The sequence below is a fragment of the Papaver somniferum genome, chromosome 6 (assembly GCF_003573695.1).
Source record: "Papaver somniferum cultivar HN1 chromosome 6, ASM357369v1, whole genome shotgun sequence".
NCBI classification, from domain to species: domain Eukaryota; kingdom Viridiplantae; phylum Streptophyta; class Magnoliopsida; order Ranunculales; family Papaveraceae; genus Papaver; species Papaver somniferum.
The window spans coordinates 109113362-109185450 of NC_039363.1; the positions used below are offsets into that span (position 1 = coordinate 109113362).

Here is a 72089-nt window from a genome sequence, read left to right on the forward strand (position 1 = left end):
CTTTTTGTATTCTCTCGTTCTCTTCAAGATTATATTATAAACTCCTAGATTAGAATGAGTTGAATTTGGATCTTGGTTCCTTCTTCATTGATAGACTCCGCTTCCTTGTTTGTTTAAGCACTTTATAGCTCCTTTTTGGGTGATTCACCTGATATGACACATAAACTAGAAAATAATCATAATAACAAGTAATATGAAAGAATTATAGCTAAAACAAGTATGGAATTGACACTCTAAACATGTAAATTAAGCACTTATCAAAGATATAGTTTTGTGCATCTAACATTGACACCAAGCTTTAAAAAAACAAAACGTTCGAGTTCGACCGAGCAATGCTCTAACAATCTCCCCCTTTGTTATTTTTGGTTTCTAGTCCTCGAGGAAACTACCTAAAATACAACAACTGCATGTCATCAAGGATACAGATGCACTTGGCAGATGCAACATGCCTTTAAACCCCTAGGTGTCCCTAGTGGATGAGTTATAGTCTCGTGAGGACTTACAAGAGGTATACCCACAAAACCTTCTCCAACTTCAAAGTGTTCCAGCGTCCCAATCATCCAAAGAGCTACGAGGACATAGAGTTTCTTCATGCTAGTAATAAGAAGTTAGAAATACCAAAGAACATATTCTCATTCTTAAATGTTGAGTGAGAAATAACCACACCATAATGAGAGAACGCGTGTTTGAGAGCGATCAATAAGAATTTCTCCTCGACTTCTGCCTCACTTAAAAGTATTTTATGATAATTGCACTCAATAAGACGGCTTTTTATGGGTCTCACATGTGTGTAGGTAGGAATGAAGAGAGAAATCCTATACACTTTGAATGGTTTGAAGGAAACTTTCTGAATTATTTATGGAGACTCCACAAAATCGTGGAAAATAAAGATATTTTTTCTGATGATCTCTAAGAAAGGAAATCAACTATTATTGCGAGGATGAGAGTACTTACCACCTTCACATCCGATTGCAATGATGAAAGCACCACTCTCACAACATCCAATAGAAACGTAGTCTTCAGCTCGTCTTCTTCATCTTCTTGGTCTTCGTCTTCGGTCTTCAACTGTTGATGATAAACTCTTGAACTTCGTAAAACTTTGACAATTTGTAACTCCTTTCCTCTTCAATTCCTTTGTGCTTGAAACTTCTTTATAGATTTTTCTTCCACATGGCCTTATTAAATAAATAAAAACAATATAACAAATTTTTCTTGTTTCATTTATTTATTTATTTTTGTTGAAATTCCTTTGTTGCTAAAGCTTTTAAGATCATTCAAGAGGAAGGGATGGCGCTGGGGATTCACATGAACATCGATAAAACCGAGCTTTATTGGCCTTCTCCTGAAAATATGAGCTTTGAGTTGTTTCCTTCTCACATTAGTAGACCATCTACCGGTGTTAAACTATTGGGGAGGTCCAGTGAGCGCTAATTCAGACTATTGCATGGACTTGGTTCACAGTAGGGTTCAGAAAACTGTCAGCTTGATAGAGGCGGTAAGCAAATTAGAGGATCCTCAATGCGAATTTTTGTTGCTTAGGAACTGCACAGGAGTCTCCAGATTGTACTTCACTTTGAGAACAACTTTGTCGGGATATATGAATTCGGCTTTGGAGACTTTTGATGCTCATCTCTTTCAGTTTTTACGCCGCTTAATCATTGGTGATGGCCCTGTAGATGGGTTGCGTCAACATAGGATTGTTACTCTTCCTCTCAAATACGGTTGTTTGGGTACCTACACTATGTCTGATACACACACATACTGCTACCTTGCATCATGCCTTCAGACTTTTGCCTTGCGGAGATCCATTTTGAGACATTCAGGTATTGACCCTGTTAGTTCTTGTTTTACTACTGCCTTACATGAATTTAACACAGCTTGTAGTGTCACCTTACCTCTACCCGGTTTAGAAGAAGTTTCACCCGTCTACTTTATGAGTTCCCTCGCAAATATTTACTTTGATACTGTGGTTGAATCAGTGCCTACCATCTTCCCAATGACAAAGCGCGATAATGTTTTGTGGCAGTGTAATCGGGTTCAACATGATCAAGACTATTTGCTGGCAGTCCCCATTGAAGGCTTGGGTCAGAAAATTGGTCCATGACACTTCAGTGCAATTCTCAAGTATAGGTTGGGGATTCCTTTTTTTGAAGAGGATGGGATTTGTCCTAGTTGCTCGGCCGAGATGGACAAATTTGGAGATCACGTTGTGCATTGCAAAAATGACCTTGGTCTGAAGTTCAGACACGACCTTATCCGTGATACTTTTGCTAATATATGTTATCGAGTGGGTATTCCGGCAAGGAAAGAAGTGGATTTTGGTTTTCTCTCAGACAATGGCTCTAGTCTAAAGCCGGCGGACACTTCGGTTTTAAACTGGGATAAAGGTCGCGATGTTTGCTTAGATTCCGCGGTTGTTTCACCTTTCACAGGGAATGGAGTTCGTTTCTTTGTCCCCGGTCAAGCCATTGACAAAGCTGTCTCGCGCAAACGTAAGAAGTATCTGGAAAAGTGTAATGCTCAGGGGTTCGGTTTTGGCACCTTAGCTTGCACCACTCTTGGTGGGCTTGGTGACGAGACCATCGACTTTCTTAAGAGATTACGTAATTTCTCGGCTAGTCATGATGCCAATGTTAGAGTTGGAAATTTTCTTTTCCATAGAATAGAGGTGGCCCTTCAGAGAGGGATTGGCACACAACTTGTTTCCCATGTGCCAACTAATTTCTTGAAAGAGCCAGACTCAGATTTTTTTTTTTATTTATTTATTATTATTTTAGTGAGACAAGAAAAATAATACAAAAATAACAATGGAAATAGCCATGGGTGAAATACTTTGCCGCTTGATTCTTCATAACTTGTATTGTCTCGTATCATAAACTTCAATAACTCTCATCTTTTGATTTTCTTCGCTCTTGTACTTAGTCTTCCACTTCGATATAGAATTCCGCTCCTTATTTTTAAGTCTTCAACATATATGTAAAAAATCTGCTCATTATTTGTTGCTTTACTCGGATATGAAATTTTTCTCTTACTCGTATTGTTGCTTGTAAACCTCAAACGTCTTCAACTTTCCTTGTAGATTTTGATGTTGCTCCCTTGTTGATGATGATGGTGTTTTTATGGACCTGTTGTAGCGAGAGAGAGAATGGTGCTAACTACAAATCAAACTACAAGAAGGTGGTTTTCATCTATAGACGTCACCCTCATGATTGATAAAATTAGCACTCAAGAGATCAAAGAGTAGTGCTTCTATTGGTGGGAGGTTGGGTAGCTCACCATTCTACCCGAAATTAACGTACGGTGACACACACTCAAAAGAAAGCTTAGTCAACTACAAAAATCTGGTCTGGTGCCTCAGTTGATTTGAAAATAGGTAGTCTCCACTAATGATTGATCATCAACTCTAATAATGCATTTCTCCCTTCTCCTCATTTGCATCACTGACGCGATTAAATCCATTTTTTAACACTCTAACAAGCAAGAAATCAGAACGTAGTTCCCTAACACTTCCAAGTTCAGTTATGTCGGTCAGAATTCTCTATGTAAACATACCTAGAAGTATGCTAGTGACTCTAAAATCTCTACAAGTTAGAGGTTTTTTATGCAAATTTTTTGAAAAGCTCTATATGCAAAATATCCAAACACTCCCCCACACTTAAACTTTACATTGTCCTCAATGTAATTGACTCGTCTTAAGTAAAGTCAAGGTGGGAAATCCTAATATGATATGCAAAAGAAGAAAACTAAAAACAAAAAGGATAGAAAATACAAAACCTATGGGTTGCCTCCCATGCAGCGCTTAGTTTAACGTCCTCAGCCTGACTCGTTGGTTATCATCCATACACCAACAATCTGAAAATCTGGTAGTCTGCCCAGAAAACAATCTGCAATTCTACTAACAGCTTCATGAAAACATTAGTGCAAGATATAAATATTAAAGCTATCATTTTATTGAAGTTTCCCCCACACTTAATCCTTTTTACACTCGGAAGTGGATAGAAAACATAGAATTCGGGAACTTCAAAAGGTTCTTCAGCTTGGTGAACCTGCACAATGCTAGAATCAAATACATCAAGTGGTGGATACTTAAAAGCAAAATAATCCGTTAAAACTTTGGAAGCACATAACTCCAATCCTAAGTGAGGTATTTTCCTAAAAGCTGGGTTAATAACTCTTTGAGAATCTACTTCAATTGGATGGAAACGATCAATAGATATAGAATTATGTAAAGGATTAGACAAACCTTGTTCGAGATCCTCATCTTTTAACTCTAGTGAATTATTTACCTCAAGTATATTGTGGTCCTCTATCGAACTCTTAATTTCTGTTTCAAACGAAATCGCAACATCATTATATTCTTTGACAAGCTCAATTGGGTCTTCCACAATTTCAATAAATTTGGTTTCATTCTCAATCTCTATCTCTTCAACAATCTCATCATGGGAACCAGAATCTTCGTCAACCTCATAATATTCACTATCCCAACGATACTAGAATTCCATTTTTATGGCCCTTTCAATTTCTTGAAGAGTCTCCTCTGATGCTCCATCTTCTTCCAGTTGATTGTATCTGTTATAAAGTTTTCTGATGTTTACACATTTTCTATCATTACTCACAATAGAATACCTAGAACGCAAATATTCCCTTTGAATATGTGAAATATGAGCAATATGAGTGGGTTTAGTTACAGTATCATAAGTTTTGAGTTTAAAACTCTCTGTCATCTGCACATTACTAGAAAACAATTGATCAGAAACATAAATATCCTTGCATCCTTGTGATTTTTCACTTACATGCCCGTCATAAGGTTGTTGACATGTATGAGAATATCCATAAGGTTCCGTGGGATATTGATCATAGACAAAAGATTGGTTTTGATTATACCCATAGGATGGTTGGTAGTTGTTATAATAATGAGATTGAAATCCATATTGACTACCACTGTCATATGTATGATCTTGTGCTCCGTACATGTTATTCCGTAAGGAAACATGACGACTCACAAGATAGAGAAAACCAAAACAAAAATCTAAAAACAAAAATAATAACAAGCTAAACAAATAACAAATCAATTAACAACCGCTCCCCGGCAGCGGCGCCAAAATTTGGTGCGTGCCGTAACGACAACAAATTAATTAAGATATTTCCCACTAATTAACTGGTAATATAGCGGTAGTAAGAGGTCGTTCCCACAGAGAGCTGTGTAATTGATATAGAGTAAAAATAAAGTAAAAGACAATGGGGATTGGTTTTAAAGTAAATAAAAAGAAACAAATAAAAGAAAGAGATGATCAAGGAATCCTTTGTCGTTACCAAGCGATAACTAGATTAATATACTTATCTCTCTTCGTTAGAATCATTCATCACCAACCGTAGGAAAGCAGCTAGAGCAGTGCTATCCCCAAAGCTCCTTATGTAACCGGATACTGAAGCGCTCGCTATCAAGTTATATCCAACTGAACCACCAAGTAGCAGCGCACTCAAGGTGTAACCCAGCCGGAAGCTTTAAGTTATGTGAACTTAGATTGATCCTAGCAGTTAGACTCTTAGCACAAGGTCCACTTACTAGTGTTGTCTTCACACACGATTGCTCCACATAATTCCTCTGCAAGGTCTCGCGTTCTCTACTTGTGTAAGGATTATTCAACAATTACACGAATATCCTAAACCTTTACTAGCAATAGAGTGATCAGTAGATTAATCTAGCGTGCACTCCAAACAATCTAATTAATCAATCATAAACCCTAGAAATAGTGAAAACAAATGATGATGTGATTAAAACTCCGAACATATTTATATAATTAATAAATATTCACTGTAGCACATTGAATTCATCCTCAATCAACAAAGGTTTAGCTACTCATAATTTACAAGAAGAATGGGTTCCCCCTAATGGGGTAAACCCTAGGTTTGATATGAAAGATGACAAAAGATATAAAAGATATTAAAAGATATCTTCTTAAGGCTCTGGATGTCTTATTATATAGAACTCTCAAATTTAGGCTTTAGAATGCTTCCGGGACAGTGTTTTCTTGAGATAGAAGTCAATTTCGCGTCCAAATATGTCCCAGGAAGTTGTCAGGTTCGGCTCATAACTTGCCGACCTTTCCCGGACAAACCTGGCAAGTCAAATTCACTCCAGGCGAGTGTTAGGTTCGGCTCACTTGATTAAATTTCTTTTGAGCCGAAACTCTCCTGTATACTCTTCGAAAATATTGATTTTTAAGCTCCAGGTTCGGCTGACTCGAGCTGATGAAGTTATCAGCTGAACCTCTCTCTGTAACTTCAGGTTTCAATCTTGCTTTGCCTATAACTTCTTAGTCCGAATTCGGAATGACCTCATTCTTTTTGCGTTCTTTTCGTATTCTCGTTCTCTTCAAGATGATATTATAAACTACTAGATTAGAATGAGTTGAATTTGGCTCTTGGTTCCTTCTTCATTGATAGACTCCGCTTCCTTGTTCGTTTAAGCACTTTATAGCTCATTTTTTTATGATTCACCTGATATGACATATAAACTAGAAAATAATCATAATAACAAGTAATATGAAAGAATTATATCTAAAACAAGTATGGAATTGACACTCTAAACATGTAAATTAAGCAGTTATCAAAGATATAGTTTTGTGCATCTAACATTGACACCAAGCTTGAAATAACAAAACTTTCGAGTTCGACCGAGCAATGCTCCAAAAATCTCCCCCTTTGTTATTTTTGGAGATGAAACTACCAATACATATGGATTCAAAATAAATTGATCTTTCAACTCAAAATCCATCATGCTTGATTTCCTTGGTTCTTCAACATCGTCTTGAATACTTTATTCTTTAACTTCTTCTATGGTTCTGCATGTGTTCGATTCAACAACTTTGTTGTTGATGATGCACAGCGATAAAAACTTATGAGCATACTCAAATAGAGATTTTAAAAATGAAAAATCTCTCTATTCAATAATAGTTATATAGAAAGCATATCATTGTTATCTTCCTCAAAGTTCAATTGAACCACAACTTTGAAGCAATACTACGGTGATATGTTCTCCCCTTAATCAATACTTACTTATTTTGCATAATAGATAAAACCTATAAATTATAATACATGCCCCCTTACCCTCCATATAATAACAAAACTTACTGGTCCTAATAAATAAAAATAAACTATGTATTGGGATAAGTTATTTTTAAGTCACGCCTTTATTATTTTACCTAAGATCAATTGATGATTGTATGAATTGGGGACACACTGAAACTAGCTTTTACATACATAACAGAAGAAGTGAAATCTTTTGAGTAGCTTGAACATTTCTAGATAAATATTTTTTTTTCATAATTGCTACATGTGTGTTTTTACACAAATATGTTAAAATTAATAGTTTATCTTTTCTAAGTGAAATTCTACATAAGAATACTTTTGTGTGGTCCCAATGATATTTTAATATAGAGCTTTTATTTTACCTCATGAGTAAAACTCTTTGAAATATTGATGAGGGGAATGTTTTCATCAGAATACAACTGTTGGGGGGTGAGTGATTTTGCATCTCGAGTATATGCCACAGTGACGTCATCTGCACTACACTGAATTTTCCTTCCTCTTTCTCAAATCACCAACATTCATATCTTCCATTTTTATCTAGCGAAATGCCTCCACCTATCTTGCATAAGAATAAGATTGTGGAAATCACTACCAATAAAATGCATAAGAATATGGTTGTTTCATGTAATTAGTTAGAATATGATGTTGCGTCATGCTCAAAGGATGAAGGTATTTTGTCTGATTTACACACGTTACTTGTGTTTGATAATATTTGTTTAGATTTGACAATGTTTTTCTAAGTTTTTTCCATGAGCTTTAGTTTTATATTTGTAGATGGAGGTGTTTGAGAAGGCTTCAAGAGTACTGATTTTTTGTAATAAACCAATTTCTTTTTAACCTTGTATGACTTCTGATTTTATAATTCATTGGCTTTTTATCTTTTCTTCCCTTCCCTTCCCTTGTAGTTTTGCTTTCTTTCATACTAGAAATGTAAGCGGATGTTAATGGGAATCATTTCACTCTACGATATATGTTTGGAGAATTATGGAGAAAGCCCACTTCATTCTGGTTTTTCATAAACTCTTTGATATGACATATGAGGAAAATATTTAAGTTATGGAATATTTATAATGAATGGTAAGAATGTGTGTGTGTGTATATATATATATATTATTTATATTAATTGAATTTATATATATAATATTAATTATTGATATTATAAATTTATGTTTATGTTATTAATTACTAGTAAAGACGCAAGCGCGATGCGAGTGCCATTCCATTTACATTGTTACAAAATAAGAGTCCCAACTTATTCCCGTCTCAACACTATTTATTGTTCTTTAAACTAAAAATATTTAGCTAGGATCGACATTGGCAAATGGCAAATCGGCCAAATCCACAAATTCTAATTGTACACCTAGGTATGCGACTCGATGTACTTTCATATCAAGTTGTGACACCGTCATGTTGGATTGGCTAAAAGTTGCAAAATCAAATGATTTCAGTACCCTTGCTGCCAAACAAAAAGAAACACAATAATGAAACCCACATGAAACAAATCCACTAAGCAAAAATAAATAATAATAATAATAATAATAATAATAATAATAATAAAGGTTTGCAAGCTCTTAGAAGATCTCTGGTTTACTGGTTGATGACCATGAGAAATCGTTTTTCATCGAAAAAGAATCAACGCTGCATTGTGCATTATAAGAACCATCAAAATAGAATTAAAGTATTCAGTACACTACAGTCGTGGCTTACACTAATAAGGTGCATCTGCGATAATCTTCATAGCTCATCATAAGATACTGAATGAATACTACAACATTGTCTTATACTAAAAATTTCAAGTTCATCATAAGATACTGAATACATTTCTGCCTCTTTTGGCATGACCTTATATAAACAAAAATGTGCACTTCTGTAACTAAATTTTTTCTAAATACAAATTCAGCTGTTCCTGAAAAACGCTTCATTTGTTAACATTTCTGGTCTTGCACAGTTTCAAGAAATTAAGGCATACATTACAAAGAGGCAAAAAGAAAAAAAGAAAAAAAAAACTACGAAAAACATCATCTTGCCCCACCGCCTCACAGACCTCACATAGGTGAATCTGTTTTTTCAATCACCACTGCTCCTCACCTAGATGTTCTACGACTAAGTTTCTAAGGAGAAAAAGTAAATGGATTTAGTTAATTTTCACCATATAACAATTTCAGAGTCACGGTTCTTTCCTCTTTCAATCAGGGTACATATTTTTTCTTATTTACTAATATCCAACACTAGAGTAGTCGTACAGACTAATGTCAGGATTAGAAAATTTTCTCCCTGGTACTTGACAGTAACATTGACCCAATTTCACCTTATATTCAACGGTTTTGCATTTAAAAGTACCGATTAAATGTACATCAAATGTTTTTATGAAATTCCAGTCATCTTCGAAGATACTGAAAGAGGTGACTTTTATATATGTATAGGCAAACTCGATCATTGCCATACACCGAACAATGACACATGAAATGTACACAGAAGTTTAATTTCTTAATCAGTAAAGATGTTAGAAAGATGCTAAAATGTAAAGAAAGTGATATTAGCGAAAGAGGTATGTACTCAAACCACTTACTTGTTGTACTGAAGTCCACTTATTGTTTTTTTAGTCTCATGGTGTTAGGTCACTTTTTTCTGTTGCTGAAAAAGCGGGGTTCTAACGACCACACCCAATATTTATCTCAGCAATCTGTATGGACAAACTCCAACCTCCAATATACTTTCAAGAGAATAAACTAGACAGTCATACTCAATCTTAAGAAAAATATATCCAAGAGTTATATCTCTGTTTCTTAATGTAATCAGCAAATCAAACAGATAGAAATCCGTGTGCCTGATTATTATAAGAAACAACTTGGATGGTATCAAAAACCAATATCCAAGTATCAATCAATTTAATCAACAACCAAAGGCTGGATTCACAATTGATTGAACTTACGCACAACCTGTGATATTTCAATTATATAGAATATATAATACGGAAAAGAAATAACACAGACACCGGAAGTTTTGTTAACGAGGAAACCACAAATGCAGAAAAACCCCGGGACCTAGTCCAGATTTGAACACCACACTATATTAAGCCGCTACAAACACTAGCCTACTCCAAGTTAACTTCGGACTGGAATGTACTTGAGCCATAACCAATCTCACACTGATCAAGGTACAGTCGTGTTCCTTACGCCTCTAGAACCACGCCGGATTCTGCGCACTTGATTCCCTTAGATGATCTCACCCACAACTAAGATTTGCTACGACCCAAAGTCGAAGACTTGACAAACCAATCTGTCTCACACAGAAAAGTCTACTGAATAGATAAATCTGTCTCCCACATATATACCTATGAGTTTTCTTCCGTCTTTTGATAAATCAAGGTGAACAGGAACCAATTGATATAACGGACTTATATTCCCGAAGAACAGCCACCTCACAATAATCTTAATCGTATGATAGCGAAATAAGATATTGTGGAATCACAAACGATGAGACGAAAATGTTTGTGACTAATTTTTATCTTTCCTATCGGAGATTAAATTTCGAGCCAATCTTAGAGAAGATAGTACTCAATCACCATAGAAAACAACAAGATCATAACACGCAACTACAGAGAAATAGTGGTCTGGCTTCAAAATCCCAATGAAGTCTTTAAGTCGTTAACCTACTGGGTTTTGGAAAAACCTAAGGTTAAAGGAGAATCGACTCTAGTCGCGACTAGTATCACACATGAGGTGTGGGATTAGGTTTCCCAGTTGCTAGAGTTCTCCCTTATATAGTCTTCAAATCAGGGTTTGCAATCAATGTTACCTTGGTAACAAAGCATTCAATATTCAGCGTTAGATGAAAACCTGATTAGACTCAAGATAATATCTTTTAACCATTATATCTAAAAGTGAAAAGTGACTTCATTTAGATATGAGTAACCGTACCTAAACGTGTACACCTTGTTAGCTCAACAATAGTTAACCAAAGTTAGCCATATGAACACTTTCATATCAACCATATTCATCTTAACCATAACTAGTGCAAACAACTCAAATGAAACCAGTTCTAGAGTTTTTCAATTGTTTATATTCTCATTGAAGTATACAAGTCACAATTGAAGCAAAATCAATTTTGATTCACTCGAATAAATTCATGAACATTATAGCCACGGTTTGCAAAAGACTGCATTCCTTATTATATAAATGTATTAGTTCATGAAAAAACCAATTTTAGAAGATAAACTACTCAAGTATGTGAACGGGTACCCATACCTAAGTAGCCGGGCCAACTTTGGGTTCGCCAGTATGCAAACGGGTACGCATACCTTCCAAACTCAGTTGAATTTCTGGAACTTGAAGTTCACGCCAGTACGCATACCGGTATGCATACTAAGTTCTCGGACTTTCATTGACCAACCAATACGCATACGGTTATGCATACTATGGTTCCCGGACTTGGAATATCTTGCAACAATTAGCATACAAGTACGCATACTGTTTTATATCCAATCATGGTCTAAACTCCCATTTCAATCATTGAAACATTCTTAGAATACAACAATAGCTGTCTCACACAAACTATTAGCTTCAAAGCAATTTTCAAGTGATCGAATGATCAATACGAAACATTCCGAGTCCACATCAAATAACTGTCTCACACAAATCAAGTAAGATGTTACAAGGCGATTTTCACATGATCATCTTTTGACTTTCTTCAAGAGTATAAGATGAACTTGGTTATAGCGAAAGCTTACCAACACATATTTCGATAAATATGTAAGCGAGTTAAACTCAGCTCAAAATATCAAATGTGTATAATCGAAGTCTATATAGCTATACGACTTTTGTCTCAAATAGGATATAGAGTATATAGACTTTTGAGCGATAGATGAGTTCAAGTCTCCACGTAAATTTTGTTGATGAAGTTCCACAAGCTCCCCTTATTAGTTCTTCGTCATCAATCGATGAAGTTGTGAAGTCTAATGCTCAACTAAACTTACTATCCTAATCCGAGACTTAGCTATAAGTAGACAAGAAATCAAGACTTATAGTTTTGGAAACTAAGCTTGACAAACAACCTTGAGATAGCAACGCTTGCAAGTTCGACCGAGCAGTGCTCTAACAATCTCCCCCTTTGTCAATTTTAGTGACAAAACTATCAATGCATATGGATTACAAAATAAATAAACTTTGTAGCTTCTCATCCAAACGCTTGATTTCCTTGGTTCTTCAACATTACTTTAAATATTTGTCACTTCCAAGTACTCCAATGATTCTGAACGTGTTCAACTCAGCATCATAGTTGTTAAAGATCCGTAGCTATAACAATGAGAAAACAGTAGCTCTCAATCATTGTTATACAGTGTCATAGTATTATTCACAGCATCAAAGTCCAATTGTATCACAACTTTGACAACAATACTATGGTGATATGTATCACTCCCCCTTAGTCAATGCTTCATCTCACATGAAAACCACTTCCCCTTACATAATGATCCGTAAACCATATGTATTTGTTGTGTGAAGTACACATTAATTCTCCCTTTTTTGTCAATATAAATTGGCAAAGGTACGAAAACTAGTGGGATCATAATGAAATTCTCATAGAGGTACTTCATGACTAAAAGAGAACATATCAACTTTATTTAGACGCAATCATATAGTTTAAACTAAATGCATTCATCAATGAGTTCATAAAGATACAAGAAAACTCCTACAATATTCCACAGCCGCACTCCCCACAAAGATTTGGAAATTAAGCACAAGTTCAATTAAGAACTCTCCCTCGTAAAATGTCATTCCCGAAAGAACAACAAGAGCGACCTTACTTTTGTAAGAAAAGAAGAATTTCTTTGGAAATTAACAAATTACATGAAACATGAATTTGTATCCAAAAACCTCAATTAAATGGATCATAATGAAATTCTCATAGAGATACTTCATGACTAAAAGAGAACATATCAACTTTATTTAGATGCAATCATACAGTTGAAACTAAATGCATTCATCAAGGAGTTCATAAAGATACAAGAAAACTCCTACAATATTCCACAGCCGCACTCCCCACAAAGATTTGGCAATTAAGCACAAGTTCAATTAAGAACTCTCCCCCATAAAATGTCATTCCCGAGAGAACAACAAGAGCGACCTTACTTTTGCAAGAAAAGAAGGATTTCATTGGACATTAACAAATTACATGAAACATGAATTTGTATCCAGAAAACTCAATTAAATTAACCACAAGAGAACCCATGATTAATTTAATCGGAAATGCTCAACATAAAACTTATGGAGCCGCACAGTACTTTCACATAGAAGTGGATCAGGAAAAGATCAATAATGCGGAATATACAAAGATTCATTCTATTTTCATCAATATTTGCATAATGCTACCATAGACTTAATATTTGTTATCAGTAGTTCATTCTATTTTCCATCAATATTTGCATAAGGACATATAATATACTTAACTTTTGACATATATGGGACAATCATAGTTCACGGACGTAAACACACATATCTCATAAGATTATTTTTTTAATATATAAAACCAATAAAGATTAATACTGCAAAATCATCTTCCAAATAAACTTTAGAATTTAAATAAATAAATCTAAAAACATTGCAAGATGAAAATCGTTCGCAATAGATATGTGTACTCTCAATAATTGTCATTCTAAACCCTAGTTATCCTTCTTAAAACACAATAATAAATCCTCATAAGAAGTTTCCTAGACATCAAGACAAACCCGTAATGCACATATAAGATGATTTGTCTTTAGAGGGTAGAATCAATCTTTTTTCGCACGGATTTACACCAATAATAGCTACCAAAGGCGTACAAAAATATTTCCTTAACAAAGAAGAACATACAAAGTCATTAATGACCATGCACCATAGTTCACATAAGATGATTGTGAACATTCAAGAATCCCATAACAGTGCATACTAATGCCTATTCTTGAACTTCCTTATTTGTGATTCACCAGCAACATTCTTGTAAAATCTACAAATGAGCTTAGAAGAGTAGTACTCCAAGAATCCAAGTGCCCAAGTCCAAGAGAAGTGGAAAAATTGCAACGAAACGGAACAAAACATTCAAAAACAAGAGACGAGACAAAGAACAATCTTAACTCATCCAAATTCAAGAATTCTCATCTCTATTTTGAAGAGAATGCAAAAAGAATGAGGTCATTCCGAGTTCGGACGAAGAAGTTACGGCCAAAACAAGTTTACTGAATATCGACGTCTATAGGCCAGTATGCATACCAGTTTGCAAACGAATATTCGTGACCTGGAGCAGTATGCAAACGGGTTTGCGAACTAAAATCCCTGGATTTTGATTTTAAAATATGGTATGCATACCTGGTATGTGTACCATGAAGTCCAAACATCCCGAACTACTATTTTCTAACCTAAACGCTTAAGAACCTTAAACACAAATCAAGTTAGGTAGAAATGAACAATAAGGAAGGTACATGGATCATTATAAGTACTCTAAGCATATTATAAAAACACAAATCTTATTCAAGTTTATAGACATACCTTTTAGAAGAATCCAATTTAATTCTACGGCCTTACCAAAGATTCAAAATCATACCTAACGCAACATGTGCTCCCCAATTATCGTGCTTCCCTCACTGTATACATAGCATGGAATTTATTAGTGAGGATGCACTTCCAAAACAATCAAGTTGTGTTGAGATGAACCATGTGTTTCTCACCATGGCACCAAGAAAGAGTTTCTTTCCAACTACTTTTGCATTCAACAAAATTGAGAAACATCCAAGAATCTGTTTTTACAAGTTTTACAAAAGACTTTAGAGAGATATACAAAAATTTGAGTCCCTGATGTCTCATTTTAAAACCTAATAAAAACAGTGTTTGCAGATAATGTTTAGTACTGCGCAGGGAAACTCTTTTGGTGTAAGGAGACATCCTGACATTTTTACAATAGTAAACAAAACAATTATCATGACACAATGTATCAGGGTTTTGTTAGAGCACTGCTCGGTCGAACTCTCAAGCGTTTCTATCTCAAGCTTGTTTGTCAAGTTTAGTTTCCAAAATTATAAGTCTTGATTTCTAGTCTACTTATAGCTAAGTCTCGGACTAGGATAGAAAGTGTAGTTGAGCTCTAGACTCCACGGAGTTCATCATACAAAGACGAAGAACTACTCAAGGAATTGGTGGAACTTCATCGACTAAAAGGTATGTAGAGACTTGAACTTATCTATCACTCAAAAATATATCTACTCTATCTCCTATCTTGAGACAAAAATCTCCTTGCTATATAGACTTCGATTATACACATTTGCTATTTCGAGCCGAGTTTATCTCGCCTATCTATTTCTCGAGATATGTGTTGGTAAGCTTTCTCTTTGGCCAAGTTCATCTTTACAAGTGACGAAAGTCGTGTTGATTGTTTAAATCTTTTGAAAATCGCTTTGATGAAAAATAATGTGTGAATAACCGCTATATAATATCCTCTAAGAATGTTTCAATGATTGAAATAGAGATTTTAGAATATGTAACCATCTTTGGATATAAGCATATGGTGTGCTCGCACATTAGTATATAAGTCCAAAACCGGGAACCAAATGTATGCATACTTGCGTGTCTACTAAACGGTTGATGGAAACTGGGTAAGTATGCGTAACCGTACGCATACTGGCGGAAGTTCACGACATTGAATTTCTGATGAGTTTGGAAATCAAAACTAACTCAATCCGGTTACCTAAGTATGCGTAACCGTACGCACACTAGCGGAAAGTTCGTGTCCGTGAATTTCTGCTGAGTTTGAAAACCAAAACGAACTCAAATCCTGTTATTTAAGTAAGCATACCCGTACACATACTTATGTGTGTTACTTTCTAAAATTGGTTTGTTCATGAGGTAAAACATTTATATAATAAGGAATGCAATTTTCAAACCGTGAGTATAATGTTCATGAATCGATTCAAGTGAACCAAAACTGATTTTGCTTCGATTGTGTCTTGTATACTTCTATAAAATCTAAGCAATTGAACAACTCTCGAACTAGTTCATTTGAGTCATTTGGACTAGTTATGGTGAAGATGAATATGGTTGATATGAAAGTGCTCATATGGCTAACCAGTTGGTTAACTACTGTTGAACCAACTAGGTGTACACGTTTAGGTACGGTTATACAAACCTAAATGAACGTGCATTTCATTTTTGTATAACAAGATAAGATTCGATCTAACGGTTGAAAAATATTATCTTGAATCTAATCAGGTTTTCATCTAACGGAGAATATTGAATGCTTTGTTACCAAGGTAGCATTGATTGCAAACCCTGATTTGAAGACTATATAAAGGAGAACTCTAGCAACTGGGAAACCTAATCCCCACACCTCATGTGTGATACTAGTTTTATAAGCTAGAGTCGATTCTCCTTTAACCTTAGGTTTCTATCGAGACCCTGTAGGTTAACGACTTGAAGACTCTATTGGGATTGTGAAGCCAGACCCAACTATGTTCTCTGTAGTTGCGTGATCTGATCTTGTTGTTCTATCGTATTGAGTACAATTGTAAAATTGGATCGAGATTAATTTCTCCGACAGGCAAGATAGAAAAGTAGTCACAAACATCTTCATATCATCGTTTGTAATTCCGCAATATCTTGTTTCTCTAGTCGATTAAGATTATTGTGAGGTGATTGATAATTCTAGGTTGTTCTTCGGGAATATAAGCCCGGGTCATCAATTGGTTCATGTTCACCTTGATTTATCAAAAGAAGGAACAAAACTTGTAGGTATTTCTGTGGGAGACAGATTTATCTATTCATGTAGACTTTTCTGTGTGATACAAATTTTTTTATAAAACTCTTCGACTTTGGGTCGTAGCAACTCTTAGTTGTGGGTGAGATCAGCTAAGGGAATCAAGTGCGTAGTATCCTACTGGGATCAGAGACGTAAGGAGCGCAACTGCACCTTGGATCAGTGTGAGATTGATTGGGGTTCAACTACAGTCCAGATCGAAGTTATTTTGTAGTAGGCTAGTGTCTGTAGCGGCCTAATACAATGTGTGTTCAATCTGGACTAGGTCTCGGGGTTTTTCTGCATTTGCGAATTTCCTAGTTAACAAAACTTCTGGTGTCTGTGTTATTTCTTTTCCGCATTATATTTTTTTATATAATTGAAATATCACAGGTTGTGCGTTGAATCGATCAATTGGTAAATCCAACCTTTGGTTGTTGATTGAAATTGATTGATACTTGAATATTGGTCTTTGGTACCGTTCAAGTTAATTTCTCTTGTATTCAATTAGACTCGCATATTTCTATTTTCTTGAGTAAGTATTGAATCGAGAAATTGAGATATAACTCCTTGATATACTTTTTATTAAGATTGAGTCTAACTATCTAGTTGATTCTCTTAAAAGTATATTGGAGTTAGTCCATACAGATTGCTAAGCGAATTATTGGGTGAGGTTGTTAGACCCCTACTTTTTCAATTGGTATCAGAGAAGGCAAACACGTTTAAAGACCTTATAAGTCTATGTTTGTAGCGATCTGACTCTATGGACAGAAATTCTATCTCCATAAATGTACCACCAGTTTTCGATGGCTTAAACAACTTATGGTGGAAAATCGCTATGCGTGCTTTTCTTCAAGCTCTTGATTTTCAAACATGGGTACGTGTTGTTAATGGCTATGATCCTCCGGTAAATACAGAAGGCGATGTATCTATACCTAAGGATATTGGTAGATATATTCCAGAAGAAATCCTTGCTGCAAAGAAAAATTCTGACGGATTAAATGCTATCATACATGCCATTACCCCAGATCTTCAGCATCATGTGACTACGTGCTCAAAGTCTAAAGAAGCCTGGGATATCTTAGAAACCGTATTTGAAGGGAATACCTGTGAAAAAGAAGCTAGGCTTCAAGTCCTAAATTCTGATTGGGAAAACCTTTGTATGGCAGATGAAGATTCATTTGATTAGTTTAATCACAAAGTGTCTGAAATTGTTAATGCATCTTTTGCATTGGGTAAGACTATTCCTGAAAAGGATATTATGATGAAGATTCTCATATCCCTGCCATCTAGATACGATTCTAATAAGCATGCCATTGTTGAAGGAAATAACGTTGATGAACTTTCCAAAAATACTCTAATTGGAAAGTTAAAAATTCTTGATCTTAATCAAAACACAGTCAGGACATCTGCATTCAATGTTGTGACCAATGCAAGTGAATCTTCTAACTTGTCTAGGGATGATGAATGTTGTTCCAATCACGTTGATTTTGATAAATCAGTGATAACAGAAAAGATCAAGTATTTTGTAAAAAGAAGTAAAGGATGTGATAAACATCTTTCTCCAGTTAATGCTTCAGATGATTCAATACTAGAAAAATCTTCCCTAGGTGTCAATATCTTGGATGCGTCTGATGTGTGCAATGAACTCTCAACTCTTGCAGCAAAAACCTCCATCTAATCAATTTCTGATTCAGAACTTGAGTCTGACACAGAGATTTGTGAATTCTTGAATAAAAGTAGAGAGATTCACCAAGAAAATCTTCAACTAAGGGCTTTGTTGAAGAAACTTGAATCATCGTTCCAGGTGAAAAATATTGAGATAGATTGTCTTAATGATGAATTCACCAGAACCGTGTCTCTGAAGGAAAAAGAGATTAATACTCTCAAGATTGACCTGCAAAGGTTATCTGGAAGTTCTAACAAAATCTCAGCAGTGTTGTTTGGTCAGAAATTGATGTCTATTTTTTGGATCAGATCTTTGAACAGTCTTCTTCAAAGGTCATCTTCAATATCCTCAAATTTATCGGGATCTTCATAAACTGCATCACGACTGATTTCCTGTATTCTACACACAGCACATTGATTATGTTCACAGGCTAAAGCATTAACCTTCCGATTAATATTTCGAGCATACTCCATATTACCGGTTCCAAGTTTAATCAGCTTTCTTTGGTTACGGATAACAGTTCTTAGTAATGCTGCATGTCTGTGATGAGTTTCAACAGTACCGAGGAGGACTTGAGGAAGATTGAGAATATCAATCTTAGCATCCTAACTATTTTGTACTAGAAGATTATTAACTCCTACTTGAGATGTCACATCTTCATTCTCTTTTCGTTTATCCTCACAACCAGATTTCTTGAAGGAATCGACAAGATTAATGGTTTCATCGGAAGCCATTCCACTCAAAGCTTTCATAATCTTAGCTTGAGATCTGGTTTGAGGATACATGTTTTAGTATAAGTTCTCAAACAAAATGAGTACATATACCAGAGGATTTCAACACATACCAAATATAGGTATCAACCTTAAGTAAATAATTCTGACCAGATTCGAAAATATTTTCGCATCTTATGTGTTTCCAAATCATAAATATTTTTCCGAAAAGAATCAATCTTCAAAATCATGTATCTAAAAATACTTTAGACAAGAAAACTTATCTTGTTTACACAAAGTGTTGTAAGACAACTTTTCTACACACAAAAACTTATTAAATGTTTTTCAGGTAGATTGTGTATTCTCTTTATGTTGAGTAAGAGATATTAACAGGATTCTAGATGCACAGATACTTGTGCTTCCTTACATCAAAAGATTGGGCATTATAAGGATGCACTTTCCAACATTGTTAAGTGTTGGGGTGATAGGAATTTTCTTCACCAAGTACCGTTGGAGCAACATCTTCCTTCTTATATTTAGGGACATGATCTTGTGTCCTCATATGGGTTTCAAATGTTCTTGATACATCCTTTTCATCAGGAATATTGCGTGATGCTATATTCTTTATTACTTTTTGAGCCCAGGATGGTATATCCTTTTTATTCGAACCCAAGTAGTCTTGATCTGACATCAAACAGATTGCAGATATATTTCTTTCAAGACTTCGATATGGCCTTTTAAGGTATTTATACCTTGTAGAAGATGTCTTTCTAAGTATTTGCTAAATCATACCTCTTGACAAGATTCTGTAAGAAGATCTTCTATAAGGATTTTAATCCTTATTTGTGAATTTTCCAGCGATTGTGTAAGATATTCACACTATGAAGTTTGTTGATTCACTTCATTACACAAGGCCAATTATTGTTCCAAATAATCTGCCAAATTATTTTGAAGGATGAGTGTTTCATGCTTTCATTCACAAATTCTTGCATTTAGTTGAAAAATAAGTTCTAAGACATCTTCCAGGCTATCAATGGATTTTCCTGCTTCTGAAAAAGTTTTGACTTTGTTGAAAAATCTTTATAATCCAGTCATTAATTCAGGATTAGAACGGGATACTGAATCAAAGTTCTTCTTTCTTTATGGAATATAAATAAAATATTTTTCACCAGTAATTGGAGTCGAATCCAAAACATGCTTTGAGCCAGGTACTTGTTCCTTTTGTTTTGGATGCATTCTTTTCTTATCATGAACATGATTCTTAATCAAGTTATCAGTCATAGACTTTGTTCTTGATTTCAGAAAAGAATTACGATACCAATTTCCATTAACCTTTTTTGAGAGATTATTCTCCACATCTTGATGTAAGTTGAATCCTTTATAAGTTTAGCTTTATTTTTCTTATTTGGACTCATATGTTATAGGTTGGATCGCGCCAAACACGGATTGTTATATCTTTTCGTGTTTGCCTGCTCTGATACCAATTGAAAAGACGAGGGTACCCAAATACACCACAATATTTTTGTTTCAACCTATAAGTCCTCTTACAAGGTGTGATCGTCTATGGACAAAGTCGAGACAATACAACAACTTCGGTATTCACTTTGTGTGATTGTCTATGGATACGAGATCGATATAATACGACTACCAATAGGTTCAGATTTAACCAAATTCTATAGGATTACTATCAAGTATATCGGAGTTAACGTAAAGTGCAAATTACTTTAAATTATGTAAAAAAATATAATTGCGGAAAACAAAAGTAAATCATACAGCAAGATTTTGTTAACGAGGAAACTGCAAATATAGAAAAACCCCGGAACCTAGTCTAGAATTGAATACTCTCAGAATAATCCGCTACACAAAATCTACACCAACTTTGTATGGTTGAGACCAAGAAACTACCCCTAGTTCACTTAGTTTCCTCAGGACCGGTTACCAATTACAAGGATCGATTACACAACACTTGTGATCGGTCACACCAATTACTAGGATCTGTCACACCAATTACAAAGATCGATCATACCATCACATGGTGATTACTTAGGATTGGTTACACCAATTAATAAAAACCAGTCATACCAAATAATAAGTCAGGAATTGTGATTAGTTATACCAAGATACATGACCAAGGTTAAGATCGGTTATACCATCTCACGCATATTGGTCATCCAAAGATTTGCAATGAATAGCCGAACCAATAAGCCTAATGATTTCTATTTCGATTCACAAAACAACTCATGGATGTACTTCCTTTAAACAAATGTAAAACATTGTTTCCTAGGATGAAATCTTCACCATAACCCATTCACATAATCACAACAGTATATACAAGATTATGTCGATGTCATATCTACAAAGTTCAAAAGATAAGTGTTATACTTCGTAGTCTAATTCCCTAATACTATGATCATACAAATATGACCATGTCACATCACTAGAGTATTATACAATATGTATAGTATATACAGCTTCGCGGTTGTGTTTTCAGTATAGAACGACTTGAAAGATATGTTAGGGATGAAACAGTTCAAGTCAATATTACTAACCTCAAGTGGAAGGATGATGTTGTTTTAGTTCGTTACTTCTTCACATTCTTCAGGTCTTCAGAGTAATACTTGTATGTCTCAACAATCCAGACTTTCTAGTCTAACCTAAACGAAGTTGACTCTAGTATATAATCAAGCGACTTTAGATGAGTTTTGACACACTAAAATATGACAACCAAACTTGACATACCAACGCTCGGTGAGTTCAACCGAGCTATTCTCTAAAAAAATATTAAGGATTTCTTATAAGCTCGCAGTTCGTCAAGATCGTGGACGTCAAAGAGCTAAAAGAATTGTAGAGTAAATCTTCACACCTCCCTGTTTCTAGCGTCAAAATGTAGTTGCATAAAATCTACATACCGCACCCATATAAATTTAACGATTAACAAAGTGCAATATATGAAAGCATAATCAAACAAAGAGATGTAAAGAACATAAAAGTAAACATGAACACAACTATGTAACGTGATTTGTCTATGAAGACCTACATCCACAGTGAAAAAGTATCATGTTTATTAGTATTTCTCAAGGACTTACCATTTTCTCAAGATTACAAGTCTCTCTCTTCTTACTTCACTCTTCTCTTACTTATACTATACTTCACAAAAATAAGAACTATCTAAAAACATGTCTATTTTCTTCTATATGGATTGGTATTTATAGGAAAATGAACTCCTTCATACATGTTAAGGTGCTTCTCGATTCATGTTGGTATGGTATGCCCTCATCGGTCGGACAGTCCTTTCTTTATATCTCTTCCAGATATATCATGCTGACTCCTTTTCCTGGTAGTACTTTGAATCGTTCTTCGTCCGATGCTCTGATATGTCGAATCTTCGCTTGTAGTTGTATGGCATCTCTTCTGCTACCACATTAAATGCACTGCCTCTATTTTGAACATGACCGTCGGATATTTTGATTGGCTTTCCATGTGTCCTTCATGAGGCAAAGCGATAGATATCTTAAATCTAGCATAATCACCTTTTGAGCTCTCCTTCGGTGTAACTCAACTCCCTTTTTATCTTGCAACTGCCTCCCGTGGCAATTTGATATTACTACTCACACTTAGTGTTGTTGTTGAATAACTATCAAAATAAGTTTTGTAGGTTCGAATATTCTAACTTAGCAGACAGAATCTAAGGAAAAACATAACAAACAACTGCCTAATAATCTGCACGCCTAATAAAGAGGCTAGATAATACACGACATCAAGTACATATTACATAAATCATATAGTTAATTAGAAGATTACCTTAAAAGTATGACCAATTAGAAAAACAAAATACAAAAAAACAAACTCTTTTGGCACCTAACAAACCATATGGGAACCTCTCATAGTAGGGACCCCATACTATGAGATTAAGGGTGTTTAGTGGTTATAAAATTTGAGTCCAATATGACGTTCTAGATAGTACCACACTTTTTATTATTCCACATTTGAAAATTTTCCCACTTTCTTTCTTCGGTCTTACATGAATATCGTCATAAGATGAGTCATCGACTGTTGATTGTTGCATCACCATCGAGCTTCACAAGAGATGAATCATGAACGTAAAAGTTCAAATGAAGCAACTCCTATGAGCCTAAATAAAGAAGAAAATATTGAGTCATAAGTACAGAAGTTCATGGGCCTAATTAATCTCGGAAACCGGCTTACAATGTTAGGATTGTCGGAGTATTATGAACTACAGGATCTTAAATAACCAATTATGGGACTAATAATCTTAACATGCCCCCTCAAATGTATCGTCGTTGGGTCTCACACGTGGACATTAAATTGGATGACGCGGAGTAAAGGTGCGGTCAAACGACTCGTCAAAAATTAAAATTACATGCTCTAATACCATAATGAAGTGCAAGGTTAGAATTTCCCAAGAATTATAAACTGTTTGATCTTAAATTACTCATACAATATGGAACTAATAATCTTAACAATAAATAATGATCTTACGCATGAACTATAAGGGAGACCCAGAGACTCCCGACTGAAGCAAGGCTAACTATCCTCGGTTACAAGAAAACCAGAAACACGTGCTTAAGCAATCTATTGAGGGTGGAAACATCACAACATTTCGACATGTCTATCTTTAGAGATGTAAAAGCTCATTGAGATCAAGAGGACAATATGCTGGAAAAATAAACACTCAAGTATGACAATACACTCTAAACTACAGATTCATACCGGTTCCAACTTGCAGCTCCTTTTTTGTTCGTTTTGATAAGAAGTGACGAGTCAGCTGGAATATATCTAAAGAATTGGCCTTCAGGATAAGCATTTATTTAGGTGTGTCTTTGTCGTTGCAGAGAAATAATGAGTCTTTTAGTTGTGTTCTAGAAAATTTTGAACCCAGACTGACAACTTGGCAAACTAAAATCCTTAATCAGGCTAGTATAAGACCAATCCACTCTTGGAACCCTGACATCTCACCAAATGTCAGTTTTCCAAATGCCTAAATGTCTTACTGTCAAGATGGAATCTATCCAGGGGAAATTTTGGTGAGACAAAAAAAGAGTATAAAGGCCTTTGCTATAGATCTTCGGATAAGGTGGTTGCTCCTAAACATGTAGGTGGTCTAAATATAAAGAGAACTGGGATTCTAAACCAGACCCTTTTAGAAAAACTTGCATGGAGAATGGTAAAAAATCCTAAAACTCTATGTAGCCAAATTTTGAAGCATATAGATACCTTAGAAATTGTGACCCCTTAAGTAGTAATGGTCCTTGGATTTGGAGAGGAATAATTAAGGGGTTACAAATTATCAAACAAAATTATTGCTTTGAAATTGCAATAGGTAAGAATGTTAATATTTGGAAATCCGTTTGGGTTCCTACCTATGACATGGCTGTCAAGTGGCCAAGTGAAGATGCACAACAATTGTGCATCATCAGTGATTTGGTCAAGGTCAGATACGTGGCGTGCATGTCTGAGTTGCAGCTAGATAATGGCATGTGCCAAATAAGGTTTGGACATGGTCAAAGATGCGAGATTAGCATCAAGAGATGCCAAATGAGTTTAGCAAGTAAAGTGTATGCATGAGGCGTGCAGGCATATAAGCAAAACTTGCATTAGCACACTTGCATCATTGGGAGAATGATGCTCAACAATGATTGCGCGACTTTGGCTGGCATACGCAATCATTGCGTAACAAGGCTGGATGGCCGGGCACATGGCCTTGACGGTTTCAATTTGGTTACACGGAAGTTGCTTTACTTTATGCTTTCTTAACAGATAGGAAGGTCATGCTGGCTTTAGGAGAGTAATTGAGCAAGTTAGTGTTGGAAAACCAACAGTTTTATGTGAATAAAAATTAATAATAAAACGGTTTTTCCAAAAATAAAAACACCTACCAAATTTATCTCTTCGTTTTTTACGGGATAAGTTTACTTTATATATTTTGGATTTGGGTTAGGGTTTTATGTGGAGTGAACTTTTCTTTTCTTGTCGTGCGTGTAGAGAACTTCTTCTTCCTTCTATGTTTGATACGAGGTTTTAAGTGCTAACGATTTGTGAGTTTTCCGCTGCCAAGTTCTAGAAGGACAAGTTTGAATGTGCTATTCAAGTTTGTTAAGATTGTTGTATCTTGGAGATAGATGTACCCGTAGGGCTATAGCATCATCTTTTTCAGAGTGTAGCCGGGCATTCTTGTCTTAAGGACAGTATGTTGAACATGCGCCTCAATCTACCATTACAGTTTTTCTTGTTTCCATGGTGTTTAGCAGGATGTTCAAGACATTAACAGTTGACTAAGGAGAACACACTAAAAATCAGATAAGTGCCTCTTATATTATTTAGTTGTTTGATTAATTTTTTAATTGTTATTTACCAACAATCTTAAGACAAGAATGCCTCGCAGTAACAATTAAAAACAAACAAACAAACAAGGAATGTTAACTTTGTTTTTCTGGTAGTAATCTAAAGAAAAACCACAAAAAATTGTTTTGCATTGGTTGTTTGGTTTGTCTCTAGTCAAATATCTAATGTGGTATGTTTCAAATCAGGTGTACTGTAGGCTAACTTTGTTGAGACAGCTCATGATAAACAAGGGTTTGAACGTACAACTGTGCTTGCTAGGCTTGAAGCACGTCTTGTCCAGATGCAAAAGACATACTGGACCACACTCTGCCATAAAGTTGGATACTCCTGTCGACGTAACAAGAAGCTTGTAGCAGCTGGAGATAGTTCGCCTGATTTTCTTCTTCGGTAATCATCCAAAAGTACGATGGGATCTACATCATGTTGGGAACCTGTTAATGGAAATGGGAACATGTACGGTAAAGGTGATAACGGAAAGCCAACCAGCAGATTTCGACCTAGATCAAGTTCTTCAGAAGAGGATGACAGTGACTCTGAAAGGCCGCCTGACATTCGAAAGGAAACAAAACACCAATGGCAAAGGTCGAAGGATAGGTCAGACATAAACAGTAGTGAATCTGATATGATTATACAACAGTTGGAAGCGGAGAATAGTGAATTTAAGAACATGTGTTTGAATTTTGGTCGGCAGAAAGCTAGCACCACATGCCTACTACCTTAACAAGTACATCAACATTTCAACTTGATACTTTGGCGAAAGAGATGACAGCAGCAAGATATCAACGTTCCGACCTGATATATACGCATCTTAAAGAGATGACTGGTTGGATAATCTCCTTGTGGGTCTTGATATCGAATGGAGACGATTGGCAAGAAATAAGGAGAGTAGACGAAGAAAAGTTGTTGTGCTGCTATTATGGGGAGTGCAATTTCTCTCTCCATGGATGCAGTACGAATGGGGAGTTCAACATCGAACGTGTTAGTAGCGTTCGAAAGGGTGTTGGAAAAGTCCCTTACTGCCGCAAGACGACTGAAATCATAAGGAACACGACAAAAGAATACCGGAGTTGGAGTAATCGTAGAGAAAACAAAAAGATGTCAGGAGGAAGAATAGATCCAGATTGGCCTGCTAATAATAAATTCAGAAAGACTTTTCTTAAATTCTTCAAAGAAAAAGATCAGAAGATTCAATCATCTCTCCTCTTTGCTAATGCTCGGTTCAAGCTAATTTTCCTAGGATCTCTTCAACCTAACTCTACGCTGAGTAAGCTGATGAAGCGTGTCTGTAATACTCTAAAACGTATTCGTGCAGCAGAAGCATGTGTTGCAGCTAAATTAATTGAAACACATGGGATGACAAGCTCAGAAACACGGAGTAAAGCTATGTCGATACGAAAAGAATTTGAAGAACAGTGGGCTACACAAATTGAGAAACTAAGAGTAGTTGCTGATGCTATGACTGCTGAGATGCACGCTGGTCTTTCTTCTGAAGGTGGTAGCAAGCTTAAGATGCTTAACAGTTATGTTGCTAATCTCCCTACTGGAGATGAACATGGATTATTCTATGCCTTGGATCTCGGCGGCACAAACTTCCATGTGTTGCGTGTACATTTGGGTGGAAGAGATGGACGTGTTGCTAAACAAGAATTTACCGAAATCTCAATTCCTCCTGAATTGGTGACTGCCACTTCAAGCGAACTATTTTGATTTCATTGCTAAAGAACTCGCAAGATTTATAGCTACGGAAGGATAAGGTTTTTTCCTCCCTCCTGGTAGTCAGAGGGAATTGGGTTTCACCTTTTCATTCCCTGTGAAGCAGTTATCGATCGCATCTGGTACTCTTATCAGGTGGACAAAGGTTTTCTCCATCGACGATGCGGTTGATAAAGATGTGGCCTTAGACAGACAGGGTATATATATGCGTGTTGCAGCTCTGGTGAATGACACAATTGGTACATTAGCGGGAGAGAATATTTTTTTATCAAGTCAAGATATATGAAGGGCCGAACATTATCGCTATCAATTTTTCTGCTTGATTTAAGTTTAATTGATAAGTCATTTCCAAGTTAAATCCTTGAAGAGCTGTGCAGACGACGGATGTGCTAAATTGTATACTGCTGAGTACACTAGTCTCCGTAAACTATCGAAATTGTACCATATTCTTGATTAACTAATTTTTATCACTAACCTTGGTTTTAAGTATAAGTTAATCAGGTGAATGTCTAGGTACAAAGATATGGCGATATATGTGGAACTGGAACACTAGATTGTGCCAATGAAAGTGAGTCCTCCATCATGCGAAAACATACCTGGCAGTACGAGTAAGTTAATTTACAATGCATCTACTAATGCAAAGGTGCTAGGGAAATCACGTTAGGCTTAACAATTATGTGACTGTCTTTAAGAAGTTACTTAAGTTTTGTACACCTTTAAAGTGATGTTTTTATGCTGAGAATTTCAACGAAAAGAGATGAGGATCATTTTGTGATGATTAGTTGTTGTACCCATTGCTGCTATGCACTAGCTCAAAGCAAGAGGTAAGCCTTAACTAATTTTAAATCATCTAAATGTGGGGGGCTGTTAGGCATAGGAATGCTTAACGTGTTCAAGGCCTTTTGGCCAGTTTGGTTGCAAACGTACATATAGAATTTGCTGGATATTGTTGCATTTTTTGAACTTTGAATTTTGTTAAAAATTAGGATTATTGCTTGTGTGCGATTCAAAGGATGCTGAGTTTTGTTGAAAAACATATTGCTGGATTTTTCTTTTGTCAAAGAAATCAAGAAATCCCCTTGACTTGTTTAATTCGATGCACCGCAGTGCTGATAGCATACATAATGTTAATTAATTTTATTCTGACCAAGCTTGTCAAGAATTCACTATAGGTGGAGGTGCTGATATATTCCTCAACTGTGAGAGTTTGCAGAGATATGAGATTATGGACCATTTCAGGCAGCGGTGATCTAGAGAAAAGAGGTAATCAAAGATTACTTTGTCTTGTTTTTTACAATACAGTAAGTTTCTTTACTGTATGCGTTAATTGGGTGTAACTGTGTAACGATACATAAGTAGTCGTAGTGGTGGTATCCTTGAAGGGTTGATCAAGATGTGAGACAAACTACTAGGTAAGAAAACATGAAGTGTACCTTATACAACTGGATTGTATATATATGTTAGTGAATAATGCATATATTTCGGTATTCCATTGTTATATATTTTACAACCACTAACAAATCTCAGATGTTGAAGATTTGGCAGGAAACTAATGTGTTTTGACGTGGTCTAAAGGATCAGTAAATAATCAAAAGAAATTTTGAGGAAATAGTTTCTGTCTAACGTGTTTATGTGTTGTAAAACAGATGTGCATATCCGCGTTTACCCTGGGAAATCACCAGGATGCTATGACTAGAGGTCGAGAGATTGGAATGCATGAGGTACATGTTTTATTACAAATATGTGATATATATTGCACTAACCTTAATTTTGAGGTAGCTATAAAGAATGTACTAGTGAATAGTAATGTGATATTTACGATTTGACTGAAAGACCGAGTTGATTGATATGATCTAAAGGATCTAAGTGAACCAGAAGATATTCTGAAGGAAATGGTCTTTGTCAAACTCGATGCGGTTAATGTGTGTTGTAAATGTGCAGTATAGCAGGCGTATACAAATACACTAGTATCTCAAAAGAATTACCGGGATGATCTGATCAGAGACTTGCAATACGACTTGCAATACTTGAGGTACATCTTAAATTGTGTATGTAATACATAATGTACTGACCTTAAGAGATGGTGTTGTTTCAGGCTATGTAAAAATCTTAGCCTATGTGGGTATCCTCTTAAGGAGTGTCTGTCTAAGGAAGTCCTTAAAACAGACAAAATGAACTTGTATATTGAAGAAATCAAAGTTCGTGTGCTTTAATTCAAGCATAAGAGGAAGACGAATGATTACTAAGATGCTTCTTAGAAGATATTCCTCTGTGACCGAAGCTTGTGGCCATCATTGCAGAAACTCAATTGACTATGTGAGTCTAAAGTAAATGAGCAATGACAAAGTCTAGACATACTCGGAGAAGGCTAATTCGGTAAGGCAACTATACTCTTTAATGAAGTAATTTTAGTTGATTCGTGAAGTCAAAAAGAGGTCTCAGTAGACATGTAAAGTCAAAAGAGAACCTCACAAACTTAGGGAAGTCAACAGAAAAATTAGTGGTCCTTTGACGAAAGGATTTTCTAAAGAGATAGTTCGTAATTATACATCGAGGGGGAATGGGACTTAAGCTCATATAAAATAAACTTGCCATGAAGGATACTCAACCTTTCTGACTGGAGATCCCAAGATCAAGGTTTCGAATGAGACAACTAATTTATGGCGGGTAAAGGTAAACACTATCAGAGAATTATATTCTATGTCCCTTCCCTATGGTGTAGATGTGATAGTGTGACTGCATGTGAAGGATGACTTTTAATAAGTCTTAATGAGTTCCATAGTTTCAATTTAAGATTGAAGTGGGGTGAAGCAGTGAACACTCTTAATGGAACTCACCTATCTGAATGAGGAAGTGGGTCGCTTACTATGAGAATATGAGCTGATTCTCTAGAGCATTCTGAGAAACAAGACGTCCAGGGCCAAAATGGACACAACGGCGGAGCTTGGCAGCAACCTTGGAGATATCATGCGTGGTTGTTATCGCGAATTACACCAAATGTTAGACAGTTCAAGACCTTATGGACACTGGCTAATAAGTAGTTCAGGTAACCTCTCACTAAGCAAAGGTTCAAGACCTCATGGACACCTATGCATATTCTTGATATTTCCTGTTTTCCGTGTTTTATCGTATTTTCATTCATGTGGGGGATTGTTGGAAAACCAACAGTTTTATGTGAATAAAAATTAATAATAAAACGGTTTTTCCAAAAATAAAAACACCTACCAAATTTACCTCTTCGTTTTTTACGGGATAAGTTTACTTTATATATTTTGGATTTGGGTTAGGGTTTTATGTGGAGTGAACTTTTCTTTTCTTGTCGTGCGTGTAGAGAACTTCTTCTTCCTTCTATGTTTGATACGAGGTTTTAAGTGCTAACGATTTGTGAGTTTTCCGCTGCCAAGTTCTAGAAGGACAAGTTTGAATGTGCTATTCAAGTTTGTTAAGATTGTTGTATCTTGGAGGCAGATGTACCCGTAGGGCTATAGCATCATCTTTTTCAGAGTGTAGCCGGGCATTCTTGTCTTAAGGACAGTATGTTGAACATGCGCCTCAATCTACCATTACAGTTTTTCTTGTTTCCATGGTGTTTAGCAGGATGTTCAAGACATTAACAGTTGACTAAGGAGAACACACTAAAAATCAGATAAGTGCCTCTTATATTATTTAGTTGTTTGATTAATTTTTTAATTGTTATTTACCAACAGTTAGAACAATTGGTTAACTTCCAAAGTAAATCTGTAACTGCCTGACAGTTACTTGTAGATAGCTTTTGTAAGGCTATATAAGTCTGATCTTATGAAGGGATTAGGTAATCCGGAACAAGAAGAGCGTGTTATCCTAAGTGTGCAATAAATAAAAGGCTACCGCCTAGTTTAAAAGCTAAGTTTTGTTGGTGCATTGTCCCTTTGTTTTGGCTTACTGTTTATGCATCAAGCGGAGTGTGTGTATTTGATTGAAAGCTTGGAGGATTTGTGAGCAGAACCTCTATTTGGTATGGGCTGAATAGAGATTTAGTCAAGAAGTTGAAGTATTGGCTAAGTGCGAGTTGCCTGAAATTGTGTTGTGGAGTATAGTTGTCATTGTCAAGATTGGTTGTTGCATTTGGATGTTTCGGACCTGTGACACTACCCATGATGGTTTACTTAGCACTGTTCAACTCATTGATCAAGATACAAAAAGATGGAAGGTAAGTATGCTTTCGTGATTTCTTTGATAATTCCCTTGTTGAAAAGATTCGCATGATTAGGATCCCTATGCAAGGATATGATAAAATTAGATGAACTAAGACTAGAACTAGAAATGGAGAGTTTACCGTAAAATCTGCATACAGTGTTACATTCCAGAATATAATGTTATATTTCAAAATCCGAATAATCATCCCAGAAAAAACTTCGGAAGTTGAATTTGCCTCCTATGGTTTAACATTTTACGTAGAAATGTTTACAGAATTATCTTCCTCATAGAGAAAGACTAAACAAGTTTGTTCCTTCAATTCCCTCTGAGAGTGTTTTATGTAGAAATTATGGTGAAAACCCTCGGCACTTATTTATTCTATGTGATCTCTCTAAGAAATTGTAGTTTGGTATAGATTATTATATTCTTAGAATTGCAGGTAATTTAGCCATTCTAGAGTGGAGCTTCTAACTTTTATGGTGAGAATCACCAAAAGAATCTGAGATTATGTGCTTTACTATGTGGAATATATGGAAACGGAGATGTTCTGTAATTTTGAAATGTGCAGGTGGAACCTAACCAGAGAACACAAACTGAAATAAATGATTGGGAACAAACCAATACTATCATCCATTGAAAGTCAACAGACCAATTTCTCTGATCACAAAATTGGTCTCCTCCAAAAGAAGAATTTACTATGATAAATTTTGATGCTTCACTTTAAAGGTTAATAGAAGTACTGGGATTGGACTAATACTTAAGAATTTTGCAGGTCAATGTGGAGGGGCAAAATCCATACATACCACACCTCTAGATAAGGAGTAGGCACAAGGCAGAGGTAATGGCAATGTTTGAAGCAGTAGATAGGTGCTTGAGAAAGGTATCTCATAGTTGCATCTGCAAGAAGACTGCATCAATATTGTTAAAGCTATTAATGGATCTGTTGAGAGTGCGTCCTGGGGAAGTTCTATTACCACAAACGCAGTATAATTGCTATAAATTTGGAAATGTGCAAACAAATTGAAGATAGTGAAACAAAATTCTTCACTGTAATAAAGTGGAACATTATCATAGAAGAAATTAATCAGATCAATCAAGATCAAACAATTCATACCAACTAAACAAAAACAACAACACATTACCAACTCAACTCAAGAGAAAACTAAAATAACACAGAAGAAAACATTACCAATTAACTAAAGAACTGAATGAATAACAAGTTGACAGTTATAGTAATTAATACTGACAGAAAGCAGCTTACTGAGGTTGTTGTTGAGCATCCATATAACCAGCATCAACCAGAACTTTCTCTCTTTAAGCCAAATCAACATCTTCATCAACCATCATTTTAACTAATTGTTCGAAACCGACTTTAGGTTTCCATCCAAGAACCTTTCTAGCTTTACTAGAATCTCCTTTCAAATTATCAACTTCAGCTGGTCTAAAATACCTCTTGTCAATAACCACATGATCTTCCCATTTCAATCCAACATATCCAAATGAAACTTTCAAGAATTCCTCAACAGAATGTGATTCCTCAGTCGCAACAACATAATCATCAGGTTTCACTTGTTGCAACATCAACCACATTGCTTCAACATAATCACCAGCAAAACCCCAATCTCTGGAGGCTTGTAAATTACCCAAAAACAATTTACTCTGTAACCCAACTTTAATCCTCCCCACAGCCCTAGTAATCTTCCTGGTGACAAAATTCTCCCCACGACAAGGTGATTCATGGTTAAACAAAATCCCATTACAAGCATAAATCCCATAAGCTTCTCTATAATTAACAGTATACCAATGAGCAGCAACTTTAGAAACAGCATAAGGAGATCTAGGATGAAACGATGTGTTTTCAACTTTAGAAACAGCATAAGAAGATGGGACTTTGGGTTACGACTTACTGCTTGGCTGAAACTTGGGCAGTTGTTGGGAGTTTAGAGTGTGTTGTGCAATGAGGTTTGTATAGAATCTTGATTCGGCCAGACTCTAGTAGTGTAGTAACAACAGCAGTGTCCCTTGGTTTGTTCATCAAAGATGATCTCCTGCCTGTGCTACTTATGACTGCATTAGGTACAAGCATGTCTATGAGGGGATGCTTTGGCTAAACAAGGTTGTCTTCTACCTGCCGGTGAGGGGATGACTAATATAGGTAGACCATATTTCATCCATGCTGTAGAGTTTCCTGATTTTTCATACTAAAGGTTTGAACTTCTCATGAAATGAATCATTAACGTGAAAATTCAGAGAAGCAGCTCCAATGAGCCTAGATAAAGAAAATGCAGAGGCATAACTTGTGATCTTGTGCATGAACTATAAGAGTAGACCTGAGACTCCTGACTGAAGCAAGGATAACCATCCTCGGTTACAAGAAAACCAGAAGCATAGCCTTGAACACACTATAAAGAGTGAATGCGGCAACAGTGAATCATTAAAACCAGAAGCATGGCCTTGAACACACTATCAAGAGTGAATGTGGCAACAGTGAATCATTGGAGGTGAATCTGTCTACTGCACTGAGGACAAGAGGTCGAGAAAACCACTCAAGTACGACAGGAAAACCCAAAGTCCAAACTACAGAGTTGTACCAGATTCAACTTGCAGCTCTGTTTTTGTCTGTTTTTGGCAAGATGTAACATGTCAGGCTGGATTCAATCCATTTTAACCACCAGTAGCAAATATCCACTGCTCACTGGTAAAAGATTAAAGATGGATTGAATCCATTTTAATGCTGGATTCAACTCACTTTTTGTTAGAAAATGCTGGGAAGGTGCTGTTGATTCCCAACATTTTCTAACAAACTGTGAGTTGAGTTTTGCACCAAATTGAATCGGCAAACCCCTCAAAACCAGAAAGCACCAATGAGTCAGTTAATCACATACATAACAAATGAAATGCACTATATTAACTTTGATGCCCGTTAAGAATCCATGATCAAGTGAAATAGAGAATCAGACATCCCAACATTTTCAATTTGGTCATCAAAGATCTTCAAGATCCAGAGACGAAGTACCACAACCATTTTAGTGTTGGTTTCATTAGGCTGAACACAGGAAAATGAGGTTTGCCCCGAGTACAATAGGAACTTGCATGTATATATGTTCAAGTTCTATTAACACAAATGCAGTATAATTTCTGTAAAATTTGAAATGTGCAAACAAATTGATGACAATGAACATTAAAAAACAAAATTCTTTACTGTAAGTGATCTTAAAGTCGAACATTTTCATAGAATAAATGATTCATACCAACTAAACAAAAACAACAACACATTACCAACTCAACTCGAGAGAAAACAAAAAAAGCACAGAAGAAAACATTACCGATTAGCTAAAGAACCGAATGAATAACAAGTTGACAATTATAGTAATACCGAAAGAAAGAAAGAAAGAAAGAAAGAAAGAAAGAAAGAAAGAAAGAAAGAAAGAAAGAAAGAAAGAAAGAAAGACATTAATTATTACTGTAGTAAAGGAAGCAGCTTACTAAGGCTGTTGTTGAGCATCCATATAACCAGCATCAACAAGAACTTTCTCTCTTTTAGCCAATTCAACATCCTCATCAACCATCATTTTAACTAATTGTTCGAAACCAACTTTAGGTTTCCATCCAAGAACCTTTCTAGCTTTACTAGAATCTCCTTTCAAATTATCAACTTCAGCTGGTCTAAAATACCTCTTGTCAATAACCACATGATCTTCCCATTTCAATCCAACATATCCAAATGAAACTTTCAAGAATTCCTCAACAGAATGTGATTCCTCAGTCGCAACAACATAATCATCAGGTTTCTCTTGTTGCAACATCAACCACATTGCTTCAACATAATCACCAGCAAAACCCCAATCTCTGGAAGCTTGTAAATTACCCAAAAACAATTTACTCTGTAACCCAACTTTAATCCTCCCCACAGCCCTAGTAATCTTCCTGGTGACAAAATTCTCCCCACGACGAGGTGATTCATGGTTAAACAAAATCCCATTACAAGCATAAATCCCATAAGCTTCTCTATAATTAACAGTATACCAATGAGCAGCAACCTTAGAAACAGCATAAGGAGATCTAGGATGAAATGGTGTGTTTTCAGCTTGTGGTGGTGGTGTAGCACCAAACATTTCAGAAGATCCAGCTTGATAATACTTAATATGAGATCTACCAGTAGTAGCAATATGAGATCTAACAGCTTCTAATAAACGCAAAGCACCAGTAGCAACAACATCAGCAGTAAAATCAGGGATTTCAAAAGAAACAGCAACATGTGATTGTGCAGCAAGGTTATAAACTTCATCTGGATGGATTTCATCAATCCAGCGACGAAGAGATGATGCATCAGTTAGATCAGCATAATGGAGTTTCATCAATGCTTTTGAATGATTATGCGGGTCTATGTAAATGTGATTGATTCTCTGTGTGTTGAAATTTGATGATCTCCTAATTAAACCATGGACTTCATAACCTTTTTGTAAAAGAAATTCTGTCAAGTATGATCCATCTTGACCTGTAATACCTGTGATTAGAGCTATCTTTCTTGGTGCCGTTCCGTTTGTTGATTCAGATCCGGAATTGACGACATGATTCTCTTCTGTTGTTGCAGCTGCTGCCATTGTTAATTTCTTGAATTGAATCTCGGTTTCTGAATTTTGGTGCTCTTTCTGAGAGCGGGGGAGGGGAGAGATTTGTAGAATGGGGGAGGGGTGGAAGTAAATGATGGGGTAACTGTGGGACCGGAGATATGTTAGAAGTGTAAAATCTTGACGGTTGATTAATTTATTTTGAATAGATCTTGTTGGGACCCACACCATTGTCCATCCCGTGATCAAAGTCCACTGGATTGGTTCTACATTTTTTTTATTTTCATGTGCCCGAATTTGCTAATCAGATGTACGTAAATTGGAAGATTAAGAAGATCCAATCTATACACAATTTGGAGGAAGGAAGGACTAAGAAGAAGGTTATTGATTGAGCAAGTCTGTTGTCGGTGAAGCAGCGGGTACTGTACTGGTGGATGTGAATCTATGGATTAATGAGTTGATGACTCGATTGTTTATTTTGTCGGTGCGACATGGAAACCGCGTTGCACAGCTGCAATGCTGGGAGAGTGGAAGTAGTCTTGGTTACTACTCTGTTGAATCTACAGAAGCATGAGCAAACATTGATTTCATCAAGTGCTACCAGCCCACCACTCAGTTGTAGACCATCAGACAGGATTGAGAACTACAGGTGCATTGTTAAAATATGGTAATTCAAGCAAGAAAACATCTTAGTAGTCATTTAAGATGTATTGAATTAAGTTCATCCTCTTTTTAAAACTCACTAACCATTCTTGTCCCCCTTCTTAATACAGAAAAACAAAAACTAAAGGGAGAATCTGCAAATAACCAATCTTGTAAAATTTTAATTCTACAGCATTATTGTGTGAAATCTTGTCTACATCAACCATCCTCAAATACAACTAAATTCAGGCCAGAAGTGCAGGAATACAAAAACTTCCTTTTTACAGTAGGCCATAAAAGATCCTGCTTACAATTTCCTAGCTTAGCCCAAAAACTGATGTCCAAGTTAAGACATTAAACACACCAAGTACGTTTCCAACATTGATTGATCATGTACGTTCTTTGTCTTGTTGGAGTTCACATCTATCACTGCTATAAATACGTTTACCAGCATCTCAACCTTCATACGCAATCCTGATAGGCGTGCACATTGATCTGATAGGTTTCTCTTGCCAAGATGATGATGAGGAGAAAGGATCGACAGAATGGCAGAAGAACACCATCAGTACCAGTCTTTGCGCTGACCGTGTTATTGATATCCATTATTATCTCTTCAACAACAGCCCAGGAAGATCATTCACAGAACGTGGATGAGTATTTGCCTGTGGCTGTGGCCGCACCAACAACACCTGCTGATTACCTCCAAACTCAAAATATGGAACTTCAAGATTTTGATCTCTTGGGATGCATGTCAGTATCCCCACAGATAGTACAATGTGCTGCAAATGTTTACCTGACTTATCTCTACCCTCATATACCACTCAATGTTATATCCTCTTGTTGCGTGGTCATATTTAAGGTTGGCGAAAAATGTTTGCCAAAATTCGACTTCCCAAAAATTGAATCCCGCCACTTCGGGTTCCTGAACAATTTGCCTAATCAGCTCAAGCAACTCTGTGAGCTTATTCAGCCTCACTCATCTGCATTGTCAACTGGTGGTTTAACTGTATCTCCTAAACAAGATGATGAAGTACTTGGAGAATGCTTATTCTCAAAACTTCGAAGTGTGGAGCAGTGCGAAAAAGAGGTGGTCACTTTTTTCACAACTTTGCAAGTTCAATCTGTTGGAAAATCCTGCTGCAAGGCAATTATTGATATTACTGAAGGATGTTGGTCATCAGTATTTCCTTTCAATCCTTTCTTTCCTTCTTTGCTGAAGAACTACTGTATGCCATTGTTGGCCTCCCCTCCTGCGTAAACTCTAAGTTCTACGTTTTTGTCACTTATAAATTTGTTAAAATAATCTTTGTTATAAAGAGATTTTTAGATGAAAAAAACTGGGCTATTATAGCTGTACCTATATATATACACAGCTGCAATGCTTGGTTTTGGCTACAACCTTTTTTGGATCTGTTCATAGTAATAGGAACGGAACTTTTAAAAGGCAGCTTTGCTTGCACTTTGAGTAACGCAGCAACCGAAAGAGTAAAGACTAAAGAGGCTCAACAAGTGTCAGCTGATCTCGCCCACTCTCCAAAAGAAAGCTCACCTTGTGTTGTTGACAACTAACAATATTCTAATAAGTGTTCCGAACTTATCTTACTCTACAACACTTCAAAGAAAATTAGCCAAATAAACACAAATTTCAAGCCTTGATTCCGTGTTGCAGGACAACCAATGGTTTTTCACCCTCTTAACATTGTTTTTCATCAAGTCCCACCACCCAGCAGTGGAGTGAAGGCCATCAGACAGGATTGAGCAAAAGGATTAACATGATTTTTCACCCTGTTAACATTGTTTGTCATCAAGTCCACCACTCAGCAGTGGAGTGAAGGCCATCAGACAGGATTGAGCAAAAGCATTAACATGAACATTGTAAAATAAAAGGGTGTTGCATTCGCAAATGAACTACTAGGCCACAATTTTAAACAATTGTAAGGGTCTGCAGGTTCAGTATACGATAATTAAAGAAATAAAGCATCTAAGTAGTCAAGGTGTATTGAATTAAGTTCAATATGACAATTACACGCCCAAAGAAAGAAAGAAAAGAAGATAATAGTGATCAAAACAGATGGCTGTAGATAAACTTTAAGTGATTAATCCCTAACATGGTTTAAGCAAAGAAGAAGAAACACTCCTCTAATAGTGAAAGCAGCTTAGATGCTAATCCTCTTTAAAACTCACTAACCATTCTTGTCCCCCTTCAAGATACAGAAAAACTTATAGAAACAAACATAAAAGAGAGATTCTGCAAATAACCATTTACTAGATGCTTCATGGGTCAGCAATGGTAACCTCAACCTCAACACCGGGTTCAATAGTAATTGAAGTGATCTGTTTCACAACCTCGGATGAACTGACAAGATCGATAACTCTCTTGTGCACACGGAGTTCAAAACGATCCCAAGTGTTAGTACCTGAAAAATAACGACAAGGAAATTAACCACGATGTACAGTGATTTGGTAAAACAACTATCTCAAAGAACAATGCAAGTATTCACAGCTGAGATAATATATAAAAAACTAACTTAAGCAACCTGTCAAATATGAGCCATAACGCTCGTGTGCTTATAATTCTACAGCATTATTGTGTGAAAACTTGTCAACATCATATAAAGAAAATGAAAGTGTAGACCACAATGTACAGTGATTTGGTAAAACAACTATCTCAAAGAACAATGCAAGTATTCACAGCTGAGATAATATATATAAAACTAACTTAAGCAACCTGTCAATTATGAGCCATCACGCTCGTGTGCTTATAATTCTACAGCATTATTGTGTGAAAACTTGTCAACATCATATAAGGAAAATGAAAGTGTAGACCCCCCCAAAAAAAGTGTTGGGTCCTTGACCAAGCTTGCACTAACAGACACCCTCACAAATGCAATTCAAGAAAGCAAGCAACCATCCATCCAGGGAAAGGCAATGGCAGTTACAGACATTGGACAAAATAATACAATGAGCCTGTGAACAGAGACATATTTTGGGTCTCTAAAGTGATCAGAGACAAAGCAACTTTTGAGTTATACAAAAACCTAGTACCTCAAAGTTCTCAGCCTTTGGAAGGACCTAGAACTAATGTACAACTTTGCATACTTAGTTGATAAAACCATTATATCACAAGATCGAAAAGATACTATGAATTCAGGATGCCCAAACACTGTCTGTTTAAAGGTCAAAAACAAGCAGAAGTCTAACATTAAGGAACCCGAATGCATCATAAATACACAGCGAGTTGCATAAGACACTTCCCAGATGAAAAGTTATTACACTCCCAAGTGTCATCAAATAATTAGCAACTTAGTAAAATAAAAAGAGAATCGACAGTGACAGATGATCCTGAAATTTAAGCTAGTCATGCTTCTCCAAATAATAATCAACCTGACATAATCTAACTTGTAACATTTCAAATCAAATGCTATCAATACAAGTCCAACAAAAATAATAAAGAAGTTGGCATTAAAATTTACCTTCTCCACAGGGGGTCTTCCTGGTAGTGATGTGCAGAGTTTTTGTTGGCATCCTCACAGGTCCCTTAACTTTCAACCTCTTGTTCTTAGCTCCGGTCACAAGATCGGTACAGACTGTTAACATGACAAGTTCAACAAATTAGCCATATCCTTCAACTGGATAACAAAAAGTAAGTCAACTACACAAAACACTAAATTGACAAACCTTTCTCAAGATTTTTTACATTCTTGGATGAAAGAGTGATCCTGATACGGTGCATTTGTTCTTGTGGCTCTTCAAAACCAACCTTCCCAGCTCCGGGTTTCATCATAGCAACGGTCGCCATATTTCAATTCTCAAGTTCACTACAATTGAAACAATACACAAGAGATTACAAAAAAAAAAAAAAAACCCTAATATAAAAGCAAAAATAAACAAAAACTAAAACTCTTATAAGGTAGATGACCTGAGGCTCAAATATCACTGACGAAAATGCAAAAAATACAAAAATATAAGATCTATATGATACAATAAGTATTTTCTGAATCATGAGCTTATGTACCGGAACAAAAATAGTTCGTAACTCATACTGTCTGTTGTAGCAGACAGTATGAACAATATTAAACCCTAAAACACAATATTATTGTTCAAACTAAGCACGATTTGAAACGAAAAAGATAGCTGATGATGAAAATATGCAGAAATCTAAATTGAAATCTCATAATCTACAGATTAGAAGACACTGAACAATGAAGATTGAAGGTCAACAATAGATCTGAGTAGAGGATTTTACCTGATGGAGTTCCTTGAGCTCTTCTGAAAGTTGGATCGATTTAAAATGCAGAGAAAACCTAGACAGCAAAGACGGCTTAATGAAAATATAAACCCTAGTCGAACTTAAATCTTTTCTAGGGTGTATAAGGTACTGTGTTTTACTCTTTTACCCTCCGAACTTTTGTGCTAAGCCCCATTGCGCTCTCAAAAGAGGCCCATGGGATTTTGGTGCTTTATTTGGATTATTTGAACGTTTCCGTACTAGTCTTACGTAGGGGTGAGCAATAGATGGGTGGATGCGGATTTGGTACCACCCACAACCAATCCACTAAATTAATTGACGGATTTTAAAAATGCACCCGCATCCGATCCATTACTCGACGGGTTTAATACTCGCTGATAAGCGGGTGAACCGGTGAATGTGGGTGGATTAACGGATTTCAACACAGATACAACCCATGGATAACCCATAATATGAGGCCCTTAATTAAAAAAAGTTTAAATCTAGGCCCCGAGTTTTTAAAAGACCTTGATACCCTTATGCATATTGTCAAGCCCATAATTAAATAAAATTTAAATCTAGGCCCAAAATTATTAAATCTAAGCCCGAAATTATTAAAATACAGTGTGAAGGTGTAAACAGAAGTTACACATGCATATGGCATGTGTAACCAGAAGTTACACATCCTTATGATATGTGTAATGCAAAGTTACACTTGTATATATATGCAAATAAATAGACATCAAAAAAAAAAACACAAAAAAAAAGTTATTACTTTAATATTCATTTACAATAATTTCTTAGCATGTGTAACTAGAAGTTACACACGCATCTGTTTAGTGTAATTGAGAGTTACATATGTGTCTATCTAGTGTAACTGAGAGTTACACATGCATTTGACTTGTGTATTCAGCGTCAACTCCAGTTCCAGCGAGACCATTACCACGTTTAAGCAATTAGCTTTTATGAAGTTATCTAAAACCTGAAATATAACAACAAGCAATCAGTATTTATACGATTAAAATGAACAGTACATAAAACAATGTATATTTCAGTTTCACAAGCATCTGACTAGTGTAGCTAGCGGTTACACATGCATCTGAATTGTGTAACTGAGAGTTACACATGCATATAACATGTGTAACTAGGAGATACACATTCATCTGGCTAGTGTAGCTAGCAGTTACACATGCATATGACTAGTGTAACTAGGAGTTACACATACATATTGATATGTGTACCCAAAATCAGTATGTGTAAGTAAAAGTTACACATCTAATTAACATGTGTAACTTGCAGATACACATGCATCTGAATTATGTAACTAGGAGTTACACATGCATCTGACTTAGATATGTCAACATAAAATCAGTTAATCCATCTCTAAATGAATAACACTAGCAAAAACGAGAGGTGACTATCAAGCAATTACCAGTCATAAAATAATACAGTTAACCTTGCAAGTGAATGAGAAGCTCTTAATTAAGATATCACTGCTTCAGCAGAAAGACGTTGTTAGCACTGTATTAACAGAAAGACGTTTTACAGCGCTAGTCTAGATGTACCTAAGCCATTTTCATATTATCGATGACGAAGGACATTTTAAGCAACAGAAAGTAAAGCTTCAGACAGTAATTATACTGGCAGAATAATACAAACACCTGGGAACCTTGTGCTAGCACATTAATATCGCAAAAAATGATCACACAACTGATTCAGCAGGGTATAGATATGAACCCAGGAAAACAAAATGCATGTGTAATCAGTAGTTACACATGTAAACAATAGTTACACATGCATATTAGCATAAGTTACACATACAATCATCATGTGTAACTAGAAATTACACATCTAATTATTATGTGTAACTATAAGTATAACCTGCATCTAATTAGTCTAATCTGCATCCACTACTACTCCCTACTACTAGGACTTGATGTTCTTTTCTCAATTTCATAAATATAACCACTATAACATATCCCATCAAATTAGCATGTGTAACTATAAGATACATATGCATATCCCATCAAATTAGCATGTGTAACTATAAGTTACACATCTAATTTGCATGTGTAACTAGTAGATACACATTTATTTGGCTTGTGTACCTAGAAGTTACATATTTAATTAGCATGTGTAACTACTAGTTACACATCCATAGTCTGCCAATGCTAGTTAAACGTGCAAATTGTCATGCATATGGCTTGTGTGATGTGCAGTTAAACAGATGTATGAGTTAAGTGAAACCATTCCAGACCTATATCCATATACTACCTTTCAAGAAAAAGAAGTAGCTAGTCGTAAGTAATCAAGAAGCTAGAACACTTCTCAGGTACGTATAAATACAACTTCCGTATAAATACAACAATGTATATTCAGCTTCACAAACATCTGACTAGTGTAGCTAGCAGTTACACATGCATATAACATGTGTAATTAGGAGTTACACATTCATATTAGTATCTGTACCCAAAATCAGTATGTGTAAGTAAAAGTTACACATCTAATTAGCATGTGTAGCTCGAAATCCCACATCTAATTAGCATGTGTAACTAGAAATTACACATCTATTTAGCTTGGGTAACTAGAAGTTACACATCCACTTAGTTTGTGTACCTAGAAGGTAAGCAACAATTATCCTATCTATGTAGCTTGTGTAACTAGAAGTTACACATCCACTTAGTTTCTTATGATATCCCTTTTCATAAGAACCTTCAATATATAGAACATAAACTTTATATCCCAGGATGTGTAACTGCTAGTTACACATCCTGCTAGTTACTGTTAGATCATCTCCAAACTGAATGATGGCCCTTTACTGAGAACAAGCTGGCCATAAAGAAACTTCCAACCAATGTTATCTAGTAATTCCAATATGATTGATATACCTTTTCATAAGAACCTGCAAATATAGAACATAAACTTTATATCCTAGGATGTGTAACTAGAAATTACACATCTATTTAGCTTGTGTAACTAGAATTTATGCATCCACTTAGTTTGTGTACCTAGAAGGTAAGCAACAATTATCTTATCTATATAGCTTGTGTAATTAGAAGTTACGCATCCACTTAGTTTCTTATGATATCCCTTTTCATAAGAACCTTCAATATATAGAACATAAACTTTATATCCCAGGATGTGTAACTGCTAGTTACACATCCTGCTAGTTACTGTTAGATCATCTCCAAACTGAATGATGGCCCTTTACTGAGAACAAGCTGGCCATAAAGAAACTTCCAACCAATGTTATCTAGTAATTCCAATATGATTGATATACCTTTTCATAAGAACCTGCAAATATAGAACATAAACTTTATATCCTAGGATGTGTAACTAGAAATTACACATCTATTTAGCTTGTGTAACTAGAATTTATGCATCCACTTAGTTTGTGTACCTAGAAGGTAAGCAACAATTATCTTATCTATATAGCTTGTGTAATTAGAAGTTACGCATCCACTTAGTTTCTTATGATATCCCTTTTCATAAGAACCTTCAATATATAGAACATAAACTTTATATCCCAGGATGTGTAACAGCTAGTTACACATCCTGCTAGTTACTGTTAGATCATCTCCAAACTGAATGATGGCCCTTTACTGAGAACAAGCTGGCCATAAAGAAACTTCCAACCAATGTTATCTAGTAATTCCAATATGATTGATATACCTTTTCATAAGAACCTGCAAATATAGAACATAAACTTTATATCCTAGGATGTGTAACTAGAAATTACACATCTATTTAGCTTGTGTAACTAGAATTTATGCATCCACTTAGTTTGTGTACCTAGAAGGTAAGCAACAATTATCTTATCTATATAGCTTGTGTAATTAGAAGTTACGCATCCACTTAGTTTCTTATGATATCCCTTTTCATAAGAACCTTCAATATATAGAACATAAACTTTATATCCCAGGATGTGTAACTGCTAGTTACACATCCTGCTAGTTACTGCTAGATCATCATCCAAACTGAATGATGGCCCTTTACTAAGAACAAGATGGCCATAAAACAACTTACAACCAATGTTATCTAGTCATTCCAATATTCATGATATACCTTTTCATAAGAACCTGCAAATATAGAACATAAACTTTATATCCTAGGATGTGTAACTAGCAGTTACACATCCTGCTAGTTACAGGTTTCAGATAACTAGCAATTAGACATCCATATGCCAACATATATGGATACCTAGAAATGTGAAAATCACAATCAAATTTTATGAGTCATGTTTACCTGAAGCTCACTCGACAACACCATCCTCATCTGCTTAACCACTTTTGTGGTATCAATATCAACTCCACCACTCCCTGCAATCCATACATACACGTAAAAAATGTATAGAGTCATTAAGAACCTTATTTTTCTGAAACTTCATTTGGTCAAACAAAAAATTCACAACAATTCACAAAAAACAAAAAACAACAGAAAAATACAAATTCCATGCTAAAAATACAACATGATACATATGTTCCACATACTGTATAACAAAAAACAGCATGTCTACATCATCAATTTGAAGTTGTTCTTCTGCAACAACATTGTTTCTTCATCCTCTTCTCAGTATCAAACAAAAACTCACAAGAAATTCACAAAAAACAAAAACAACAAAAAGATATATATACAAATTCCATGCTAAATATACAACATGATATACATGTGTAACCTTATGTTACACATACTGTATAAAAAAACAGCATGTCTACATCATCAATTTGAAGTTGTTCTTCTGAAACAACATTGTTTCTTCATCCTCTTCTCAGTATCAAATAAAAAACTCACAACAAATTCACAAAAAACAACAGAAAAATACAAATTTCATGCTAAAAATACAACAAGATACATATGTGTAACCTCAAGTTACACATACTGTAACAAAAAACAGCATGTCTACATCAATTTGAAGTTGTCCTTCTGAAACAAAATTGTTTCTTCATCCTCCTCTCAGTATCAACAAAATATAAACAACAAATTCACAAAAAATTCTCGGATCGGACATGCAAGAACAACAAATAATCGAAAAAAAAATGAAAAAAGTTTTGAAATCAAGCCAAATAAAATTCATACCTAGATTTGTTGTTTTCCTTCTTCTGAAACAATATTATTTCTCTTCTTGTTCTCAGTATCAACCAAATCAAAAAATATAAAAACAAAATAAGAAAGATCCAAATCATAAAAATCGAAATCAATGGAATTCAAGACTAGATCAAAAACACACTATGTTGATTTCTCTATTCCAACCTGTTTTCTTCCTCTTCTCAGACTCAGCAAAATCCAAGCAAAAAAAACGATAATCAGTAGAAAATCGAAATTAAAAAATAGATCAGAAAAAACTAGTGAATCAAACCTATTTTATACAAACAGAAAATAAAAATTGATACAAACCTATTTGTTGTTCTTCAATGCAGCGTCTTCCTCTCGTCAGATCTGAAAACAACTGAATCAATTCAACGATTTTCTGGGAAATATGTGTTGTTCTTCCTCTCGTCTTCAATACAGCGAATCAAAAATCAACGCACTTGTTTGTTGTTCTTCAATGCAACGATTTTGTGAAGAAACAATTCGAATTCGGAAGATTTAATATCATGAAGAGAAAATCTAGTGAAAGGAAGATGCAGATACAATTTTGCCGAGAGATCTTTTGCCGAGAGAGAGAAAGTGAAACAGGAAATGAATCTGGAAATGAAACTCATAGCCTATTTTATTAGGTATATATAGTCAAGGGTATTTTTGGTATTACTAATTTCTTCCAAACCCTAAACTTTATTACCAAGCCCTGAAATCTAAAGTTCTGGGCCTAGAAATATCAAAAAGTTTAATTATGAAGTTTATAGTAATGAATCCATTTGGTGGGGCTTGAAAATATAGAACCCATTTAGTTGGGTGATTCTAGTATTTTTCACATCCTTAATAGCTCTGCAGGGAAGGCTTTTGTGCCTTCTCTACTACATTTGCTTATCATTGGAATTAAAACAATGCCCATGTCATTTGATTAGCTCCCGATCCATATATCTCAGGTCCCTTGAATAAGTAAAGTAGCATCTGTAGTATATATGTTTGGAATCAAAACTCAATATTTCTACAAGTGAACCAAGTATCAAAACTACTGAAAACTGTTATATGACTGCACACATTTGAAGATAATCATTATAATAAAATATATGTATCAAGAGTATAAAACACAGTTTGGCTAACTTAGCCTGTGTAAGAGGTGGTCCAGATATGGCCTTGGCAAAGATAAATCTACGGCTGGAATTGATCCCATCAAACACAAGTGCGTGTGTATGGATTTTGGTTCTAAAACGCTCCCTTCTCTGGTATCTCAATGGAACTTTCATCTCAGTCGTATTCATATAGTCTTTTGAGTTTCCTCCTCCTTCCGCCTTATAACTAATGGTGTTTGAGGTAATAATATCATTCATATACTCTAACTTTACCTTCTGCTTTCGTAACAAAAAAATTTGACGGTAAGAAATCTTATTTCAACTGATAGTTTTGATTTCAGTCCGAAGTGAACGAGGGATAGCTAGGGTTTCAAGTTGCAAATAAGAATTGGTATATCATATCTTTCTTTCTTTTTTGACTTTTAAAAGGTTAAAATTTTATTCAAAATTGATATATCATATCATCATCTTCTTATTTGGATGCAATCAATACCTCTTCTTTATTTTCTGGGTTCACTTAAGATCCATTATTTTCGTTGATGCTTCTTCATCTACTTCCACACAATATGCCCCCAATCAGTTAGTTTATTAATGCATGTATTTTTTTTTTCTTTTCAGTGGCCATCAATTAATTTGATTTCAAGAATTCTTTAGTTTATAATTTTCAGTACATTTTCGATTTGGATTGATCCTCAAAAAATAAATAAAATTGCTCAACTTGAATTTTGATAGGTATGAATAATTTGATTCAAGGGTTATCGGAATTCGATTTCATTTTGAGATAGTGGGTTATATGAGAACGAGTTTCTTAGTGAGTATAGTTTAAATATAGAATCTATGATGTTGTGGTCTTTTTCCCGTCCTTTTGAATGATTAATTGTATGCTTTACATTTGATTCATTCTAAATATAGGTTAACATATATACTTGATTTTATTTGAACATATATATATATATGTAAGTAGTTGAAATCTTTTATGTGAATTATCAGCAGAGAAACATATCCCAGTTTAATGAAAAAGATGTGCTAAAATGTAACTCGGTGATGAGTATTGTAATTTCAGGGTCCTTAACAATAAAATTGAATGAATATAGTTTAGGTACTTCCTGAAAGGTGCTGACCAACATTACAAATTCAGGGACATGGTCATCCGGATTCGTTTTGAACCATCTAGCTTCTTGGTTGAGGGAACGACCCATACACTAAACTTGCAGGCCAGGTTTCTAAAGGTACTATTGTCTACTACTGGAAAGCTTTCAGCAATTTTGCAACAATAATTAATAATACTTCCTTTGCTTCGCAGATGGAAGGTTATTGCATCTCACCATTAACAGGGAAACATGGAGCCGTCGATGTAATACAAACAGGAGGGCATCCAGATTCCACAGTCAACATCGTTTAAAGTAGAAAAATTGTAGCATTCTCCCTTATAAACATTCTCAACCTTACAGGTTTTCATAAGAATATACAGTGCACAAATGTAATGCATTAACATGATACATAATATCAATACTTTAACCGCATTTAACTCTAAATGGTGAGTACTATCAAACTGTTATACCGATAATTTGTTATCCCTCAATGATTTCAGTCTTTCTCAATTAATATATGTTCATAGTCTGTGTTGCATAGAAGAGGCTGGAGTAGTGATGATGGGTGCCTGTTGGATCTTAATCCAACCTTGATTTCCAATATTAGACTTTGGTGTATGGTCTGTAAGGAACAAACTCTAATAGTTCCAATTTTATCAACGTGCATAAACCTTATTGTATAATTGATGGGCATAGATTTGACATCAATCGGAGTATTGTTGATAGTTCTATAATGTCCGTTAGACTTGGCAAGCTAGATGAATCTTCCCAGTTAAATTGATTTCTCATTGTTCAAGATATGATCAAAAGTAATTTATTTATGCCTCATATCTGTCTACTGCTGTTGTTTATGGAAACAACTAACGGAAAAAAAAGTCTCTACTGTGTGTGGAGCATTTTCTATTAGTAAACTATCCATGTCTTCTCACTGAAACCGTTTTGTATATTGTGTTTTTCCCGATCAAATGTTTATCGTGTGTTTGTGTAACTTTTTTTTTCATCTTAATTCGGATTTTTAAAGCTACATTTGATTTTTCAACAACCGGCGTTGACTGTATTAGAAACGGTTTTTGCATAAGCAGGTGAACGTGACGCAGATGATGCAGCATAAAGTACGACAACAAAGAGATATTGTAAGACTAAGTATCTATCTTGGATTGAGTATTTTCTTTTTCGGATGCTTTTATACTTTGAAATTCCACTGTTGCGCTATGTTATAATAGTTTATAGAACGGGGTTACAACATTTTTTGCACCACACCGTTACTGAAAAAGCGGGGGTCTAACAACACCACCCAATATTTCGCTTAGCAATCTGTATGGACAAACTCGAATATACTTATAAGAGAATCAACAAGACTCAATCAATTAAAAGTACATCAACGAGTTTATATCTCTCTTCTTGATTTGAATTACTCAAGCAAGAACTGCGAGTTCTAATCAAATACAAGGAATAACTTGGATGGTACCAAAGACCAATATCCAAGGATCAATCAATATCAATCAACAACCGAAGGTCGGATTTCCAATTGATTGATCAAACGCACAACCTGTGTTATTTCAATTATATAAATAAATATAATGCGGAAATAGAAATAACACAGACACCAGAAATTTTGTTAACGAGGAAACCGCAAATACAGAAAAAACCCAGGGACCTAGTCCAGATTGAACACACACTGTATTAAGCCGCTACAGACACTAGTCTACTCCAAGCTAACTTTGGACTGGACTGTAATTGAACCCCAATCAGTCTCCTACTGATCCAAGGTACAGTTGTACTCCCTACGCCTCTGATCCCAGCAGGATACTGCACACTTGATTCCCTTAGCTGATCTCACCCACAACTAAGAGTTACTACGACCCAAAGTCGAAGACTTAACAATAAACAAATCTGTCTCACACAGACAAGTCTATCAAAGGATCAATCCATCTCTCACAGATAAATCCTAAAAGGTTTTGTTCTGTCTTTTGATAATAACCAAGGTGAACAGGAACCAATTGATAATCCGGTCTTATATTCCCGAAGAACAATCTAGAGTTATCAATCACCTCACAACAATCTTAATCGTATGGTAGCGAAACAAGATGTTGCGGAGTCACAAACAATGAGACGAAGATGTTTTTGATTACTTTTTATATCTTGCCTATCGAAGATATCAATCTCAAGCCAATCAATCTGATTGTACTCGTATGATAGAAGATGCAAGATCAGATCACACAACTACGATAAAAGTAGTATCGGTCTGGCTTCACAATCCCAATGAAGTCTTTAAGTCGTTAACCTGGTTTTTAGAAGAATAAAAACCAAAGGTTAAAGGAGAACCGACTCTAGCACGCAAACTAGTATCACACGTAAGGTGTGGGGATTAGTTTTGTACAGATACTAGAGTTCCCCTTATATAGTCTTTCAAATCAGGGTTTGCAATTAAGTTACCTTGGTAACAAAACAATCAATATCCATCGTTAGATGAAAACCTGATTTAGATTCAAGCTAATATTTCTCAACCGTTAGATCGAAAACTTAGTTTGTTATACACACTTGACAATGCACGCTTCTAGGTTTGTTAACTGTACCCAAACGTATGCACTTGTTGGTTCAACAATAGTTAACCAAATGGTTATCCATATGAGCATTCCATATCAACCACGTTCTTCTTCACCATAACTAGTTCAAATAATTTCAAATGAACTAGTTAGAGAGTTGTTCAATTGCAAGGAAATCTCATGTACTACACAAGACACAATTGAAGCAAAGATGATTTGAATCACTTGAATCGGTTCATGAACTTTTATAGCCACGGTTTGCAAACTGCATTCCTTAGTATTTTTAAGTTTAAGTTCAGAAATCATCTTCAGATATATAAACTTCTCAAGTTCGCTGACTAGGTTCGCGGACTTAAGTTACCGGGCAGAGTTTACAAACTCCACCAGAAATTCTCGGGTATGAGAACTTAGTCGGTTCGCGAACTGGGTTTGCGGACTGACTTCGCGGACTTAGTTTCACGCAAGTAGTTTGTCAACTCCAGCATAAATTCTTGGGTTTGAGAACTTCGGCAGTTCGCGGACTTGGCTCACGCTATTCTTCCGGTTCTCTTGATCAACAAAGTTCGCAAACTTTGGTTCAAGGAATAGGAGTTATACATAAATGTGTTTCCACAACAATGCTTATGTCCACCATTGGCTATGTAATCTAAACTCTCATTTCAATCATTGAAACATTCTTAGAGGACGTTATATAGTTGTTACACCATTTCTCGTCAAAGCAATTTTTAAGATGATTGAAACATATCATGACTTTCGTCACATGGTAAAGATAAACTTGGTTAAAGCGAAAAGCTTACCAACTCATATTTCGAGATATAGATAGGCGAGGTATACTCGGCTCGAAATACCAAACGTGTATAATCAAAGTCTATATATATAACATACGACTTCTTGTCTCAAAGAGTAGGAGATAGAGTATATAGACTTTTGAGTGATAGATAAGTTCAATTCTTCACATGCCTTTTTGTCGAGAAGTTCCACCGGTTCCTTGAGTAGTTCTTCTACTTGTGTGATGAATCTCCATGAAGTCCTTTAGCTCAACTACACTTTCTATCCTAGTCCGAGACTTAGCTATAATATACTAGAAATCAAGACTTATAGTTTTGATCACTAACATTGATAAACATGCTTGATATATCAACGCATGCGAGTTCGGCCCAGCAATGCTCTAACAATCTCCCCCTTTGTCAATTTTAGTGACAAAACTATCAATACATATGGAATACAAAAAAGATAAAGAAACTTTAGTAGCTCCTATTCCACATGTCTAATCTTCAACATTCCTCGAAATCTTCGTCACTTCCAAGTACTCCAATGATCCCAAAGGTTGTAAGTTTAGCATTACTGTTATTGAAGATCTGTAGCTATAAAAATGAGAAAACATAGTTCTCTATCATTGTTATGCAGTGTCATAGTATTATTACACAGCGTCAAAGTTCAATTGTATCACAACTTCAATAATAATACTATGGTAATATGTATCACTCCCTCTTAGTCAATACTCCATCTCACATGGAAACCACTCCCCCTTACACAATGATCCGAAAACCATATGTATTTGTAGTGTGAACTACATATTAATTCTCCCCCTTTTTGTCAATAAAATTGGCAAAGGTACAAGAACGTGATCATAATGAAATTTCCGAGAGAGACATTTCATGACAAAAGGAAAAAATACATACCAACTAATTTAGATGCAATCATAAAGCTGAAACTAAATGCATTCATCAAGGAATTTAAAGATACAAGATAACCCCTCTAAAATTCCACAGCCACACACCCCTCAAGATATGACCATTACAAGTTCAAAAGAACTCTCCCCCATTAGATGTCATTCCCGAAGGAACAACAAGAGCGACCTTAATTTCAAAAGAAAAGAAGGATTTTTATTGGACACCAAAAACCATGAGAATGATTTTCTATATCAAAAACTCAATCAAATTAATCACAAGCCATGATTAATTTAATTAGAATATGCATTCAAATTAAACACAAAAAGTGATCAATTTAATTGATTACGCTCAACATAAGAGAACTTATGGAGACACGAAAATACTCAACTAGACTAATTACAAGAGAACCCATAATTAATATAATTGGAATACACAACCAAACTAATCACAAAAGTAATCAATTTATTGTCATTTCTTTTGCTCGACATAAGAAAAACTTACAGAGCAATAACTAAATAACCAAACAAGATAATTAATTTAATTCAATATGCTCGACATAACATATCCCACGGAACACCAACTAAGCTAAAAAATCAACTTGGTTGTATAGTGCTCAACATAAGATACATTACGGAGCCTCACAGTAATACATAAAATATGGATCAGGGATGATCAATACTGCGGAATACACAAGGATTCATTCTATTTTCCATCACTATTTGCATAATGATATTCAATAGACATAATCCTTGAAAACAAAAGATTTTAACCTATCTTCCATCAAATATTTGACAATATAGGCTTAACTTTTATATTTGTCAAAAGTCCATTCATTCTTTTATCAATACGTGAATACCGATCACGAACAACTTTATTTTTGACAAAGTATGGGACAAACATAGGTCACGGACGTAAACACTAATATTCCATAACAAATTGCAATAAAATCAACAAGATTAATACTGCAAAAATCATCTCCCAAAAAGTTTTAGATTTTAACCTAAAAACATGAAGATGAAAATAATGGACATAGCTATGTGTAATCATAATAATTGCTATTCCAAACTCTAGTAATCCTTCTCAAAATCAAGAATAAATTCTCACAAGAAGTTTCATAGGCATCAAGACAAACTCGTAATGCACATATAAGATGATTTTTCCTTAGAGAGTAGAATCATTCTTTTTCGCCCGGATTTATACCAAGAATAGATACCAAAGGCGTATAAAAAGATTTTAAAAGAAGAACATACAAAGTCATTAACGACCATGCACCATAGTTCACATAAAATGATTGTGAACATTCAAGAATCCCATAGCAATGCATACTATAGCCCATTCTTGCACTTCCTTCTTTGCGATTCACCAAAAACATTTTTGTTAAGGCTACTAATGAGCTTAGAAGAGTAGTACTCCAAGAATCCAAGTGCCCAAGTCCAAGAGAATTGGAACAAGTGCGATGAAATTGAGGAAAACACTCAAAACAAGAGACGAGACAAATACAAATCTTAACTAATCCAAAATCAATAATTATCATCTCCATTTTTAAGATAATTCAAAGAGGAAGAGAATTCAAAAATAATGAGTTTATTCCGAGTTCGGACGAAGAAGTTACGGCCAAAACAAGTCGACCGAATATCGACGTGTACAGGCAAATATGCATACGGGTTTGCAAACGAATTTTCAAGTCCGCGAACTTAAAACCCTGGATTTTGATTTTAAAAGATGGTAAGCATACCAGGTATGTGTACCATGGAGTCCAAACATCCCGAACTATTATTTTCAAACCTAAACATTTAAGAACCTTAAACACAGATCAAGTTAGGTAGAAAAGAACGATAAGAAAGGTACGTGAATCATTATAAATTCTCAAAGAAAAAAAAACACAAATCTTGCTCAAGTTTATATACATACCTTTTTAGATGAATCCAATTGAATTCTACATCCTTACCAAATATAATCTACGCGCCCCAATTTCCATGCTTCCCTCACCGTATACATAACAGGGCATTTCTTGGTGAGGATGCACTTAAAAAACACTCAATTTGTGTTGAGGTGAACAATGTCTTGCTCACTACAAGTGACTTTTTGATTATCATGAAAGAGATCACTTTTGGAATCTTTCACATCCAAATCCATCTTTCCAAAGAACTCTTTAAGTCCCAACATCATGGATACTGCCTTCTCCATAGTCATGGAATTTTCTAGAAGATCATTCCTTTTCACACTCAAAGCATCACTGGATTTCTTTGGTACCCACTTCTGAGTGCGTTTAGGAACAATCAGAACCTTCTTCCCATTACTATCTTCTAGATTTGAAGAAAGAGAATGGGATTGACTATTCTTTTGCAAGTTAGTCTTTCTCCAATTGGGAGCATCGAATCTTGTCTTCGTCTTTACAAAGTTATTCTTTTGATAATCATTACAATTGTGAAAAGACTTCGTATGACGTTTATAGGCAAATCTAGGATTATCACAGCACTGATTCCTTTGCCTAAAGGTTGGACGTTTACAACCCGTAATGTCAAGAGTGTTAGCCTTAACATATGATCCCGGTTTAATCACTTCTTTTGACACCCAAACAAGAATATCATGAAGGTTTTCATTCCTTATACGAAAACGACATCTCCTTTCCAGGTGACTTTTGTTTCCACAATAATGACAAATATAAGGAACGTTCTTACCCGGATTCATGTGTGCTGGTTTTGGAGGTTGAATACTTTTCTCTTTTGAACCTTAACTGTAGCGCCCCCTAAGCTAGCAGCTGACTAATCCAAGAGATTAACTAACTAAGAGGCACTACGAATCTAATTCAAATACTTAAACATTCAATTAAGAAATGTGCTACAAAAATTATCCCAAAACCAACCCCGCTCAGAATGTATATACATGAACTTCTCTAAAATGATACATATACAATAGTCAATTGGTTTACAGATACAATAAAAAACATAATAAACATAACAAAAGTTAACTAATTAACGGAGTCAACACTTGTGGCTTTCGCTGCGCAACTCTGATCTGTCTCTGAAAACTGAAAGTGGAAAAGGGTGAGCACAGAGTGCCCAGTAGGAATAACATTTAACTTTCAAGTAATCATTGAAATGATTTGGAAAACAATGAATATATCAGATGTCGACCAATTCCTTACACATCCCATATTATACACTGATAACGAAGTTTATTGGATGTCGACCAATTCCTTACACATCCAATAACAAATCATGTTTTTCCCAAAACACTAAAAGGCATCCAAAATACATAAACAAACAATCATGGTATATGAAACTAACTCCTTCGACAAAACAATGTATTATTGGATGTCGACCAATTCCTTACACATCCAATTGTATACATTGACAATGAAATATATTGGATGTCGACCAATTCCTTACACATCCAATATTATGCATTGATGTCGACCAATTCCTTACACATCAATGTTGGTGTCGACCAATTCCTTACACACCAAAATTAAGGAGCTTATTTTATATACTTTCGGAATTTAAATAAAACAATGCACAATCAGATAATGCATGAATTTGTTAAACATAAACTTTAGTAAAAGAAAACAACAATGGTTTCAAAAGAGTTAAAAGTATTCCCACCTCTTTTGATGACAAGCCGCGCCTACCTCGAGATCCACGATCCACTGGTTCGTCCTTTGAATCGATCGTTGTTAATACAAACTAGTTGTTAATCACATAAGAAGTCTAAGAAGCTAGCCAAAATGGCCCATACAAGAATCATACAAGTCTATATAATTGCTCTAAGCCCATTTATGGTTCTACACTTCTTTATTATCCATCTCTTGCATATCTAAAGGTTTAACTAATCCAATTAGATTGATTTTATAGTCCATAGTTAAGTCTTATGAATATCTACAACTTTGTAGAATAAGCCAAAGGCTAATTCGAACCCAAAAGGTCAAATTCATCAACATAGCATAACTAGTCCTAAGCCCAAGTCCACTAAACAAAACCGTTACTCTAAAGCCCAGTCCACCAGAGTCTAACTAACGGTCACTAACTGTCAATCTAACAGTCAACGTCCAGTCAAAGGTCAAAGTCCAGGGTAAATGGTCAACAAGTCAAGACAAGTGACTCAGTGGGTCAAACCCGGTTCGACTCAGTCAGATTAACTGAGTCAGCTAAGCAAGACGAGTCAGACTGAATAAATTCAGTCAGACAAACCAAAGGTTCTTACCCAACTACCATTCTAACATCATCTCAAATACAATTTCAATTTATATCTCTAAATTGATTTACAAAAAAAACAATACAACTTACCTACAAGAGCAGAAGCAAGACTTCATAGAGACTGCCATCAAGCCATAACTACAACAACAACAACACTTCCTTGCAACTCACAACCAACTACAGAACCACCACCTACACCACTATCTCAGCACCAACAGTAATATTACTGCCTTCAACAACTAAATACAATATGATACTTCATTCTCACCCACAATCTATATCATCTAATCATATACTAAAACTCTTGCAACTCAATCACAAGACTAAGCTACAATCATAACACCATATGCATTTACTAACTTCAATTCAGACAATACCTTCATCATTTCATACATTGCCTGCACTTTCATCTCTACCACCATTTCTGTTTCCATTTCCATCTCACTAACACCAGCATCCCAAGGCTCCAATAACTGCAACTCCAGCTAGCTCTGCACTTGCGAATACAATACTAATAGTCTTATTTCTAAAGCCTTGTTACTCATAAACCACCATCACCAGCAAATCCAACTCTGCAAACAACACCACCATCCCTATATACCACTTCAACACCAAGCACATTCTTTTCTCAATCACCACCAGCAAATACAACTACACTTCATCTTAATCCAGTATTAAGACAACCACTACCACCAATATACAATTCCATAATTTTCCAGACCAACATAACTACTTCTTACTGCTAATTACTTCAACAGTGGCTCAAGCCTCACTACAAACTTATCACAATTCAACTCAGTTCATCTATAACAAACATGCACATACATCCATCTCAGTTCTTAGTTCAATTAACAAACTCAAAAACTCAGTAATGAAAGTAGAAAAACATTACTCAGTAAACTAAGAAGAACAATTTACCTCCAATACATAACTGGAAGTCTTCTTCTTCCTTTAATTGCTCGACACTGATCTTTTCTTCACTGGGAATAAAGAATTGAATTCCAATCTTATTCTTATTAACTGGATCTATAAATTAACATCATAATCTTCCTCTTTACTTCATGTTCATCAAAACCCATCCATTAATTTCTCCTTAACCATCTCAAATCACATCTTCAATGAATTTCAGAAACCCATCTACTGAATTCTCCTTATTCACCTTTAATTGAATTCTAATTCGATTCTCTGAGAAACCCTAATTACCTTTTTCTTTCGATTCATCATCAGGAAAGCTTCACCTCCGCAAACTAACAACAACCCTATTTTCTTCATCCGTTAACATCTCATATTCAACATCAATTTCATATTTAAAACTCAACTCAGGAACCCTAACTTCACTTCTCTCTGATTCACCATAAACTCTTTGCAATCCATAATACCCTTCTTCCTAAATCACATCGACAACACCTCCTTCACCATCTAAACAGTTTCATCGATCAAAATCTCTCTAATCCACTCTCAATTTCATCACTCGAACTCTCACACGGGAAGAATAAAGAAGAACAGAATAAGGAAGAAGAAAACGAAGAAAGAGAAAGAAGAAGATAAGAATATTGAAGAAAGAAAAAGGAAGAAGAAAATGAAGAAAGAGAAATAAGAAGATAAGAATAATGAAGAAAGAAGAAGAAAATAGAGTTTATCTGCTCGGTTCGAATGAGGATAAGGCCGGATGAATTGCTAAAGGAACCCAACCAACCGATAAGGGAAGCCATGCGGCTATCATTAAAAAAATAACAGTTTTACCCTTCATATTAATATGATGATATCATCTTAATACGATGTCCGAATGACATGCTCGAGTAGTCCATCTCGCATAACTTTTGAAGACCTATTCAACGGTGCTAGTTTCGTATCTAGATCGTTGTTAGACTAGTTCCTATTAATTATCATTCGTCTTAAACTAATCGAGATATTATTGGATAATACGTCTCTTGGCTGGTCTAATAGCGTTGACGAGCTCGAGGGTTTTTACATTAAATGCCGGTGAAGGTATTTCACTTTTGCCATCAGTGGAAACCTGTTGTTGAGAGGAATGACTAGCCTTGACAAATTTTACCTCTTTGTTAATACTTGGAGCATCTATTCCCTCATATCCTAATCCTCGTGTATCACGATGATTTTTACTTGCTCCTAGCATAGTGGTTAATTTGCTTGAAGTAGTATTGAACTTTTTCAAGTCATCTTCCAACATCTTGATTTTATCAAGAAAAGCAGCTAAATCAGCCTCAAAGCGTTTTTATCGAGCGAGACAAGCACTTTCTCTATCATCAAAACTAATTTGTTGAGAGTTAAACCTTGCTTCAGATTCTGCAAGTTTCTCTTCCAACAAAAATTACTTTTGATAAAGATTATCACATTCAAGTGACTTCATACGTAGGTTTTTCTCAGAATCCTTGAGGATCGATTCGTTAGAACGATTCAGAAAATAAAAACCTGCGTAACATCTTCTCAATTTCTTGTTTTCTCGAGAGAGAGGAATCAGAAGAGGTGTGACATGAGAAGTTGTAATCTTCTTCATTTTCCATGAATCCAAAAACTTAATATACTCCGAGACTTCCTCATCAACATCTCTATCAATATCTAAATCACCTTCATCAGAAAGTTCATCCAACTGTTCTTCTTGGAGAGTTTCCCAATCAACAGTTTTTACATCAAGAGAATGTTTAGATATTGACTTAGATGTGACAGTTCTCTCAGGTGAATCCAAGCTTTTAGAATTATCTCGTAATTCTAAATTGGTACGTAATTAGAGATAGACTTGTCCATAATCAGATCGCTACAAACACAGACTTATAAGGTATTTAACGTGTTTGCCTGCTCTGATATCAATTGAAAAGGCGGGGGTCTAACAACACCACCCAACATTTCGCTTAACAATCTGTATGGATAAACTCGAATATACTTTTAAGAAAATCAACAAGACTCAATCAATTAAAATTATATCAACGAGTTTATATCTCTTTTCTTGATTTGATTTACTCAAGCAAGAACTGTGAGTTCTAATCAAATACAAGGAATAACTTAGATGGTACCAAAGACCAATATCCAAGGATCAATCAATATCAATCAACAACCGAAGGTCGGATTTCCAATTGATGGATTCAAATGCACAACCTGTATTATTTCAATTATATAAACAAATATAATGCGGAAATAGAAATAACACAGACACCAGAAATTTTGTAAACGAGGAAACCGCAAATGCAGAAAAAAACCCCGGGACCTAGTCCAGATTGAACACACACTGTATTAAACCGCTACAGATACTAGCCTACTCCAAGCTAACTTCGGACTGGACTGTAGTTGAACCCCAATCAGTCTCCCACTGATCCAAGATACAATTGTACTCCCTACGCCTCTGATCCTAGCAGGATACTGCGCACTTTATTCCCTTAGCTGATCTCACCGACAACTAAGAGTTTCTACGACCCAAAGTCGAAGACTTAACAATAAACAAATCTGTCTCACACAGACAAGTCTATCAAAGGATCAATCTGTCTCCCACAGATAAACCCTAAAAGGTTTTGTTCCGTCTTTTGATAATAATCAAGGTGAACAGGAACCAATTGATAATTTGGTCTTATATTCCCGAAGAACAGCCTAGAGTTATCAATCACTTCACAACAATCTTAATTGTATGGTAGCGAAACAAGATGTTGCGGAATCAGAAAAAATGAGACGAAGATGTTTGTGATTACTTTTTATATCTTGCCTATCGGAGATATCAATCTCAAGCCAATCAATCTGATTGTACTCGTACGATAGAAGATGCAAGATCAGATCATACAACTACAATAAAAGTAGTATCGGTCTGGCTTCACAATCCCAATGAAGTCTTTAAGTCGTTAACCTGGTTTTTAGAAGAATAAAAACCAAAGGTTAAAGGAGAACCGACTCTAGCACGCAAACTAGTATCACACGTAAGGTGTGGGGATTAGTTTTGTACAAATACTAGAGTTCCCCTTATATAGTCTTTCAAATCAGGGTTTGCAATTAAGTTACCTTGGTAACAAAGCAATCAATATCCATCGTTAGATGAAAACCTGATTTAGATTCAAGCTAATATTTCTCAACCGTTAGATCGAAAACTTAGCTTGTTATACACACTTGACAATGCACGCTTCTAGGTTTGTTAACTGTACCCAAACGTATGCACTTGTTGGTTCAACAATAGTTAACCAAATGGTTATCCATATGAGCATTCCATATCAACCACGTTCTTGTTCACCATAACTAGTTCAAATGATTTCAAATGAACTAGTTAGAGAGTTGTTCAATTGCAAGGAAATCTCATGTACTACACAAGACACAATTGAAGCAAAGATGATTTGATTCACTTGAATCGGTTCATGAACTTTTATATCCACGATTTGCAAACTGCATTGCTTAGTCTTTTTAAGTATAAGTTCAGAAATCATCTTCAGATATATAACCTTCTCAAGTTCGCAGACTAGGTTCGCGGACTTAAGTTACCGGGCAGAGTTTACAAACTCCGGCAGAAATTCTCGGGTATGAGAACTTCGCCAGTTCGCGGACTTAGCTTCACGCAAGTAGTTTATCAACTCCAGCAGAAATTCTCGGGTTTGAGAACTTCGGCAGTTCGCGGACTTGGCTCACGCCATTCTTCCGGTTCTCTTGATCAACAAAGTTCGCAAACTTTGGTTCAAGGAATAAGACTTATACATAAATGTGTTTCCACAACAATGCTTATGTCCACCATTGGTTATGTAATCTAAACTCTCATTTCAATCATTGAAACATACTTAGATGACGTTATACAGTTGTTACACCATTCTCGTCAAAGCAATTTTCAAGATGATTGAAACATATCATGACTTTCGTCACATGGTAAAGATAAACTTGGTTAAAGCGAAAAGCTTACCAACTCATATTTCGAGATATAGATAGGCGAGGTATACTCGGCTCGAAATACCAAATATATATAATCAAAGTCTATATATATAGCATACGACTTGTTGTATCAAAGAGTAGGAGATAGAGTAGATAGAATTTTAAGTGATAGATAAGTTCAAGTCTTCACATACCTTTTTGTCGAAAAGTTCCACCGGTTCCCTGAGTAGTTCTTCTACTTGTATGATGAATCTCCATGAAGTCCTTGAGATCAACTACACTTTATATCTTAGTCCGAGACTTAGATATAATAGACTAGAAATCAAGACTTGTAGTTTTGATCACTAACATTGACAAACATGCTTGAGATAGCAGTGCATGCGAGTTCGACCGAGCAATGCTCTAACAATTATACCCAGAAACAAAGCTGTAAATGAGATTTCTCATTTGGTTTGTCGTCATGAGACCCGTTTTACAAAGTGCAGTTCATCTTTGATATAACCACCTATGGCCACTGTTCTTTCTCCGTTTCATTAGAGGTTACCTCGCACAGGTTAGCATTTGTTTCTCCCTTCTGTAACTTTTGATCTGAGATTTTAAAACATACAAAAAATATCCCTTTTACATGTTTTTTTTACCCTAAATCCCTTTTGACCAGTGACTTTTTTTTTCCCTTTTTATTTAATCGTCGTTAACCCCGGCCAATAATGTTTAATTTACCCGTGGGTTTAAATGAACATATATGGTTTTCGTCCTGTATTTGACTTTCAATGCTTTGAATGTTCTGAAATTTCTACCTTACATTATCTTTCCTGTCAGTGTTCCCCATATTCTTAGTCCAGTGGTTGCTTCCATCAAATAGAATTTGTGATGCATGAGGTGCGAGAACGGTTACACTTTCGGAAGATTAATTTTTTTTCTTTCCGATTGGATAGGAGTATCATCATCCTCAAATAACTAATCCATAAGTCCTAATGTCCTCGGTATGAAAAGTAAATTCTCAATTTAGTTAACACATACAAATCCTATGTTTAATATATCTTTTTACTTCACATATTCCTGCATACTTAGGCGATTCTTTGTAGTTTCTCCCAATCAGAAACATGTAGAATACATTTACATATAAGTTCCAAAGATGACCAAGTATCACTAATTATCCGTATATATTTAAAGGTCAGATGTAATACCGTGTTATTTTGGTGGTTCTTTGAATCTGGACAATGTTATGTAAGTATAGAAAAATTGCTGCCACAATGCTTTTGTTTATAAAATATTGCCACTTATGTGCTTGACAGTGAACCCTTTCATTTATGTTTAGGTATTGCCTCAGGGGTCATTAAAATACACACAAACTGGTTGAATCTTCTATGCTGGCTGCGTGGCTGATCTAATTTGAAGGATGTTGGCATTTGATTCATGTGGGTTGTGGCATTGCCCGCGTTAGGTTTCGATAAAGTAAGATATATTAGGAACAAGGTATCAGTCCGTGCTTGGCCAATGTCTATATATTGAAGTTCAAATTGGGTAGGATAATGGAATAAGCTGACACTTCCAAGAATCACATCAATCACACGTGAGTGCGCGTAATATGTTTGATCTGCCATGGTTTCAGTTAATTGTATTTTTGTGTATATTATTAGGATAAAACGTGTATTATGTTGTAAATTTTTTCAGTTTTTTAGATGTGAATGGAAGGGGACTGTGAAAACTAAGAGTGTACTTTAGAGATATTGGATATCTACATCATTAATCTTCTTATCGTGACAATGTCAAGTTCTATGTAGAAAGTGAACTGGGAAAATGTTTGTACTATTGTGAGATATTAATGAAGGTTTGAGGCTTATCCTAACCCTTTTTGCATCATGGTAAAATAATTGTGCTTCTCCATGATTTGCTTCGGACGAAGTTAGTGTCCATAATTTCACTTTTAAGTAAAATCATTGGCAGTATTCATGTTCAAATCGCCAAGATCGGGAATGATCTTAGATATGGTTTCCCATAGCATTGTTTGGTATAGTTGATTTATTGCAAGTTCTAACATTATTTCCTTCTGTGCATCACCCGGAAAAGAGTCACCAAGACAGACATTCTGCATTTGTCGTCCACTCAACAACTTAGTTTGGGTCTTTGTTGTCCATAGATTTGAGTCCAAACATTTTTCATTAAATGAATTTTTTTATTATTGTTTTAATTAAACGGATTTTAACATACCATATTTTACCCGTTGAAAGAAATTACTACAGGAAAGTTGCATCATCAAGTCCATCCTATTCAAACTGGAGGGCTCTATGAAATACATACTTATACTTTGGCGTAATAAAACATAATTGATTTTTTTTTCTTTTTTTTTGAAGCAGAAAAACATAGTTGATGATGAGGATATCATCCCGGAATATTATTGGGGCTGTAAAAATTCGTAATTATGTTTGAGGAAGACTTGTTTCGATGTCTACCATCGGCATAAATAATTTAGCATACAACTATACAAAAATATATAACACGCCCGTGACGTAGCCCTAGTATATATAAGCAGAATATACAACATCAATATATTCGGAATGTCTGAGAATGACAAGGAGTCTAACCTAAGTCCTCTTCCTTCGGATTGGGTGTCCAACGGGTGGGTAATGTACCACCCGAGTCCAACCCGTAAAGACGACCGGTTTAGAAATGCATCCATGTCCAATCCACCAATTTGCGGACCCGTTGTCCACCCGCTAAATTCTGGGTTGGGCCGCGTGAAATCCGTAGGTATGGACGTTTTGCTCACCCATATCCTAGGGGTGAGCATGGGCCGGTTTTAACCTCATCCGCATCCAATCCAATTCATTAAAAATTTCAAATTTGGCATCCGCATCCAATTCAATATTCAACGAATTTGCATCCAATTGATGCAAGGATGAACGAGTTAGGTACGGATAATCCAATGGATTTGTTTTAGTTAAAATTTATAATGAAGAAATAAAAATAAACATAGATGACTTCTTATAAAACCTACACATTCTATACAACACTCCAAGCAAATACCCTAAGAATTCCTAATTCATCTATGTATTTTCTAAAACTATATAAATGCCCTTAATCTAACGGGTATGGATATCCAACGGATTTTCAAGGTTGCAAACGGGCATAATCCGTAATCGTTAGATTTCAAAAAATTCATTTGCATCCAACTCTTTAACGAACGGACCGGGCATCTATCTGCAAAAATACAGTTGTTCCCGGTTAAATCTGCGGATTACGGGCCAAATGCTCACCCTTATCTCTAGTTGCCAGCAAAGAGTTAATATTGTATATCGGTATCGTATCGGTCGGGTCCGATACACCTATAGAAAAGATTATATTGATTTTTATCGGTGATACACCATTAAGGCTGGAATTTAAAATATTTATAAATATTTCAATCGAAAATTTGGTGCCATATGATGCATTAGTTTTCAGGATCAAACGCTTTACATTACAAATTCAATCTCATTCCACTATCTATTCCCAGTAATTCACCTTTTTAATTTTCACCATCGTCTCAGCTAATTTCAACCCACATATCATCTTGTCGCTGTAAATTACTTCTTGCACTAAAAATCTACCCTATCCCTTGATACATACCCACATAATTTACAGTTAGCAAGATTTACATGCATAGGCAAGACATAAAGGCGAAGGATATTGAAGAGTACAAAGCACCTAATCTTCCATAAGACATACCCACATAATTTACAGTTATCAAGATTTACATGCATAGGAAGGACATAAAGGCGAAGGATATTGAAGAGTACAAAGCACCTAATCTTCCATAAGACATTTTTTTTCCGTCACTTTTATCTTGTTAATTAATTTACTTAAGTTGCGGCTAAAGGTCTGAGCCTTTTTTCTTCAACATTGTAAGCGTCACTTATTGACGCAAACTTGAAGATATATTTTTATTATAGCTTGTTAGAGCACTGCTCGGTTGAACTCGCAAGCGTCGGTATCTCAAGCTTCTTGTCAAGTTTAGTTTCCAAAACTATAAGTCTTGATTTCTAGTCTTCTTATAGCTAAGTCTCGGATTAGGATAATAAGTGTAGTTGAGCATTAGACTTCACGGTGTTCATCGATTGAAGAAGAAGAACTACTAAGGGGAGCTCGTGGAACTTCATCAATTATGTGAAGACTTGAACTCATCTATCACTCAAAAGTCTATCTACTCTATCTCCTATTTGAGACAAAAGTCGTATAGCTATATAGACTTCAATTATACACATTTAGCATTTCGAGCTGAGTTAAACTAGCTCACATATTTCTCGAAATATGTATTGGTAAGATTTCGCTTTAACCAAGTTCATCTTATATTCTTGACGAAAGTCAAAAGATGATCATGTGAAAATCGCCTGGTAACATCTTACATGATTTGTGTGAGACAGTCATTCGATGTAGACTCGGAATGTTTCGTATTTATCATTCGATCACTTGATTATTGCTTTGAAGCTAATAGTTTGTGTGAGACAGCTATTGTCGTCTTATAAGAATGTTTGAATGATTTAAATGGGAGTTTAGAACAGTTAACCATGATTAGATATAGCACAGTATGCGTACTTTTATGCTAACTGTTGCATGTTATTCCAAGACCGAAACCATAGTATGCATATCTGTATGCGCACTGGTTGGTTTAATGAAAGTCCGGGAACTTAGTATCATACCTGTATGCGTACTGGCGTAAAGTTCATGTCCTGAAATTCAAGAGTTTGGAGGTATGTGTACCCGTTCGCATACTGGCGAACCCAAACTAAGTCCGACCACTTAGGTATGCGTATACGTTTGCATACTTTGAGTAGGTTATGTTTTAAAATCGGTTTGTTCATGAACTAATACATTTATATATTAAGGAATGAAATCTTTTGCAAACCGTGGCTATAGTATTCATGAATTTATTCGAGTGAATCAAAATCGATTTTGCTTCAATTGTGTCTTGTATACTTCTATGAGAATATAAAAAATTGAACAACTATATAACTAGTTTCATTTGAGTCATTTGAACTAGTTATGGTTAAGATGAATAAAGTTGATATGAAAGTGTTCATATGGATAACTTCGGTTAACTATTGTTGAGACAACAAGGTGTACACGTTTAGGTACGGTTACTCATATCTAAATGAAGTCACTTTTCATTTGTGTGTAACAAGCTAAGTTCGATCTGACGGTTGAAAGATATTAGCTTGAGTCTAATCAGGTTTTCATCTAATGGCGAATATTGAATGCTTTGTTACCAAGGTAACATTGATTGCAAACCCTGATTTGAAGATTATCTAAGGGAGAACTCTAGCAACTGAGAAACCTAATCCCCACACCTCATGTGTGATAGTAGTTGCATCTAAAGTCGATTCTCCTTTAACCTTAGGTTTTTCCAAAACCCTGTAAGTTAATGACTTGAAGACTTCATTAGGATTGTGAAGCCAGACCCAACTATTTTCTCTATAGTTGCGTGTTATGATCTTGCTTTATTCTATCGTATTGAGTACTATGTTCTCTAAAATTTGCTCTAGATTTAATCTCCGATAGGCAAGATATAAAGTAGTCACAAACATCTTCGTCTCATCGTTTGTGATTCCACAATATTTTGTTTCGCTACTATACGATTAAGATTATTATGAGATGATTGATATTACTAGGCTGTTCTTCGCGAATATAAGTCTGATGTATCAATTGGTTCATATTCACCTTGATTTATCAAAAGACGGAGCAAAACTCGTAGTTATTTCTGTGGGAGACAGATTTATCTATTAAATAGAATTTTCTGTGTGAGACAGATTGTTTTATCAAGTCTTCGACTTTGGGTCGTAGCAACTCTTAGGTGTGGGTGATATCAGTTAAGGGAATCAAGTGCGCAGAGTTCTGCTGGGATTCAGAGGCGTAAGAAACGTGACTGTACCTCGATCAATGTGAGATTGGTTAGGGCTCAACTACATTTCAGTCCGAAGTTAACTTGGAGTAGGCTAGTGTTTGTAGCGTCTTAATATAGTGTGTCGTTCAAATCTGGACCAGGTCCCGTGGTTTTTCTGCATTTGTGGTTTCCTTGTTAACAAAATTTCTGGTGTCTGTGTTATTTCTTTTCCGCATTATATTTGTTTATATAATTGAAATATCACGGGTTGTACGTAGTTCAATCAGTTAGATCATCCAATCTTTTGTTGTTGATATGAATTGATTGACATTTGGATATTGGTCTTTGGTACCATCCAAGTTATTTCTCATATTAATTCGGCTCATAGATTTCTATCTGTTAGATTGCAGATTGATTTGAGAAAATTGAGATACAACTCTTGGATATATTTCCATTGATTGAGTCTGACTGTCTAATTGATTCTCTTGGAATTATATTGGATTTTGTCCATACAAATTGCCTAACGAAATATTAGTTGAGGTTGTTAGACCCCCGCTTTTTCATAGCTTCCCTTTCTTTCTTTTTTATATAATACAATGGGGATATGTGGTGATTTCTACTCCAAGTGATGTTTTGATCATGAACAATCCCCTGAACAAAAAATTGATGGCCAAATAATTTGTTATTTTCATTAACCACCACCCTTTAGTTCCTCTATTTTTCTTCGTTAGAACTGAAACGAAGAAAACTAGGAAATGTTTCTGCACCATATATTAAATTTTAATATGTGTAAAAAAAAATAATATTCAAAACTAATAACTATAACTGGATGAATCAATTGAAGGGTAAAGAACCTTATAGGAAATACCCTATAGGAAGAAGATGATTACGGGGAAGGTTTTTGTTTACTAACTTTCATATTTAACTAATTTATTCTACCAAATTAACCTCGTCGATATTATCATTGTATCGGTGAACGCGATATATCAGCTTGTACCGGTCGATATGAGCGTTTTTTTATCATTTAATCCTTGTATCGCCGATATTTTAGGTATCATAAAAGTTTTTTGCGATGCATGATAAAAACCGGTAATATCGGACGATAAAATCGATATTGACTACCTTGGTTGTCAGGTTGGTTCTAGTTATAATGGTTGCTTATTTGTTAGAGGCTTGGAGCATCCTGTGTGATAATTACAGAAAGAAAAATAGTTTGTCACAATGGCACACCACTAAGTTTTGTGCATATCTATATGTTATGATCAATGATATTTGACACAATGGTGTAAACCAAGTTAGGTCAGGTATCCTAGAAAGTTTACTAATCCAACCGAGGCCAAACAGATCTCATATTATAGCAAAGATAGTGTGGTGGAAAAATGAACATATTTGTATGTTTCTACCACATAATGGGATAGGCATACAAATAAATGGGATATACAAACACTCTAATTTGGGAGTTACCTCATTCCTTCTAAAGTTGAGTTGAACGTCTCAACTTGAAACGACTGAATGTAACTGAGACCCTTGACCTAGGTAAGGCAGAGTCTCAGTTCTTGTTGAGCAAGTGGTCAGCCGATAACGATTATTTCCATCCAACAACTCTATTACGATTCCCTGTAAATTCAAACATTTTAAACTCCAAAATCGCACATTATAACACCCAATTTTTTTTTTATAATTTCACTTTCACTCTTAAAATATTTCCAAAAAAATTTTGGTCATTTCATCACAAACACAAAATAATTCAACGGAAAATATTTAACAGAAAACTCGCGGTCCAAAGTATGTTATGTATGAAGATAAGGCTATTTGCAGAGCTTACGTAACATTTAAGCTTGATTCCATCGATGGTACTTAACAACAACATAACACTCTTTGGGAAAAATTCATTAAACCTATTAGTTAGCAAACTGGGAATATTCAAAAACGTGATGCTTATGAGTTTTCGATCGTTTTAATGCAATTAGAAAAGACATGAACCTACATGTAGCTTTGATGATACAAACGACTCGTCTAAAAGTGAGCAGTGATACTGAAGTCGATTTTTTAAGTCGTCTTTCAAGTGGTTTAATTCATTTTAAAAACGTGTTATGTTTGTTGTAATAACTAATTTATAAATGTTTAAATCTCAATAACGAAAAACTGGAGAGGATTGGCATAAAAAACTTTATGAATTTCAAGCACGAAACCTGTTTTCACATCCTCGGAAAGTTGAACCGATATAGCCCCGGTCTTTTGAATAGATATCAAGTACCAAAAGAATCACTTTACGAGACCGTGAATGTTTCTCAACAACATGGGTCTCTCCTAATTCTTCGCCAGAAACATGCTCAAACCCTCATTCCAACACTAGAGGATTCCTATATGGTAATTATAATCTTAATGCTAATGGAAATACATATAAATGTGATGGAGTGGTTGTCAAAAAAAAAAACAAAAAAAATATAAAAAAAAAACTCAAGATGCCGAAAAATTATCAATTTCAGGATACAACCTTCAAGAATTTATTTAAATACAAAAAAAACCGATATTATTAAAATAGTGGAGCATAAGAAAATAATTTCAGAAATGAGGAAAGGTAGTAATGCGATTGAACATGATTAGTTTAATGCGCACATGAGAGGAATCATGGGGATGAACATGACAAGAATGAATAGTGCACAACTATGATACTGGCAAGATGAATTTGATGAAGTTCAAGCACACAAGGCATGAAAACGCCCCAACAATACTTAACATTGATTTTGATGAAGATGACTTATATGAGAATGAGAATGAAAATAATGCCACTACACTTGTTTAGCTTTAGTTTTAAATTATGGATGTAATAGTTAAATTCAATGTAATCCTTAGTTTTAAATACAACATATTCTTTAGTTTCAATTTCAACATTTGTTTAATCAAATTTCAAAAACCAAATTACATTAATATAACTAAAATAAGTGAAATGATAACTTTAAAGTAAAAACAAACTAAATCCTGTGAGGATGTCTTCTTCCGAATTCAGCTTAATTGTGCACAATGAGATCCTTCCTTAGTCTTAAATGCAAACCTATGTTTTGATTCTATTTCTACCATTATATACTCACTTGCGGGTACACAATGAAGGGGTTGAACATTTTTCCTCAAATTATATTTGGATAACTTGTCCAACTGGTATCTCGTTGGATCTCGTCGATTACCATATTATACAAAATGATACAGGTTGGGGGTTTGGCGGGTTGGGTTTTATATTGAAAACCCTAACCCGCACCGCTTTCCTTTACGGGTAAAAAAGTATATAATTGGCATCGCTCGAACTCTGCACATCTAACGTATTCACCAACTACACTAAGTTGACAATTGATATTTTTGCAACATTTTTTGTTTTATTTCTTAACTGTGTGCTAGTGAGTGCTTTAAAAATAGTCAAAAACAAACAATACATCATCATCTTATATTTCTTTTCCACAAACCACATCGAGTGTTCCATGTACCACAACCGTAATCTCCCTTATCATCTTTCTCTACGTTTCTCTCTCACTCTCCATTACGTTTTTCTACACTATCAACAAAATTGTAGCTAGCTTCTCAGACGCAAAGAAGAAAATCAATCCTGATTAACCTGTAAGGATGTAAAAGATGACGATAAACTATCCGCTTGGGAAATTTTTGAATAATACTTATGATTCATTTTTTCAAATCGAAATTGATCAACACTTAGGATTTAATCTTTGGATTATGTATATATATACACATGAGCGAAAAAAATTATTTGTAATTAGTTTTTTTCTTTGGTTAGATTTGTCACTTGGAATATTTATAAAGATTTGGGTAGTTGGAAGATGAAATCACATATTCTAAGGGTATTATTGAAAGTTATATGATAATTTATGATATATTGAAAATCAATTCTAAATTTATTATGGAGCCCTAAAATTTAAAACTCAAAGAGATCAAACGGATTAGCAGATTAACCCGTGGGTTAGGCGGGTCAAACCGTTTATTAACGGGTTCTAAAAACTTCAAACCTAACCCGACACATTTAGTCAATGGGTTACAACAGTCCGGGTCTACATGGGTCGGGTTAGGTCCAAACCGCGTATTTTGGATCTAGGTCTGGTTCAAACGAACGATATGGCTCACAAATTATATGAAACTTCCTCTTTAAAATTCCAAATGATCCTTCGCCATCCGTCCCGCACCACCCCGTTTGCTTTTGGTTAAAATACCTTTTATTAAGGCTCTCCTCGTGTTAGGGTATCTCATTGTAAGCTTGAACTAAAGTTGACTACGATGGATCTGCTAGAAAATACCTTGTGTTATAGTTATTTCCGTTGACGTTTAGATTTGCAGTTTGAGCATTTCCATACTTCAGTTCTTCAAACAAAGGCGATTTATGCAAAATATTGATGTCGTTATTTAGACCCTTGGAGTCCAAAAAAAACATGTCATATCCAATAATCATAACAAAACGCCGCTTCCTGAAAACACCAAATGATTTTGAGTAGTGGCCCTTATACTACCCTTGACAAACATTAGGACATGCATGACACACTGAATGCATGCAATCAAAGCTATCTAGTATTCCAGTAAAGCCTCTCTTCATATTTTTACTAGTAGTCGGTAGACATCATCTTGTGTTTGTTGACGTAAAAAATATGGACCAAAATGGTTGATTACAGTTTTGCAAAACATGCCGAGATTTTCGTATGATGTTGAATGTACTCATCACAGGCATCTACCATAACCTAGAATCATTTGGGGATGTTATTACCTTTTGTTCAGGAATATGTCTCG

The 72089-nt window shown here is 35.4% G+C and overlaps 3 protein-coding genes and 1 pseudogene across 3 annotated transcripts; 1 reads left to right on the forward strand and 3 right to left on the reverse strand.

Annotated features, from left to right (window-relative positions):
* Nucleotides 1-32736: 32736 nt before the first annotated feature.
* LOC113291297 lies at nucleotides 32737-33565 on the reverse strand (annotated as a pseudogene).
* A 1089-nt stretch (nucleotides 33566-34654) lies between these two features.
* On the reverse strand, nucleotides 34655-36172 carry LOC113288813 (GDP-mannose 4,6 dehydratase 1-like). Its single transcript, XM_026537936.1, has one exon. The coding sequence runs from the start codon at nucleotides 36081-36083 to the stop codon at nucleotides 34965-34967; it is 1119 nt and encodes a 372-aa protein (XP_026393721.1). The 5' UTR covers nucleotides 36084-36172; the 3' UTR covers nucleotides 34655-34964.
* Nucleotides 36173-36990: 818 nt separating this feature from the next.
* Nucleotides 36991-37950, forward strand: LOC113286031. Its single transcript, XM_026534753.1, has one exon. It carries the CDS (start codon nucleotides 37210-37212, stop codon nucleotides 37948-37950), a length of 741 nt encoding a protein of 246 aa, XP_026390538.1. The 5' UTR covers nucleotides 36991-37209.
* A 713-nt stretch (nucleotides 37951-38663) lies between these two features.
* LOC113288814 (40S ribosomal protein S20-1-like) lies at nucleotides 38664-41075 on the reverse strand. The gene is made up of 4 exons (XM_026537937.1): nucleotides 40939-41075; nucleotides 40371-40510; nucleotides 40166-40279; nucleotides 38664-39109 (listed from the first exon to the last, which is right to left on the reverse strand). Exons 2-4 carry the CDS (start codon nucleotides 40489-40491, stop codon nucleotides 38967-38969), a joined length of 378 nt encoding a protein of 125 aa, XP_026393722.1. The 5' UTR covers nucleotides 40492-40510; nucleotides 40939-41075; the 3' UTR covers nucleotides 38664-38966.
* Nucleotides 41076-72089: the final 31014 nt, after the last annotated feature.

Excerpts from the sequence above, each read along its gene's own strand:
- LOC113286031 (XM_026534753.1), top strand. The coding sequence starts at position 37,210 with ATGATGATGAGGAGAAAGGATCGACAGAATGGCAGAAGAACACCATCA.
- LOC113288814 (XM_026537937.1), bottom strand. The coding sequence starts at position 40,491 with ATGGCGACCGTTGCTATGATGAAACCCGGAGCTGGGAAGGTTGGTTTT. Across the intron at positions 40,280-40,370 it reads TGTAAAAAATCTTGAGAAAG|TCTGTACCGATCTTGTGACC; the intron begins GTTTGTCAATTT and ends TCATGTTAACAG. Across the intron at positions 39,110-40,165 it reads GAAGACCCCCTGTGGAGAAG|GTACTAACACTTGGGATCGT; the intron begins GTAAATTTTAAT and ends GTTATTTTTCAG.
- LOC113288813 (XM_026537936.1), bottom strand. The coding sequence starts at position 36,083 with ATGGCAGCAGCTGCAACAACAGAAGAGAATCATGTCGTCAATTCCGGA.